This window comes from Panicum virgatum, chromosome 7K (genome assembly GCF_016808335.1).
Source record: "Panicum virgatum strain AP13 chromosome 7K, P.virgatum_v5, whole genome shotgun sequence".
Classification (NCBI taxonomy): Eukaryota; Viridiplantae; Streptophyta; class Magnoliopsida; order Poales; family Poaceae; genus Panicum; species Panicum virgatum.
Window position 1 is genome coordinate 44,769,206 of NC_053142.1, and position 51,251 is coordinate 44,820,456.

At 51.9% G+C, this 51,251-nt stretch overlaps 2 protein-coding genes across 2 annotated transcripts; one reads left to right on the forward strand and one right to left on the reverse strand.

Annotated features, from left to right (window-relative positions):
- The first annotated feature begins 3,199 nt into the window (after window positions 1-3,199).
- Window positions 3,200-6,562, forward strand: LOC120641564 (expansin-A10). The gene is made up of 3 exons (XM_039917739.1): window positions 3,200-3,483; window positions 3,773-4,088; window positions 5,972-6,562. The coding sequence occupies exons 1-3, from the start codon at window positions 3,336-3,338 to the stop codon at window positions 6,279-6,281; spliced, it is 774 nt and encodes a 257-aa protein (XP_039773673.1). The 5' UTR covers window positions 3,200-3,335; the 3' UTR covers window positions 6,282-6,562.
- A 744-nt stretch (window positions 6,563-7,306) lies between these two features.
- Window positions 7,307-7,929, reverse strand: LOC120641565 (histone H4). Its single transcript, XM_039917741.1, has one exon. The coding sequence runs from the start codon at window positions 7,823-7,825 to the stop codon at window positions 7,514-7,516; it is 312 nt and encodes a 103-aa protein (XP_039773675.1). The 5' UTR covers window positions 7,826-7,929; the 3' UTR covers window positions 7,307-7,513.
- Window positions 7,930-51,251: the final 43,322 nt, after the last annotated feature.

Sequence of the window (51,251 nt, forward strand, 5' to 3'; positions counted from 1 at the left end):
AAGCTAGGAGATTCTTAAAAATTACGATCATGATGTTTAATTCATTTTTCTACGGGCATAAACATTGATAAAAAAATTCCAAACAAGCTTCAGGAAAATATTTGCACACCATAGCACCACACTGGAAAAAGTAGAAAAGTTGTAGCCTCACAATGTACTGAATCTTATTATTTGGCCAACAAACGGAGCCTTCACGTTCGATCTCAATGCCTAAAAATTCTCACATTAATCGAAGAAAATAAGAGAAATTGGAATTACCCACCACTGCCATTACGATAAAAATGGCCCAAAATACCACTGTGTTTGACTAAATATAGCCCACCATGCCATTACAAAAAATAATTAATTCAATATGTAACATAGTAACGAGACTTCAAGCAACTAGCGTTGGATAAGCTAGGAGATTTTTAAAAATTACTATCATAATTTTTAATTCATTATTTCTACAGGCATAAACATTGACAAAAAAAATTCCGAACAACCTTCAGAAAAATATTTGCACATCACAGCACCACGCTGGAAAAAGTAGAAAAGTTGTAGCCTCATAGTTTAATGAAAAATACTATCATTTTAGTTTAATAATTGTAATATTATTTTTAGCATACAATTATTTTAGTTGAAAAATATTTTAGTTTCAAGAAGCAGTAGCACCTGCAGGTGAGTACCAGGAAGACGCCAAAAAGTTGCCGCAAATCATTAACTTAGAATCCAAATTAAATAAACAAAAACATTACGCTACAACATTAACTGTAATACATAAATCTAAAAAAATGCTAAAAAAAATTCTTATGTCAAAAATAATACTACCTCCAAATGAATAATAATCTGTTTGCCATTGACGCGATCCTCAAAACACAACTTTGAGTACTATTAAAAAATTTACACTTTAGTGAAACTAAATATTTTTTAATCAACGTATACAACACCAAAATTAGAACTATCTCAAAATGGTATCCAATTCAAACCTAAAAGGAGTATGATAATAAAATCAAATTATTGATCCTCAAAATAGATTTAATAAATCTTGATTTTCGTCAACCAAAAAAATTGCTTTATGAAAGCTGATAAAAAATATAATCTTAAATATATTTACACCTAGCCGCACAAACAATAAATATAAATAATTAAATAATTTAAAATATAATATTAGAGATGGTAATATCTAGCTGCGCAAATGCATGAGTGGCCTTCCTAGTTTTTTATTTTAAAAAACATCAAGACGTGCATGAAAAAATCGACAAATTCATGCAAAATTCGATTCGTTTTTTCTGCAAAAAAGAAAATCGATTCGTTTCGCTGCTGCCAACGCGCGGCGGCAGCACAAGCCAGCCACCAGTACGCATCGCCGGCAAGGCACGGGCGCGCCGCGGGAGGCGCGCGCCTCTGATCCGTGGACTCCACCTCCTGCATTTGCTATTTTGCTGGCTGGCGCTCTCTCTCTCTCTCTCTCCCCAGTTCGGCTTGCGCAACATGCCCCGTGCCTCCTCCAAGCCAAGTGCGCGCGCATCGCAGGCAAGATCACGCCACGGCTTTGCTTTGCTTGGCAGTGCGCGCGCATCGCATGCATGATCACGCCACGGCTTTGCTTTGCTTGGCTTCGACGATCCATCATTCCATCCCTTTTCCACGCACCTTCGCGTTCCGCCGCCACAGATTATATTGGATCCATCACGACACGCCGACGGCCGCCGTGGCCACCGGCGGCCGACGAGAGCCGGCCGAGACCAACACATGGCCATCAACGCCCCCGAGCAGTCGCCGTGGCTATATCATGATCTATCCACATGCATTGCACCGCGAGCACGAGCAGGCGCGTTGACCGATCTCCAGAGAAATGCAGGCGCATCTTATCGCGACACACTGACACACTGCCGCCTCGCCTACAGAACCGGATCTTGCTGCTGCTGCTGCGAGTTGACCGTAGCTAGGCTGGCAAGGTGACTTGGGCCATGTTTAGTTCCCTCGCATTAAATCATGGATTAAGTAGGCTCATTAGATTCGTCTCGCGATTTACAACCCATTTATACAAAAAGTTTTGTAAATAGACTTCATTTAGTACTTTAAATTAGCAAGATTCATTCGCAAAATTTTGTGTTTTTGCGTTTTTATATTTACGGGGTGGAATTAAACTGCCTTCGATCCATCCATCGACACCAGAAATCCAGAATGGCTCGGGTCGGGGCCGGGCGGCCGGCGGCTCCATCCATGGAATTCAGCGCCAGGGAGGCCACCAATGGCAGGGCACCCAGGTGTGCCTGGGCATGGATTGCGCGCGTCGCGGAGAATCCCCAGGGTCGCAAGGGGACAGAAGGGCCGGCCACACCACCTCACATGCGCGTACGGGTGCCGTGGCTCCCTGTGTGGTCTGTGTGGCTCCGTCCGTCCCCGCCGTTACCGGTAGCCCAGAGCCCCAGAAGCAACCTGAACGAAGGCAGGTCCACGGATTCAAAATGTTCTAGTTCATCCTCACATAGAGGAGAGAGCTGCAGAGCTTCCTTCCTTCCCCGGAGAGCACCTGGTTGATACAAACCTCCTCTGGTTCCTAGCAGTACCGGTAGCAGAGGCAAGCAATCAGGGAAAATGTCAAGTGCGGTACTGCTATGACAATGAGAAGATAATTCTGTACGCTTTGCGAGTGGATAAGTCTGCATTTAGAGGGAAACATGGCTCGAAAATTGTCAATCTCTAGCTCTAATTGTTGCCTGGAGGATATTAGCTCCAACTCTTGGTAATTTGTCATAAAATGAGTAGAGAGTTTATACTGTGTTGGCTATAAACTACATCAACCAAATTACGTTTTTCTACATTTCTGCTGGTGTTTTTTTTTAGATTACACTTCTGCTAGTGTTGCGAAATGCTTAGAATTACCGGTGCAGAACTGCAGATCACCACACCATCTGAATTAGCAGTGTCATTTCAGTACGAGCTAGACCATCGAATTCTGAAAACATGGTAGTTACATTTCTACGGAGAATTGAAGTCTCACCCCCACCAAAAGCAAAGTACAGGCTTAAGATTTGTTATAAACACCACCACTAACATTATCCCCATCCAGCCTTTTGATTCCTTTCTACGTCAACTCCTTTCCCTATTCTCCGCAGAAAACAAACATGCAAACTGCAAAGGCTAAGCACACGAAAAATCTCTAAAATAACCTTGCAAAGCATCTATAAAAGCAGGAAGGCCCCAGAACCCGCAAAAGCACAAAGCGGAAGGCATCACACTTTCACAGTTCCTCCACAGTCACACTCTCCCACAGTCCCACCAGTCCACCACTCGTCCACTCCCCTGCTTCACCGAAGCGTGCCGGCACCGGCAGCAAGCAGTCGGGAGCTATGGCTCCGCCGCTACTGCTCGTCCTCCTCCTCCTCCCGGCCCTAGCCGCCGGCCACCAGCACCCGTCCTCCTTCGGCTCCTCCGCCCTCTCCGAGTGGCGCTCCGCCAAGGCCTCCTACTACGCCGCCGACCCCGAGGACGCCATCGGTACGCACCAGAGCTCGTCTCGCCTGCTTCATTCATTGTTCATCCGCATCCACGGTTCAGTTCTGCCGAGCCGTCCTTTCACTTCTTTAATTCGTAGCGTCCATGCTGCGAGCACACATAAAGATTTCTCTTTTGGGGTGCCGCTGGCACGAAATTTCCCCCAAACCGCACGTTCGGTTACTGGAATTGTACGTCCGTACAGTTCATGGATTGCAAGCCGTTTTCTGGTTCTCCCCGTAGGACGTAGTGGTGTATTCTGATTTTTTTGGCTTCGCGATGCGGCGTGCAGGTGGAGCGTGCGGGTTCGGGGATCTGGGCAAGCACGGGTACGGGATGGCGACGGTGGGGCTGAGCACGGCGCTGTTCGAGCGCGGCGCGGCGTGCGGCGGCTGCTACGAGGTCAAGTGCGTCGAGGATCTCAAATATTGTCTCCCCGGCACCTCCATCGTCGTCACGGCCACCAACTTCTGCGCCCCCAACTACGGCCTCCCCGCCGACGCCGGCGGCCACTGCAACCCGCCCAACCACCACTTCCTCCTCCCCATCCAGGCGTTCGAGAAGATTGCCCTCTGGAAGGCCGGCGTCATGCCCATCCAATACCGCCGGTATGTGCCATTCTTGGCTGCTGCTAGATCTGAGGTTAATTTTTTCCCAATCTACTTTGTGTGAAACTGTGAAAGCGCTTGCTGACCTAGAGTTGTGTTGGTTAGCGCAATGTGGAACCCAAGAAAAGCTGAATTGCTAGTGTCCGTTGGTGAGGAAAGCGAAGCGGGTGTGTGTGTAGGGGGTGGACCGTCTTCCACTATTCACTGCGTTCGGCTGGTGGCTCCAGCTCCAGCGCTACAGTATTTTCTTCTCACATCATTCCAGCTCCAGCCTCCAGCCACCAGCCAGGTAATAGTATTTTTCTCTCACACAACTCCAGCTCCAACCTCCAGCTCCAGCCTGCCGAACGCAGATTGTCGACTTGTGTGAGGGTTCGACCACATAGTTTCACCAGTTGTTACCGATCCTTTAGGCTATAAACAAAAGTACATTGTAGTGACACGATATTACAGTTCCATTTTTATTGCTCTGACAAGAAACTACAAGCCCAACTACTGCCCAAGTTGGTAGGCAAGAAGGTGATGAGATCGAATCGCAAACCCAGTAAGTGGAAGAATTATTTTGAAAAATACAGAGGTTTCTAATAAATCCTGAACTGAATGGAAAACAAAAACACTGTTATTCCCGAAATACATATAATTGATTGCCCTGCTTATTAGTGCAAAATGGTTCCGGGTTGTATTGAAACAAATTTTACTAACATCCCATACTAAATAATTAGTTTACTTTTTGATTGATTTCTCTACTTCGTATTAATCCTAAATTCTGCTTCATAGTGAGTTTTATTTTGTCCCTTGTATCTTGACTAGTCTAAGGTTATTAGAAGTAGAGCTATAACAGTGCAGACCAAGTTCAAAAGCATAGAAAATTGCTCATATCTGAGCTAGTCTCGAGTTTTGCCAATTCTGGCCACAACTGCAGACTTCTGGGTACTTTGGACAGCATTTTGTGAGAATATATATATATATATATATATATATATATATTCCATTGCTTGCCCTTGCCTGCATACGTCTATAAGGAGTAGCAGGGCCATTATGAGAGCCAGCAGAAATGTGTCAGCATTATCTGCATCATTACATAGGCATTTAACAACAAACAGTTTCTTTGCTTCCTGGGGCACATGAGATGTCCCTGTGACTGTCAAATTGGCCTCGAAGTATACTGTTATGCAACTAGTGGTTGCACACTTGCACTTAACCTTACTTTCTATGTCTGTGTTAACCCTTTCTGCTGATCGGTAGTCCTTTTTGTCCTTCAAAAGGACATTATTATTTACATGAACCAAAACTGTATTAACAGAACTTTGGATGGTGACTTGATAGATTGTCATTATCTTAGCTTATATACTATCCTTCATCCGTAGTGTTCCAGATCCAAACAGATTAGATTATAATTTCTTGGCATGGAGATTTATAAATAAGTCTATGAAAACTACTCTGGCATCTCCAGTGGCATTCAAAATGTTGTATATGTGTGCAATCATCATCATTATGTGCATCTAAGTTGACATTCTGGTGAGTAAGCTACATGTTCAAGAATTGAGCTGAGATTATGCTATTAATATTCTTTCCTGATCAATCTGTGTTCTGAAGAACAATGCGCTGTTAGTTGAAGCAATTCATACTACTGTGGACGTTTTAACTATTTTGGACTTCCACTTCTTACTCTAGTTCATCAAATATAAGCAGTGTAGCCTATAAGAACAGATATACACCTAGATTGAACTATTATCTCACCCTGTGTTAAATGTTATGTATAAAGCTAACTAAAGCTACACAAGTCAGCTAAATGACTAAATGAAGCTAGAATCAATGTAAAATTGTGTTAAAAAGAAGAGCTGACTGAGTTCAAATTAACATGTGTCCTTGCTTACTTGCAGTGTTAAGTGCCTCCGTGAAGGTGGTGTCAGGTTCTCTGTCAATGGTCGACACTTCTTCTTCACAGTGCTAATCAGCAACGTTGGTGGTGCGGGTGATGTGAGATCGGTGAAGATCAAAGGAACAGAGTCAGGATGGCTCTCGATGGGCCGCAACTGGGGTCAGGTGTGGCACATCAACTGTGACATGAGGGGCCAGCCCCTGTCCTTCGAGCTCAGCTCAAGCGATGGCAAGACGCTGACCAGTTTCAATGTCGTGCCCAAGGATTGGGAATATGGAAAAACATACACCGGGAAACAGTTTCTGCTGTAGATGGAGTACCACACGATCAGCTTACAGTTTCTAATTTTTGTTCTGATCCTACGAGTTGGACTGTGGTGTATATTCCTCTGTGGAACAAGTAATATCATTAGGAGAAAGTTACTAGTGCAGGGCCTCAAATAGTAGTTCTTGCTCATAAATGCATTTTCGTGTCCCCTGATAGAAGGCTTGATGTATCGATCAAAATAGAAGGCCGTATTTTGGGCGTCTCCATTGTATTACAACATTTTACCTGGCAAGCAATGATAATAGTATCTCTGCATTTCTGTAGTTGCAACATGTCACATGATCAGCAACTTGTTTTTTTAACTCTTTATTACCAGGCAGCATATCAGATTATCCGGTTCATCTTTGATGCTAAATTCCTTTAGTATAGTGTTGCAGAGTGTAGAATCCATGAAACATGGTCTCAACTGTCAAGTCCAGGCACTCAATTTTTCAGATTACAACTTTGTGACTTTCTAAAGTGAATCAAAAGAATATGCAATTGTGTGGAGACAAGTATAACACTTTGTATTAATCTCAAGATATACTATTCAATTCTAATGTCTGAAACAACAAAGGCAAGACTAGACAAATGGCCCAAACTGAAGCTCCCAGCCTCAAACAGGCAGATATCTGAAACAAGCCCCCATACCCATTGCTCCATTCTCACTTGTGCGAACACATTTCTTCAGTCTGCAGGTTTATGATACTATTGAGTCTAGAGCACTATGGAGTATCACACAAATGCATCCATTATCAGTTAAGTGCAGAGAACATAATGTTTCCAAACAGTAGTCTGAAGGACTGAAACAAGCAAATGTCTGACAGAAATTCTGAACATGAAACAAGCATGCATCAGTACAGGAAACCACCTTTTCAGTTTGAAGCAGATTGATTTGTTTTTATGCCTTCTTGAAAGAAATGCCAACAGCCAAGGCAATTTGTAGTAGAACATAGAACCTTGAGCTGTGCTATATCAATCTCAGACAAAGAATGGCAAACCAGAACGCAGACCGAAATTTAGGCGCAACTGAGGCTAGAACCAAGGATTTTGCATTGATTACAGCAACTAGATATTACAGCAGACGGAGTAGAAATTCGAACACCTACTCGAAGAGCAGAGTACAACCACCACGACACAGCATCGATAGTTCGATACAGAGAGCACTGACTACACTAGACCAGAACACACAGCCCACCGCATGTAGTTCGCCTTCGCCACCAGAAGGGGAACCGACCTAGCCGCCGAAGCCGTAGAGGGTGCGGCCCTGGCGCTTGAGCGCGTAGACGACGTCCATGGCGGTGACGGTCTTGCGGCGGGCGTGCTCGGTGTAGGTGACGGCGTCGCGGATGACGTTCTCGAGGAAGATCTTGAGCACGCCGCGGGTCTCCTCGTAGATGAGCCCGGAGATGCGCTTGACGCCGCCCCTCCTGGCCAGCCTCCGGATGGCCGGCTTGGTGATGCCCTGGATGTTGTCGCGGAGCACCTTGCGGTGGCGCTTGGCGCCGCCCTTGCCCAGCCCCTTGCCGCCCTTGCCGCGCCCCGACATCGCCGAACCGGAAGCTTCTCTCGCCGCGACCGCTCGGAGGAGATGGAATTTGGAGGAGGAAGCGTTGGAAGAGGATTGGTGTGCGGGGTTGGTGGATTTGGGGGTGGAGGGGGTTATTTATCGGGGTGGATTGGGGAGGGAACGCGAAATTTTGGGGGGAGTTCGGAGCGGGAGGCGGTTTTGGGTGGATCCGTGGGTGGGTGGGGCTGGAGCGTTGGATTGGGGTTGGAGGGGAGGGATGGGGTGGGAGGGTGGTGGCGCGGATCGGTGACGTGGCGGAGAGAGGTGGAGAACGTGGGTGGTGTGGGAGGGGACGTTACGGCTGGACATGGGGACCGGCGCTGCCCGCTTGGTGAACTTCAGCTGTGCTTAGGCTAGTGGAGTTGAAGAATTGTCTCATGGGCCGAGATTGCACTTCGTTCTCATGGTTGTCTGAGATCGAAGCATTTGAGGAGCCCGTGGGCCGAGATTGCACTTGTTCGGCAGCTGGCGGCCCGCTATCAGAAGAACGCCCTTTTTTTTAGCACATATCAGAAGAACGCCCTGATCATGCTGCGTCGTGACAGAAAGTGTCACATTCTATTTCAGAGAACGACAGAAAGTGACGCAGAACAACATGTTGCACGGGCGCGGTTGTTATATCATCCCACCATCGCCTGAATAAGTAGCTCTACACGTGGTGGGCCACATTTCAGCCCACAGAGAGAGAAAATATATGTATACACATGCAAACAAGAAAAAGCGCTGATATCATCCACATGCAAACTTATTTGAAACAAAAAAAATCCATAAATATAAGAGAAAATATGCAAATTAAATTTCAATTGCAGCACCATATTTTTGGTGTCAAGATCTTCAAAATAAGATCACACTTGAATATATTTGGAGAATTTTAATTTTTAATCATTTTTTTTTTGATAAAGCTCGAACATATGGACTACTGCGAACAAATGCATATCTATTTGCGAATAAAATATTAAACCTGATGAACAAATAATAATACAATGCTGAACATCGCGAATAAACAATTTGGTGCATGCATGTTGTCAGCTAAAATAGGAGAGAGGTTATGCGCATGCAAATTCAAAACTAAAAAGTTATAACTATTAAACTCTACATCCAAATTAAATTTGGATGGCACCATTATTTTTCTTGTCATAAATTTGAATTGTACCATTATCTTTCTTTGACAAGATCTTCAGAACTAAATAATTAACTTATGATGCTGTGAACAAATAGTTACTTTTACAAACAAAAATAATTAAATATAATGAACAAATAATGATGTACAATGAATAAAACATTATACATTGCGAACATTTGATTATAGAAGAGATATGAAAAATGAATATCATGAACAAATAGTCAATATCACGAAACAATTTAATCCACAAAGCGAACAAATGTGTCAACATCATGGAACAGTTTAATCTACAAAACGAACAATTTATTCTTATTGGTGGAAGAAGTCTATATAATAATTTAAGGAAGAAAATTAAATACAAAAGGACGAAAAACAAGAAAGAAGAAAGAATATGTTAAAAAGAGAAAAAAAATAACATATGGAAAAATGAAAGAAAAAATATGGAAGGAAAAAATGAAAAAGAAAACATGGAGAATGAAAAAAAAGAACAAGTGAGGCAATTATGAATTTATTTAGATACAGAAAACGAAGAAAGAATGTGTCGAGTACCATAACTATGGGGCACCCTACCCCTGGCTAAAACACGCACAAAACATAATTCGGCACTCGGTCTGGATCCTTCCCGAACTCCGATGCCCGAAGCCTCTTTAAGGTACGGAAAGCCCAAGACGTGCTTGGCCCACGGCCCAGCACCACAATTCGGCCCCTCTAAGGCCTCCCTGACCGAAGAAGAAATCTCCATCTCGCTCGAGGGTCGCCCGTCGGCGCCCCTCGGTGCGAGGATGATCTCCGCCTCGCTCGAGGGTCGCCCGTCGGGACCCCTCGATGCGAGGACAGACTCTGCCTCGCTCGAGGCTCCCTCGGCTGAGCCCTCCACGGGGCCTCGGTGCGGGGGAAATCTCCACCTTGTTCGAGACTACCCTCGGCAGACTGAAGCTACGGCTCAACCACCCCGTCGGGCGGGACGCATTTACTCGCCAACCACTCCGCGGCGGGGGGCGGGTGGCGGATGGTGTCAGGCGGCGTCAGCTGGCGTTGGCCATCATGCCACTCCGGGTCGTAGGGAGTATAGGAGCCCATCGCCGGAGCCTCCGGGCACCTGTGTGTTTAGCCGGGAAATCCGTGCCGCTCCCTTCCCCCCACGCTTTCTGCAACCCACCTGTAACACCCTAATCTAAATTTCAGTATTTAATAATAAATTTAAATGGTTTATTTAATTTTCTAAGGATTTAATTTGTTTAGTCTTGCATTTAATCTAATTTTTGTTCCTCAAGAAATTAAAATTTGTCTAAGTTTAAATTGTGTTGTTGCATTCATGCTGGAGCATTGTCTTACTTGTTTGAGTGCTAGGGTTGAATTCGAATTCAAGTTTGAATTCAAATAGTTTGAGTGTGGTTTGAGTTTGTTTGAAAAAGAAGAGGGAAAACAAGAAATAGAGAAAGGAGAAACCCAAACCCAACCCAGCAAGGCTCAGCCCAAACTGCCCTGGAAACCCAACCCAAACCCCACGCGGGCCCAGTTTTCCCCCTCAGCCCAGCCCGCCTCAGCCCAGCCCGCCTCCACTTCCCTCCCTCCCGCTCTGGCCCAAGCCGCACGGGCCTGCTCCCACTGCAGCCCAGCGTCCCGCACAGACCGCGCGCGCTTTCCCTCCCGCTGACACCGGGCCCCGCTTGCCAGCACGTCAACGCCCGAGCGGACGCGCTCGCGCCAGCGCCCTCCAACCGACCCAGCGGCCCCACACGCCAGTGACATCCCGGCCCACGTGTCGGCGCCGTTCAGTCCCCGCGCGCGCTCTTTCTTTCCCTGACCAGGCGGGCCCATGCGTCACCCGTTCCCCCCCCCCCCCCGTGAACCGTTTCCTCTGCCGCTGACAGCCTGGACCCACCAATCAGGTCCGTCTTCCCCGCCGCGACGCCCGCGCTGAACGGCTCCGCCGTGATCTTCGCGGCCCGATCCGCCTGGCACGCTCACCCAAGTTGACCGCAGCCGCCCTATAATTACCGCCGTGGCTCCCCTGAACCCTAAGCCGCCGCGCTACGCCCCATCAAACCCTCGCGCCGCCTCCACGAATTGCTCCGCCCGGAGCAGAGCCCGCACCGCCGCGGCCACGCCACACCGCCACGCCGGAGCCCCGGACGAGCAGCGCGCCAGCTCCGCCTCGACGCCCAGATCTTCCCCGAGCCGCTTCCCTTTTGCTCCGACCGCTGCAGCACCCGTTCCCGCGCATCCGACGCGCACGCCGCCGCTTGAGTTCGCCGCCGACGTCCCTCCGCAGCAACCCCGGCTAGCCTGAGCCCTTGGTAAGCATCGCTCACCCTTCCTGTCGATGTTGCACTGGATTGGACGGGCCGTAGCACCCTGGGACCTTTAGAACCTCGCACGCCGGCGGTCGCCGCCGCACAGCCCCGCCCCCTTTGCTGCGCACGCCATCCCGAACTCCGGTTCCCCATTTTGAGTGCACAGGTGGATCACGCGCTCCGCGTAGATCCTCCCTAGCCCAAATACCAGCCATTTTGACCATCGGAGCGTCGAGTTCGATGAAGTCCGGCGAGAAAACGAGGAGCGCCACCGCGAGAAGCTTCGCCGGCGACTTGCGCCGCCGCTCCGTCACCACCCAGCCCTGAGCCGTCCGATCAAGAATGGACGCTCAAGATTAGATCCAAATCCCATCGAACCAGAGCCATGAGATCCCGATCTAACGGCCCGTAAGCGTAGATACCGGTTCGCCTGCAAGTTTTGCATAAGAGCCCCCCAGCTTTCTGACAATCAACCCGCGATCCAGCCCTTTTCAAAATTAATTACAGCTTAGGCCTGTTTTTAACACATAGCACCCTGAGTTCCTTTAAATTAGTACCCGCCGTCCAGCCCTGGTTCTTTTGTGAGTTAGACCCTGAAGCTTTAGTTTAATTACGTTTTAGCCCTCGGTTTTTGCAGAAAACCCCCTGGAACTTCAGTTTTCTTACAAATAAACCCCTAGAACTTGTTTTTAGCCTAGATTATGCGTTTTAGCTCCGTTTTTAGCGTTCTTTATATCCACGGAAACGTTGTAACGCGTAGAATAGTTTTAGACTAGTTTAGTGTGCTGTTTTTATGTATTGTTGTACTGTTTCTTAGTTTTTGTTAGAGTTTGCTTGTATGCTTATTTTGTGCATTGTTTTGGCCATGTGTTCGTGAGTAGACGTTGATCCATCTGAGGAGCCCCAGTACCAGTACCCGGAGCAGCCGTCTTCGGAGCACTTTGAGCAGCAGCAGGAGCAGTACGAGGAAGGCAAGTATAACATGAACAACCTATCACCTTTAAATACAATGTCATACTGCATTTTAATACTGTATGCCTATAAGGACATTCCTAGCCACTTTATATCCTTTATATATACCTTTGGGTTGCATTTTGGTTAGTTGTGCTAGGTTGCTGCGCTATAACACACTCTGGTCCTTTTCAATTAAATTGATTAATGTTTTACTTGAACTTAATTCTGAGAGTGGCACTCTGTGTGGCTTGAGTGGCTCACTTCTCGTTAAAAGATGTTTTTTTAGAAACATGGTTTAGGGGGCCAGCACGGTGCTTACTGCCTGGTTGGCCACTCTCCATAAGGACCGGTTCATAGAGCGACAACCTGGGACAACAGCGCTACCACAAGGCTAGAATGGGATAGACTTGGCGTAATAACTAGATCTTTTTGGTTTGGAGTAACTTACCTGCGGGGCAAGAGTAGTAAGCTTCAATGGTCCCTGCTCCTCCGGCTTGGTCTGTGCTACGTGCTTGTACCCCTGGAGGTGGGCCCCATCGTCGCCGACCTAACTCTCGCGGTTACGCCTTACCAACGAGATTCTTTTTAAAGGCCTCGTAGTGAGTCGCTGGCCATCTCACCTAAGGAAGTGTGATGAACAACTGGCGTAGCTCACGACTTGTGGGTAAAGATGTGCAACCTCTGCAGAGTGTAAAACTGGTATACTAGCCGTGCTCACGGTTATGAGCGGCCCAGATCCTCCTTTTGATTAGTGAAGTTATCTCCTTCCGACGAGGGAGGTGCTTCTCGGGGTTTACCTTGGTGGCTTGGTTTCAGTTTGGTTCTCAGTAGTTTCTTAATTAATTCTGATTAATTACTATGCAACTGGGTTAATGGTAATTCATCAACTCGTAGTAAAAAGCTTTAATAAAACTTTGCCAACACTTAAAAGCTAATGCAGTTGAGTCAGCCAGCCTAGAGCCTCATAGTTTGTGTTATACTTGTTGAGTACAAGTTGTGTACTCACTCTTGCCTCTTCTCTACTTTTTCCTCTTGGTTACGCTACTGCTGCTCAGTTCCTGCCGACACGAGGGAGTTCGTCCAGCGCTACCAGGACTACGAGGACTTCTAGGTGCTTCGTCTCCCAGTCGACGTCCCTGTGGCGCCCTGCTTCAGCTTCAGAGAGCTTTATCGTATTTTGTACTTCGCTTCCGCTGTATCAGACATTTTTGTCATTATTGTAATAAATAACATTCGTATTCGCTTTATTATGTCTTTTTACGTGATATGTGCTATGATATACTGTTCATTCTGTTGTATATACGTGTGACTTGATCCTGGCACGTATATGATTGCTCGGTTTATGTTCTTTTATAAACCGGGTGTTACAGAGTGGTATCAGAGCCGTATCGACTGTAGGACGAAGCCTAGATAGAACTGGTCGAGTTTTAGGACTTCTTCTCTCCAATCCTTGGTTGCTGAAACTATTTTACTATTATACCCCTTGACTTCTATGACTTTTTACCCGTCTTGCCTTGATTTCTCTCTCTGAAAAATAGTTTTCGTAGATTTTGGCCTGAATCAATCATCTGACCACCATGAGTATAAACTAGGTGACCCTTTTATGATAATACGATAGCACGTTCTGCGACGCGTTGTGTTAGTCGAGTCTTTTGCTAAACTCGGCTAAGTCATGAAAATTGTCTGCTTGTTATTATGCTACATGTTTGATTTGGGTTTTTGGTTGATTGCATAGTTTAGTAGTTAAATTTGTTTAATGAAAATCAGTATTAAGTAAAGTTAATTAAATAATAAAATGAGTTAGATCGTTGGGGGAAAAACCCTCCACTCTATCCTCTCTACCTTATCCTGCCTTGGGTTTCTTCTGTCTTACCTGTTGAGAAGAAGGATAGTGCGAAGAGGATGTGATATCCAGGGATCACCGACAAGGACGTCACCGACGAGGACGTCGGTTTCTGTAAGGGGGTAGGGGATGTGACACCCCGGCCTACAACTAGTACAAGAGAAGTTGAAACAGAAGAATTATGCTTTAGTTCCTTTTTCCCGGATTTATGTGACATTTATCTGGAGTTAGCCGCAGTGATGTCTGCGCAATGTTGTCTAAATGAGATAGAACCTTAAATAGTGGAGTTTTTCTCTTTTCCTTGACCTTACAAGTCTGTGTTTTCCTCTTTACCCAGCTCAGATGTCGGCAGAACAAAAAGACCTTGGAGACAGTGCAATGGGTGATGGTGAGAAAACTTGCCAGTGTTGCCAATTCTATGGTGTTCCTTGTCGTCAAGTTCGTGCGACTGAAGATGAAGCCACAACTAAAAGGAACCAGAGGTTGTTCTCCGGTACAAAGAGAAAGATGCCTCATCAAGGGCAGCTAGCGGAGGATTCCCTTTTCCTTGACGGTCCATCGGTCGGAGAGCTACAGACCATGCCAAAGAGAAAGGATCCTAAGTGCTCTAGAGATACACAGGTCGAGAATCAAGCACTCCATGATTATGTTGATGGGTTGACTATCACTATGAAAGTGATCCAGCCACGTGGTCGCAAGGAGTCCAAAGAGCAAGCAGCAGAAATAATGCAAGATGTGAAGATAAGTTCACAGGGAGGTCGACGAAGAAGCGCCATTCACCGCCACCGCATGTGCTACAAATGCGGGCAGAAAGGTCATTATGCTAAAAGTTGTCCAGCACCTCAGGCTCCACGGCAGGCAGGACAGCAGGGGCGCCCAGCCCAACCCAGGGCACCACGACAGGGGAAGGTGAACCACGTGACGGCCAAGTCAGCTGCTGAGGCTCCTAATGTGTTTATTGGTACATTCATGGTCAACTCTTATCCAGCTATGGTGCTTTTCGATACCGGTGCTACACATTCTTTTATTTCCAAGTCATTTGCCGAGCAGCATCGTATACCAGTTTCGTGTATGAGGACAGCTATGATAGTTACTTCACCTGGGGGCCAGATACACACATGCTCTATATGCTCCAGAGTTAGAATTGTTATAAGGAGGGCAGAATTCTGCACTGGTTTGATCGTCATTGATTCCTCAGAGATAGATGTGATTTTGGGCATGGAGACCCTTACCAGATGGGGAGTCCGTATTGATTGTGCTCAGCGGACAGTTCACTTGTCAGCATCTGATGGCCAAGAGGTGACAGTCAGTGCTACAGAGCCTTATGGTTTTCTTCATCAGATGGAGGCTAGACCCACGGATGATATTCGCGTAGCTGAATGCCCGGATGTCTTTCCGGAAAACTTGTCAGAAGAAGGAAGAGAAAGTGATGAAGGCATACCCGGATCTCTTTGCTAGCCAGCCCAGAATCTCGGGACGAGATTCCTGTAAGGGGGTAGGATTTGTAACACCCTAATCTAAATTTCAGTATTTAATAATAAATTTAAATGGTTTATTTAATTTTCTAAGGATTTAATTTGTTTAGTCTTGCATTTAATCTAATTTTTGTTCCTCAAGAAATTAAAATTTGTCTAAGTTTAAATTGTGTTGTTGCATTCATGCTGGAGCATTGTCTTACTTGTTTGAGTGCTAGGGTTGAATTCGAATTCAAGTTTGAATTCAAATAGTTTGAGTGTGGTTTGAGTTTGTTTGAAAAAGAAGAGGGAAAACAAGAAATAGAGAAAGGAGAAACCCAAACCCAACCCAGCAAGGCTCAGCCCAAACTGCCCTGGAAACCCAACCCAAACCCCACGCGGGCCCAGTTTTCCCCCTCAGCCCAGCCCGCCTCAGCCCAGCCCGCCTCCACTTCCCTCCCTCCCGCTCTGGCCCAAGCCGCACGGGCCTGCTCCCACTGCAGCCCAGCGTCCCGCACAGACCGCGCGCGCTTTCCCTCCCGCTGACACCGGGCCCCGCTTGCCAGCACGTCAACGCCCGAGCGGACGCGCTCGCGCCAGCGCCCTCCAACCGACCCAGCGGCCCCACACGCCAGTGACATCCCGGCCCACGTGTCGGCGCCGTTCAGTCCCCGCGCGCGCTCTTTCTTTCCCTGACCAGGCGGGCCCATGCGTCACCCGTTCCCCCCCCCCCCCCGTGAACCGTTTCCTCTGCCGCTGACAGCCTGGACCCACCAATCAGGTCCGTCTTCCCCGCCGCGACGCCCGCGCTGAACGGCTCCGCCGTGATCTTCGCGGCCCGATCCGCCTGGCACGCTCACCCAAGTTGACCGCAGCCGCCCTATAATTACCGCCGTGGCTCCCCTGAACCCTAAGCCGCCGCGCTACGCCCCCTCAAACCCTCGCGCCGCCTCCACGAATTGCTCCACCCGGAGCAGAGCCCGCACCGCCGCGGCCACGCCACACCGCCACGCCGGAGCCCCGGACGAGCAGCGCGCCAGCTCCGCCTCGACGCCCAGATCTTCCCTGAGCCGCTTCCCTTTTGCTCCGACCGCTGCAGCACCCGTTCCCGCGCATCCGACGCGCACGCCGCCGCTTGAGTTCGCCGCCGACGTCCCTCCGCAGCAACCCCGGCTAGCCTGAGCCCTTGGTAAGCATCGCTCACCCTTCCTGTCGATGTTGCACTGGATTGGACGGGCCGTAGCACCCTGGGACCTTTAGAACCTCGCACGCCGGCGGGCGCCGCCGCACAGCCCCGCCCCCTTTGCTGCGCACGCCATCCCGAACTCCGGTTCCCCATTTTGAGTGCACAGGTGGATCACGCGCTCCGCGTAGATCCTCCCTAGCCCAAATACCAGCCATTTTGACCATCGGAGCGTCGAGTTCGATGAAGTCCGGCGAGAAAACGAGGAGCGCCACCGCGAGAAGCTTCGCCGGCGACTTGCGCCGCCGCTCCGTCACCACCCAGCCCTGAGCCGTCCGATCAAGAATGGACGCTCAAGATTAGATCCAAATCCCATCGAACCAGAGCCATGAGATCCCGATCTAACGGCCCGTAAGCGTAGATACCGGTTCGCCTGCAAGTTTTGCATAAGAGCCCCCCAGCTTTCTGACAATCAACCCGCGATCCAGCCCTTTTCAAAATTAATTACAGCTTAGGCCTGTTTTTAACACATAGCACCCTGAGTTCCTTTAAATTAGTACCCGCCATCCAGCCCTGGTTCTTTTGTGAGTTAGACCCTGAAGCTTTAGTTTAATTACGTTTTAGCCCTCGGTTTTTGCAGAAAACCCCCTGGAACTTCAGTTTTCTTACAAATAAACCCCTAGAACTTGTTTTTAGCCTAGATTATGCGTTTTAGCTCCGTTTTTAGCGTTCTTTATATCCACGGAAACGTTGTAACGCGTAGAATAGTTTTAGACTAGTTTAGTGTGCTGTTTTTATGTATTGTTGTACTGTTTCTTAGTTTTTGTTAGAGTTTGCTTGTATGCTTATTTTGTGCATTGTTTTGGCCATGTGTTCGTGAGTAGACGTTGATCCATCTGAGGAGCCCCAGTACCAGTACCCGGAGCAGCCGTCTTCGGAGCACTTTGAGCAGCAGCAGGAGCAGTACGAGGAAGGCAAGTATAACATGAACAACCTATCACCTTTAAATACAATGTCATACTGCATTTTAATACTGTATGCCTATAAGGACATTCCTAGCCACTTTATATCCTTTATATATACCTTTGGGTTGCATTTTGGTTAGTTGTGCTAGGTTGCTGCGCTATAACACACTCTGGTCCTTTTCAATTAAATTGATTAATGTTTTACTTGAACTTAATTCTGAGAGTGGCACTCTGTGTGGCTTGAGTGGCTCACTTCTCGTTAAAAGATGTTTTTTTAGAAACATGGTTTAGGGGGCCAGCACGGTGCTTACTGCCTGGTTGGCCACTCTCCATAAGGACCGGTTCATAGAGCGACAACCTGGGACAACAGCGCTACCACAAGGCTAGAATGGGATAGACTTGGCGTAATAACTAGATCTTTTTGGTTTGGAGTAACTTACCTGCGGGGCAAGAGTAGTAAGCTTCAATGGTCCCTGCTCCTCCGGCTTGGTCTGTGCTACGTGCTTGTACCCCTGGAGGTGGGCCCCATCGTCGCCGACCTAACTCTCGCGGTTACGCCTTACCAACGAGATTCTTTTTAAAGGCCTCGTAGTGAGTCGCTGGCCATCTCACCTAAGGAAGTGTGATGAACAACTGGCGTAGCTCACGACTTGTGGGTAAAGATGTGCAACCTCTGCAGAGTGTAAAACTGGTATACTAGCCGTGCTCACGGTTATGAGCGGCCCAGATCCTCCTTTTGATTAGTGAAGTTATCTCCTTCCGACGAGGGAGGTGCTTCTCGGGGTTTACCTTGGTGGCTTGGTTTCAGTTTGGTTCTCAGTAGTTTCTTAATTAATTCTGATTAATTACTATGCAACTGGGTTAATGGTAATTCATCAACTCGTAGTAAAAAGCTTTAATAAAACTTTGCCAACACTTAAAAGCTAATGCAGTTGAGTCAGCCAGCCTAGAGCCTCATAGTTTGTGTTATACTTGTTGAGTACAAGTTGTGTACTCACTCTTGCCTCTTCTCTACTTTTTCCTCTTGGTTACGCTACTGCTGCTCAGTTCCTGCCGACACGAGGGAGTTCGTCCAGCGCTACCAGGACTACGAGGACTTCTAGGTGCTTCGTCTCCCAGTCGACGTCCCTGTGGCGCCCTGCTTCAGCTTCAGAGAGCTTTATCGTATTTTGTACTTCGCTTCCGCTGTATCAGACATTTTTGTCATTATTGTAATAAATAACATTCGTATTCGCTTTATTATGTCTTTTTACGTGATATGTGCTATGATATACTGTTCATTCTGTTGTATATACGTGTGACTTGATCCTGGCACGTATATGATTGCTCGGTTTATGTTCTTTTATAAACCGGGTGTTACAGAGTGGTATCAGAGCCGTATCGACTGTAGGACGAAGCCTAGATAGAACTGGTCGAGTTTTAGGACTTCTTCTCTCCAATCCTTGGTTGCTGAAACTATTTTACTATTATACCCCTTGACTTCTATGACTTTTTACCCGTCTTGCCTTGATTTCTCTCTCTGAAAAATAGTTTTCGTAGATTTTGGCCTGAATCAATCATCTGACCACCATGAGTATAAACTAGGTGACCCTTTTATGATAATACGATAGCACGTTCTGCGACGCGTTGTGTTAGTCGAGTCTTTTGCTAAACTCGGCTAAGTCATGAAAATTGTCTGCTTGTTATTATGCTACATGTTTGATTTGGGTTTTTGGTTGATTGCATAGTTTAGTAGTTAAATTTGTTTAATGAAAATCAGTATTAAGTAAAGTTAATTAAATAATAAAATGAGTTAGATCGTTGGGGGAAAAACCCTCCACTCTATCCTCTCTACCTTATCCTGCCTTGGGTTTCTTCTGTCTTACCTGTTGAGAAGAAGGATAGTGCGAAGAGGATGTGATATCCAGGGATCACCGACAAGGACGTCACCGACGAGGACGTCGGTTTCTGTAAGGGGGTAGGGGATGTGACACCCCGGCCTACAACTAGTACAAGAGAAGTTGAAACAGAAGAATTATGCTTTAGTTCCTTTTTCCCGGATTTATGTGACATTTATCTGGAGTTAGCCGCAGTGATGTCTGCGCAATGTTGTCTAAATGAGATAGAACCTTAAATAGTGGAGTTTTTCTCTTTTCCTTGACCTTACAAGTCTGTGTTTTCCTCTTTACCCAGCTCAGATGTCGGCAGAACAAAAAGACCTTGGAGACAGTGCAATGGGTGATGGTGAGAAAACTTGCCAGTGTTGCCAATTCTATGGTGTTCCTTGTCGTCAAGTTCGTGCGACTGAAGATGAAGCCACAACTAAAAGGAACCAGAGGTTGTTCTCCGGTACAAAGAGAAAGATGCCTCATCAAGGGCAGCTAGCGGAGGATTCCCTTTTCCTTGACGGTCCATCGGTCGGAGAGCTACAGACCATGCCAAAGAGAAAGGATCCTAAGTGCTCTAGAGATACACAGGTCGAGAATCAAGCACTCCATGATTATGTTGATGGGTTGACTATCACTATGAAAGTGATCCAGCCACGTGGTCGCAAGGAGTCCAAAGAGCAAGCAGCAGAAATAATGCAAGATGTGAAGATAAGTTCACAGGGAGGTCGACGAAGAAGCGCCATTCACCGCCACCGCATGTGCTACAAATGCGGGCAGAAAGGTCATTATGCTAAAAGTTGTCCAGCACCTCAGGCTCCACGGCAGGCAGGACAGCAGGGGCGCCCAGCCCAACCCAGGGCACCACGACAGGGGAAGGTGAACCACGTGACGGCCAAGTCAGCTGCTGAGGCTCCTAATGTGTTTATTGGTACATTCATGGTCAACTCTTATCCAGCTATGGTGCTTTTCGATACCGGTGCTACACATTCTTTTATTTCCAAGTCATTTGCCGAGCAGCATCGTATACCAGTTTCGTGTATGAGGACAGCTATGATAGTTACTTCACCTGGGGGCCAGATACACACATGCTCTATATGCTCCAGAGTTAGAATTGTTATAAGGAGGGCAGAATTCTGCACTGGTTTGATCGTCATTGATTCCTCAGAGATAGATGTGATTTTGGGCATGGAGACCCTTACCAGATGGGGAGTCCGTATTGATTGTGCTCAGCGGACAGTTCACTTGTCAGCATCTGATGGCCAAGAGGTGACAGTCAGTGCTACAGAGCCTTATGGTTTTCTTCATCAGATGGAGGCTAGACCCACGGATGATATTCGCGTAGCTGAATGCCCGGATGTCTTTCCGGAAAACTTGTCAGAAGAAGGAAGAGAAAGTGATGAAGGCATACCCGGATCTCTTTGCTAGCCAGCCCAGAATCTCGGGACGAGATTCCTGTAAGGGGGTAGGATTTGTAACACCCTAATCTAAATTTCAGTATTTAATAATAAATTTAAATGGTTTATTTAATTTTCTAAGGATTTAATTTGTTTAGTCTTGCATTTAATCTAATTTTTGTTCCTCAAGAAATTAAAATTTGTCTAAGTTTAAATTGTGTTGTTGCATTCATGCTGGAGCATTGTCTTACTTGTTTGAGTGCTAGGGTTGAATTCAAATTCAAGTTTGAATTCAAATAGTTTGAGTGTGGTTTGAGTTTGTTTGAAAAAGAAGAGGGAAAACAAGAAATAGAGAAAGGAGAAACCCAAACCCAACCCAGCAAGGCTCAGCCCAAACTGCCCTGGAAACCCAACCCAAACCCCACGCGGGCCCAGTTTTCCCCCTCAGCCCAGCCCGCCTCAGCCCAGCCCGCCTCCACTTCCCTCCCTCCCGCTCTGGCCCAAGCCGCACGGGCCTGCTCCCACTGCAGCCCAGCGTCCCGCACAGACCGCGCGCGCTTTCCCTCCCGCTGACACCGGGCCCCGCTTGCCAGCACGTCAACGCCCGAGCGGACGCGCTCGCGCCAGCGCCCTCCAACCGACCCAGCGGCCCCACACGCCAGTGACATCCCGGCCCACGTGTCGGCGCCGTTCAGTCCCCGCGCGCGCTCTTTCTTTCCCTGACCAGGCGGGCCCATGCGTCACCCGTTCCCCCCCCCCCCCCGTGAACCGTTTCCTCTGCCGCTGACAGCCTGGACCCACCAATCAGGTCCGTCTTCCCCGCCGCGACGCCCGCGCTGAACGGCTCCGCCGTGATCTTCGCGGCCCGATCCGCCTGGCACGCTCACCCAAGTTGACCGCAGCCGCCCTATAATTACCGCCGTGGCTCCCCTGAACCCTAAGCCGCCGCGCTACGCCCCCTCAAACCCTCGCGCCGCCTCCACGAATTGCTCCACCCGGAGCAGAGCCCGCACCGCCGCGGCCACGCCACACCGCCACGCCGGAGCCCCGGACGAGCAGCGCGCCAGCTCCGCCTCGACGCCCAGATCTTCCCTGAGCCGCTTCCCTTTTGCTCCGACCGCTGCAGCACCCGTTCCCGCGCATCCGACGCGCACGCCGCCGCTTGAGTTCGCCGCCGACGTCCCTCCGCAGCAACCCCGGCTAGCCTGAGCCCTTGGTAAGCATCGCTCACCCTTCCTGTCGATGTTGCACTGGATTGGACGGGCCGTAGCACCCTGGGACCTTTAGAACCTCGCACGCCGGCGGGCGCCGCCGCACAGCCCCGCCCCCTTTGCTGCGCACGCCATCCCGAACTCCGGTTCCCCATTTTGAGTGCACAGGTGGATCACGCGCTCCGCGTAGATCCTCCCTAGCCCAAATACCAGCCATTTTGACCATCGGAGCGTCGAGTTCGATGAAGTCCGGCGAGAAAACGAGGAGCGCCACCGCGAGAAGCTTCGCCGGCGACTTGCGCCGCCGCTCCGTCACCACCCAGCCCTGAGCCGTCCGATCAAGAATGGACGCTCAAGATTAGATCCAAATCCCATCGAACCAGAGCCATGAGATCCCGATCTAACGGCCCGTAAGCGTAGATACCGGTTCGCCTGCAAGTTTTGCATAAGAGCCCCCCAGCTTTCTGACAATCAACCCGCGATCCAGCCCTTTTCAAAATTAATTACAGCTTAGGCCTGTTTTTAACACATAGCACCCTGAGTTCCTTTAAATTAGTACCCGCCATCCAGCCCTGGTTCTTTTGTGAGTTAGACCCTGAAGCTTTAGTTTAATTACGTTTTAGCCCTCGGTTTTTGCAGAAAACCCCCTGGAACTTCAGTTTTCTTACAAATAAACCCCTAGAACTTGTTTTTAGCCTAGATTATGCGTTTTAGCTCCGTTTTTAGCGTTCTTTATATCCACGGAAACGTTGTAACGCGTAGAATAGTTTTAGACTAGTTTAGTGTGCTGTTTTTATGTATTGTTGTACTGTTTCTTAGTTTTTGTTAGAGTTTGCTTGTATGCTTATTTTGTGCATTGTTTTGGCCATGTGTTCGTGAGTAGACGTTGATCCATCTGAGGAGCCCCAGTACCAGTACCCGGAGCAGCCGTCTTCGGAGCACTTTGAGCAGCAGCAGGAGCAGTACGAGGAAGGCAAGTATAACATGAACAACCTATCACCTTTAAATACAATGTCATACTGCATTTTAATACTGTATGCCTATAAGGACATTCCTAGCCACTTTATATCCTTTATATATACCTTTGGGTTGCATTTTGGTTAGTTGTGCTAGGTTGCTGCGCTATAACACACTCTGGTCCTTTTCAATTAAATTGATTAATGTTTTACTTGAACTTAATTCTGAGAGTGGCACTCTGTGTGGCTTGAGTGGCTCACTTCTCGTTAAAAGATGTTTTTTTAGAAACATGGTTTAGGGGGCCAGCACGGTGCTTACTGCCTGGTTGGCCACTCTCCATAAGGACCGGTTCATAGAGCGACAACCTGGGACAACAGCGCTACCACAAGGCTAGAATGGGATAGACTTGGCGTAATAACTAGATCTTTTTGGTTTGGAGTAACTTACCTGCGGGGCAAGAGTAGTAAGCTTCAATGGTCCCTGCTCCTCCGGCTTGGTCTGTGCTACGTGCTTGTACCCCTGGAGGTGGGCCCCATCGTCGCCGACCTAACTCTCGCGGTTACGCCTTACCAACGAGATTCTTTTTAAAGGCCTCGTAGTGAGTCGCTGGCCATCTCACCTAAGGAAGTGTGATGAACAACTGGCGTAGCTCACGACTTGTGGGTAAAGATGTGCAACCTCTGCAGAGTGTAAAACTGGTATACTAGCCGTGCTCACGGTTATGAGCGGCCCAGATCCTCCTTTTGATTAGTGAAGTTATCTCCTTCCGACGAGGGAGGTGCTTCTCGGGGTTTACCTTGGTGGCTTGGTTTCAGTTTGGTTCTCAGTAGTTTCTTAATTAATTCTGATTAATTACTATGCAACTGGGTTAATGGTAATTCATCAACTCGTAGTAAAAAGCTTTAATAAAACTTTGCCAACACTTAAAAGCTAATGCAGTTGAGTCAGCCAGCCTAGAGCCTCATAGTTTGTGTTATACTTGTTGAGTACAAGTTGTGTACTCACTCTTGCCTCTTCTCTACTTTTTCCTCTTGGTTACGCTACTGCTGCTCAGTTCCTGCCGACACGAGGGAGTTCGTCCAGCGCTACCAGGACTACGAGGACTTCTAGGTGCTTCGTCTCCCAGTCGACGTCCCTGTGGCGCCCTGCTTCAGCTTCAGAGAGCTTTATCGTATTTTGTACTTCGCTTCCGCTGTATCAGACATTTTTGTCATTATTGTAATAAATAACATTCGTATTCGCTTTATTATGTCTTTTTACGTGATATGTGCTATGATATACTGTTCATTCTGTTGTATATACGTGTGACTTGATCCTGGCACGTATATGATTGCTCGGTTTATGTTCTTTTATAAACCGGGTGTTACACCACCAGACTCACCAAGTACTCGGGGGAGACGGATCCCGAGCTCTGGCTCAACGACTACCGCCTGGCGTGCCAGCTGGGCGGCGCGACTGACGACGCGGTCATCATCCGCAACCTTCCTTTGCACCTCGCAGACTCTGCACGAACATGGCTCGAGCATCTTCCGGCCAACCAAATCTACGACTGGTCCGACCTGGTCAAAACTTTCGTGGGAAACTTCTAGGGCACATACGTGCGCCCTGAGAACTCCTGGGATCTTCGAGGGTGTCATCAGCAACCTGACGAGGCCCTGCGAGACTACATCCGACGCTTCTCCAAGCAGTGCACTGAGCTCCCTAGCGTCATGGACTCCGAAGTCATTAGTGCCTTTCATCTGGGCACCACGTGCAGGGATCTCGTGCGCGAGCTGGGACGAAACCCTCCCTCCAGCGCGAACGAGCTGTTCGACATAGCGACCAACTTCGCCTCTGGCGAAGAGGCAGTTGGTGTTATCGTCGACAACGAAAGGGGCAAACGCAAGGTGGACGCACCCACGGAGGGGAACAAAGCCAAGGAAACCCCGAAGAAGCCCAAATGGGGCAAGAAAGGCAAGAAGAAGGGCACGCCTAACCAGCGCGGTCAGGGGTGAGAGGAGGACTCTGATGAGGCTCTCATTGTCACCCCCGACGGCAAAGGTCCTCGAGGCCCCCCTCGAGGCGGCGGCCTGTTCGACGATATGCTCAAGAAGCCATGCCCTTATCACAAGGGCAGGGTCAATCACACCCTCGAAGAGTGTGACATGCTCCGCAAGTACTTCAATTGTCTCGGCCGCAAGGAAGAGGCCAAGAAGGAAAAGGACGAGGACGATAAGGGTGGCGACGGCTACCCCTCGGTGGAGAACGTGTTCTTTATCTTCGGCGGGCCTACGGCGAACATGACCGCTCGGCAGCGCAAGCGGGAGCGCCAAGAGGTCTTCTCCGTCACTAAGGCTACGCCATCCTACCTCGACTGGTCGGAGGACGACATCTCCTTCAGCCGCGACGACCACCCCGACTACATCCCGAACCCGTGTCTATACCCACTCGTTGTCGACCCCATCATCGGCAACACCCGATTCTCCAAGGTGCTCATGGACAGGGGCAGCAGCCTCAACATCCTGTATGCCCACACCCTCAAGCTCATGGGGATCGGTCTGGATAAGCTGTGTCCTAGCATGTCGCCGTTTCATGGCGTCACGCCGGGAAAGCGAGTTCGACCACTCGGGCAGATCGACTTGCCCGTATGCTTCAGCGCGCCTTCAAATTTCTGCAAGGAAGTACTCACCTTCGAGGTGGTTGGGTTCCGTGGGGCGTATCACGCCATACTCGGACGACCATGCTACGCCAAGTTCATGGCGGTCCCCAACTACACCTACCTCAAGATGAAGATGCCAGGTCCGAAGGGTGTCATCACTGTCGGCCCGTCGTTCGAGCACGCCTACGAATGCGACGTCGAGTGCGTCGAACGTGCCGAAGCCCAGGCTGAGGACGAGGTCCTCGCGGCCACCCTCGACAAGATGGCAAGCGAGGCTTTGGAATCCACGCACCGGCACGCAGGCAGCTTCGAGCCAGCCAAGGGTATCAAGAAGGTGCCTCTCGACCCAAGTCATCCCGACGGCAAAGCGTTGAGGGTCAGCGACACCCTCGACAGCAAATAGGAAGTGGTGCTCGTCGACTTTCTCCGCGCCAACGCCGACATCTTCGCGTGGAGCCCCTCGGACATGCCGGGCATACTGTTGACGCTCCTTAGCGCCCCGATTTATATACCGCAAGCGCATGGTTAGTGTAGCTTTTCCCTTAGAGTATTCCCCCAAGGTTTATCAATCCGTGGATCGACAAAGAACTACCTAAGGTTTTCCATCTAATCTAACGGATCTATCCTAACATGAAGCATTGATTGCATATAAAGGGTAAACCTTTGATAGATATGAGTGATGTGTAAAGGTTGATCTCATCCATGAACATAGGCTTAATCATAGCAAAACCAAAGACATAACTAGGCCTATCGTCATCTAGTGGTAGTTCAAGCTAACGAGCAAATAAATCATGCATCTCAATCAAAAGCATCTTTAAACTCAAAATCTCCAATCCGATCCCTCGATACTCCGCCTACTCTGTGGAGACGGCCTGTCACAACGCGCCCCTTTTGAATGAAATACCCTGAAGCAAGTCGAACCCCCTTTGGTAGTTCCGCCATGAACCTCTAGCCACCATGACTACAAGATCATGCTAAGCGATCTATATCGACAATAGATCTAAGATGAAGCAAACCCAAAGAAAAGAACGAAATCGAAAGAGAGAACATGATCGCTAATAGATTCGGAAGACATGATTATCATCACTCACATAATAGATTCGTTTGGATCGTCACCACCGAGTACATACCATTGACGACTCCAACTAGCTCATGAACTCCACCATGGCACAACCACGCAGGGAGGCCATGGCAGCTAGGGGTGGCCTAAGCCATCTCCTAGACAACTTTGAAGACTTGCGGCGGCCGTTGTCTCCCTCCGGTCTTGACCCTAGGTTTTCGTCGAGTTCTGGGTGGATGGACGCTCCGAGTTGAATAAGGTGCGAGCTATTTATAAGCCGAGGAAGCCACCAGTCGAAGGGGAGGCCGAACCGCCTCAGAAACAGGCTAGGCCGGCCGGCCTACCCCCTTTCGGGCTCGCCTCGGTCTCATTTTTCGCGTGCAGACTCCTTGCATCTTCTAGAGTTTATGTCCTTCACGATTGCACCCCTTTTGACGTCGTTATCTTGGAGATATCTTCGAGGAAAGGATAGGATAGGGAATTCTTCCTTAAATCTTCATTTGCTTTGCTTAATCCCGAAGTATCTTGATATCATCTTCGTGGGCTTGGTCATTTGGGCTCTCTTGGAGGATGGATGTGCATGAATGGGCTTCGAATCAACAGGGGCTTTGGTCCTCCCTTTGGGCTTTGGCCTTCGTCTTTCTTTGTGTTAGCGCTCGATCACGGGCCTCGTCATTTCATGCTTCAAAATAGGCCAAAAACTTGCAAAAACAAAGTTCCTCCAAAATATATGTGCAAGTGTGAAAATGACCAATAATTAGGCCGGGGTTAGGACGGTTAGTGATTTTGATATTAAATTCATGCCATTATCAAGGATAAACAAGGGATAAAATGGGTACTTAAGGAGTGCCGACACATACCGAGGGAGGTCGCCGAGCACTCCCTTGACATCCGACCCAACTCCAGGCCGGTGAAGCAGTGTCTGCGACGCTTTGATGAGCTCAAGCGCCGGGCGATCGGCGAGGAGCTGCAAAAACTTCTGGCTGCCGGATTCATCAAGGAGGTATTTCATCCCGAGTGGCTAGCTAATCCTGTATTAGCTGGCGGATGTGTGTAGATTACACTAGTTTAAATAAAGCATGTCCGAAGGTTCCCTTTTCTTTGCCACGTATTGATCAAATCGTCGATTCAACTGCGGAATGTGAACTTTTGTCCTTTCTTGATGCTTACTCTGGTTACCATCAAATCAAGATGAAAGAGTCCGACCAGCTCGCGACTTCTTTTATCACACCTTTCGACATGTACTGCTATGTCACGATGCCCTTTAGCCTCAGAAATGCCGAAGCTACATACCAGCGGTGTATGCTCCACGTATTCGGAGACCATATTGGGCGGAATGTAGAGGCATATGTCGACGACATCATGGTAAAATCCAGGAAAACGGGCGACCTGGTAACCGATCTCAAAATCGCGTTCGATTGCCTAAGGGCCAAAGGGGTAAAACTCAACCTGGAGAAGTGCGTGTTCGGGGTGCCTCGAGGCATGCTCTTGGGTTTCGTTGTCTCCCAGCGAGGCATCAAGCCCAACCCTAAAAAGGTCAAGGCCATCAGATGGATGGGACCAATCTGAGACCTGAAGGGGGGTACAGAGGGTCATTGGTTGCCTTGCAGCCCTCAGTCGGTTCATCTCACGCCTCGGTGAGAAGGGCTTGCCTCTGTACCGACTCCTGAGGAAAACCGAACGCTTCACATGGACCCCCGTGGCTCAAGAAGCCCTTGACAGGCTGAAGGCATCACTTACTCACGCCCCCATTTTAACGCCAACAACGGACGGCGAGCCCCTCTACCTATACGAAGCTGCGATGACCCAAGTGGTCAGCGCAGTGATCGTAGTGGAAAGACAAGAGGAGGGTAATGCTCTGCCTGTCCAACGGCCGGTGTACTACATCAGCGAAGTGCTGTCCGAGACCAAGACGCGGTATCCGCAGATCCAGAAAATGCTATACGCGATAGTCTTGGCTCGACGCAAGCTGCGTCACTACTTCGAGGCCCATCCCGTCACCGTGGTCGCGTCTTTCCCCCTGGGAGAGATAGTCCGCAATAGGGAAGCTGAGGGTAGGATTGCTAAGTGGTCGGTGGAACTCATGGGAGAAACCCTCACATACGCGCCCCGCAAAGCGGTCAAATCCCAAATCCTAGCTGACTTCGTTGCTGAGTGGACCGACACCCAGCTGCCCCCACCACAGATTCAAGCAGAATGTTGGACCACGTACTTCGATGGGTCTGTGATGAAGACCGGCGCCGGCGCCAGCCTCCTCTTCATCTCCCCCCTCGGAAAGCACATGCGATATGTGATTCGCATACACTTCCCAGTGTCCAACAACATGGCGGAGTACGAGGCGCTCCTCGGCGGCCTCCGCATCACCATCGAACTCGGCATCAAACGCCTCGACATGCGTGGTGACTCACAGCTTGTCATCGACCAAGTGATGAAGGAGTCCAGCAATCACGACTCGAAGATGGAGGCATACTGCAACGCAGTGCACCGCCTCGAAGATAGGTTCGATGGCCTAGATTGCGTCGAGGCGGACCACCGTTCCCCCAAACATCTTTGCTCGCGACATCGCCAAACCCTCTGTCAACTTCAAGGATCCAGAGGAACCGGGCCCCTCAACTGCCGAGCCCTCTGACGGGAACCCCTCGGCGGACGAGGCCGAGTCTATGGAGACAGAAACCGAGATCTCCTCGGTGGACGAGGGTGAGGCCATGTAGATCGACGAGGCTCCACTTTCGCAAGACTGGCGCGACCAGTACCTCGACTGGATCAACCGAGGGGTACAACCTTCGGATCGCGCTGAGGCGTGACGCGTCGCCAGGCGAGCCAAGTCTTTCGTCGTGATCGACAGAGAGCTCTACAAGCACAGCCCCTCGGGGGTCCTGCAGCGATGCATCCCTATCCCCGAGGGCAGGGAGCTGCTTCGAGACATCCACGCCGGAGTCTGTGGCCATCATGCGGCGCCACGCACCCTCATGGGCAACACATTCCAACAGGGCTTCTACTGGCCAACCGTGGTCGCCGATGCCACAGAGATCGTGCGAACATGTGAAGGTTGCCAGTTCTACGCCCGTTAGACGCACCTCCCGGCTCACGCTCTACAGACCATTCCCGTCACATGGCCCTTTGCCGTGTGGGGACTGGATCTCATCGGACCGCTGCAGAGAGCGCCCGGGGGCTACACCCACTTGCTAGTGGCGGTGGACAAATTCTCCAAGTAGATCGAGGCACGACCCATCGCTAAGATCAAATCCGAGCAAGCCGTGCAATTTTTCACCGACATAGTCTACAGTTTCGGGGTTCCAAACTCAATCATTACGGACAACGGCACCCAATTCACAGGCAAGAAATTCTTAAGGTTCTGCGATGACTTCCACATACGTGTGGATTGGTCGGCTGTGGCGCGCCCACAGACGAACAGTCAAGTAGAACGTGCCAACGGCATGATCCTACAAGGCCTCAAGCCAAGAATCTTCAACAAGCTGAACAAGTTCGACCGAAGATGGCTCACGGAGCTACCCTCGGTCATCTGGAGATTGAGAACAACCCCGAGTCGAGCCACGGGGTTTAGCCCGTTCTTCCTGGTCTATGACACCGAGGCCATCCTCCCCACTGACCTGGAATACGGGTCCCCGAGACTCAAAGCCTACCAGGAGCACCAAAGCCGACAAGCCCGCGAGGACTCACTGGACCAGGTGGACGAGGCTCGAGACATGGCGCTTCTACACTCAGCGCGCTACCAACAGTCTCTGCGATGATACCAGGCGCAGAGGGTTCGATGTCGTGACCTCAACAAGGGAGATCTCGTGTTGAGGCTGCGGCAAGGTAGCCGAGGGCGCCACAAGCTCATGCCACCATGGGAAGGCCCATACATCATCGCGGAAGTCTTAAAGCCCGTCACCTACAAGCTAGCCAACGAAAAGGGCGAAGTCTACACCAACACTTGGAATATTCAGCAGCTATGTCGCTTCTATCCTTGAAACTCCAAGTTATTTGTACATACTTTGTACTCGTATCTTAAGTTTCCTGGGACAATAAAGAAGTATGCTTTACTTTTGAAATTTCTTGGGGAGTCACCCGAACCCTCGGGGGCTCGGACGCGCGCACGACACTGAGTGAGCCTCGGCTTTGCCCTCGACAAAGCCGAACCTCCCTCGGGGGCTACAATGGGGGGAACCCCCAAAAACGTCCCCAAAATGCTACGTTTTTTTCCGAAAATTTCTTACTTCCAAGTCTCTCGAGCACTTAGAAAAACGAACGCAAGGCGTAAACGACTCGAGCGCGGGGTCGGTCGAGCTGCGGGATCACCTACTCACCACCCAATGCTTAAGTAGTTTATGAACGTGATAGTCCTTGTAGAAGTTTGTCTGAGTTACATGCGAGCACGCGCGAGAGTGAAGAAATAAGTAGGAAAAAACAACAACACATGAATATACACGCAAAGGCCTCAAACGGCCACCCCGTTAAGATATTGTCTTTACACAGCAAGGCAAAGGCAAGGCAAAATCCAAACTTATCTACTTGGGCCTCGAAGCCCAGGCTATCTATAGGTTGCTGCCTCCTCCTTCGTCGCGCCCCTCCTCTTCGTCGTCCGCGGCGTCGGGGTAGAGGTCATCTTCGAAGAGCCCGGCCAAGATGGTGGCAGCACCTTCTGCACCTGCGTCAGCCTGCTCCATAGCCTCGATCTTGGCGTCGTCATCGCCATCGGGAATGATGTAGCACGTGGCCAGGCGCTCGAAGTCGACGACGTAGTGTGTCGAGACGACGCCGAGGCGGAGGGCACCCTTGAGACGCTCAGTCACCCGGTCACCCAAAGATCTCAGGCGATTGACCAGCGAGCTGCCCGATTTGCCGCCCTCTCCCTCGACACCCTGGCACGCGGCTATGGCGGCTTCCTCAAAGTCGTCGTGGTCCCTCTGCAGGGACACGTACATGGCCTGGAGGGCCTCCTTCGCCTCGGTCTCCTCCGACACTTTCTTCTGCAGCTCTGGACAGAAACAAAAGATAAGCCTCGGCAAAATCCAGTACACTAAATTTAACCATGGTACTTACCTGCAATGCATTTCCTCCCCTCTTCTATCTCCGCCTTCGCAGCGGTGAGGGTAATCTCGGTGGTGAGGATGGTGCTTTCCTGCCTCTCGATGAGGGCCTCCTTCTCCGTGAGGGAGACGGCCTGCGCATCTCGAGCCTCCTCTAGCCGCGCGCACTGGGCCGCCCTCGCCTCGAGAGCCTCGTCCTTCTGCCGCAGCGTAGCGTTGAGCAGCTCGACCTCTTGGGCCTTCCGCTCCGCCGCGGCCCTCTGGGCGTCGCGCTCCTCGATGGCTCGGGCCAGCTCCTCCTTCTGCGAACTATCTTGCGCCCCCAGGTCGGACACCAAGGCGTTGGCCTCGCCTAGCCTCTCTATCAGAGTGGCGTTCTGCTGTTCGAGCCACTGCACCTCGGAGTGCTGCTGGGCCAGCTCCGCGCTCTTGTCGCACGAGATTTGCCTCAGCCGCTGCGGGTGGAAAGTGTAAGCGGAAGATGCACAAATAAGACCAGAAATAGACGAGTCCCGGAGAAGGGCACTTACACTGCTAATTTCGAAGTCCGTCGTCTTGTGGAGCCGAAAGGCGCATTCGAGGGCGGCTTGGATCTGTGAGCCGACTTCGTACTGCGCCTTCCAGACCTCCTCCTCCTCCTCCTCCTGTTTGCTGCGATTAAAACCCGGGCACCCCCGTGCTGGACCATCACCCGCTCGGCTCCCATGGGGGGCCCTTGTCCAGCATCAAGGCCACCCTCGAAAGTAGCAGCGACGCCGGTAGCGCCAGGGGCGATGTTTGGGGCGACCCACTCTGGGTCCTCGGACTGCCCCAACACCCTCACCTCCAGCTCGTCTTCCGGCGGCATCTCCACCACCGGCACCACCTCTGAAGCCGGCCGCAGCACCGGCTGCACCACCGACTCAGCCACCGTGGCTCCTTCGTCCCTGGTTTCCGTGGGCTCCGGGATGGGGCCTGTTCTCTCCACCTGACCGACGGGCTGCTCTGGTGCAGCCTCGTCAGTCCTCTCTCCCCCGGTGTCCAGCCGGGCAATGCCTTCCTCGCCGCCACGACCGGTTTCTCCATCGGCACCCCGACCGGACTCCTCCTCGGCGCTCGGCCGGATGACGTCCTTCGCGCCATGCCGATCGGCGACATTCGCGCCCAATTGTTCGCTGGCCGATGCAGCCCCTCGGGCCATCGCTGCCCGGAGCTCCTCGGCGATCTCCTCCGTCGTCCAAGGCCCCCCGCCCGGGGGCTGCGGTGCCGTGCTTGGCGTCGTGGACCTCACCGTCTTGAGGGCCTTGGCGGGTGCTAGCAGAGCGATCCGGGCTGCAGGGACTCTCATGCTGAGCCGAGCAAGAAAAGCGTTAGAACCAGAAAGGAGTAGTGTGCAAGAAAGCAGAAAACAAGCGGAGGGAAACATACCCTGATGTGGCGCCGAGCTTGTGCTTCTTCGAGCCACTCTTCAGAGCCTGCGATGACCCGTTGGCTCCTGCCGAGTGGCCACCGGATGTCGTGCCCGGGCCGGTTTGACCCCTCGGCAGCGACACTCATTCGAGGGTCCCCGCGCCCGGCTGCGCGGGTGACCCCTCGGCCGGAGACTGCGCACGCGTATCTTCACCCTCAACCTGCACCGGGGGCTCGGTGCCGGCCCGACGTTGGCCCGGTGACCGGCCCCCGACCCCCTCTATATCGGACTCGGGCCACATCGAGTAGTCGACTTGGCCCGCCGCCGCAGAGGACGGAGACTCCGGCTCCGGCATAGAGTCGGGTGTTGGGATGGGCGGCTTGCCCTCCTTCTCCAGTTCCCGGTTCGCCTTGTCCCTCGCCTCCTTCTCCTTCCTCTTCCGGTCGCGCCGCTGTTTCTCGGCGTCCTACCACTCCTTCTTCCTTTCTGCAAATTCGCGGTTCACAGTTCGGATCTCGGGGAGCGGAGGAACCGAGGGGTACCCTTTGCGGTTCACCCCCTGCGAAGCGAGACCGGGGTCCGGAAAAGGGAGGCAATGTCAACGACGAAGCCTGGAAACAAAACTTACCACTTGAATGTACCCCGCCTCGGGGCGCATCGAGACCCTCCAATAGTCCGCGAGGTCGCTCGGGGGCTGGGACACCGCCCGCTCCGCTCGCTGCGTGGACACGCTGTCGGACAGGAACTCCTCCACCATCCGGGTGCCTTTGTACGTGTAACACCCTAATTTTAAATTTCAGTATTTATTAATAAATTAATTGGCTTTAGTTAAATTTCTAAGGTTTATTGTGTTTAGTTGGCATTTAATCTAAATTTTGTTCCTTAATTAATTAAAATTTATCATAGGTTTAAATTTTTGTTGCATTCATGCTGGTGCATAATTTTATTTGAGTGTGGTTTGAATTCAAATTTTGATTTGAATTCAAACTTTGTTTGAAGTAGAAATAGAAAAGAGAAAGGAAAATAGAAAGAAAACCCAAAACAAAACCCAAAACCCAAACCCATAGCAAACCCAATATCCAGCCCGACCCAACCGAACCCGCGGCCCACTCCCTCCTTCCCTTCTCTTGCGCCGGCCCGTTTCACCGGCCTGCCCAGCCGCGGCCCAGCGCGGCCACGCAGCAGCCCGCTCGGCCTGGCCCATCCCGCGCAGGCCAGCTCGCCAGCGCCCGGCGCCCACGCAAGCCCAGCGCTCGCCCCCCTCTCACCGACGCCTGGACCCCACCCGTCAGCGGCTCCCTCTCCCCCTTTCCTTCCTCCCCGCCGCGAAACAGAGCCCCCGAGATCACCGGCGAGGACGCCGGGATCCTTATCCCACTGCGCCCCGCCGCGATCTCCGCCTTGCCTCTTTAAACGCCCAAGCCGAACCCTCCCTGGACCCTATCCCCCACGCTGCCGCCGCCTTTGCGCCCTAGCGCCACCCCGCCGTGCTTCGCCGGAGCAGAGCCGCTGCCCCCGCCGCGGCCACACCGCTCCGCCGCACCCCAGCGCACCGGAGCTGCGCAGGAGCCTCACGTCGACTCCAGGAGCGCCTCCGAGCTCGCAGTCGCCGACCCCGACCCCCGCAACATCCTTGTCCACGGGCGCAGCACCGACCTCGCCGCCGGAGCACGCCGTCGAGCCCTTTGCGCCGGCTTTCTCTTCAATCCGGAGCTCGGTGAGGACCCCCCCTACGTCCACTCTTCCTTTTGTCGCGCTAGCTTAGCCCGTGGGCCAATTTCGCGGCTCAGCCGCCGTCGCCGGCGATGCTCTGCCACGCCGAGCTGCCCCCACCGCCGCTTACTATACTACGGCCGTCCCTGACCCGCGCTCAAGGCTCCTGTGAGTTGCGCATCCCGCCCTGAACCTCCCTGACCCAAGCCCGGGTCAGATTGACCCCCGGAGCGCCAGTTTGGGCGTCTCCGGCGAGCCCTCCGCCGCGGGAGCCCCCTCGCCGGCGACAAATCGCCGCCGCACCACGCCCAACCTCCCTGGGCCGCCCGATCCCAGACGCACGGCCAAGATTAGATCGGCTTACCTCTTTGATCCTAGCCACAAGATCCAGATCCGAGGGCTGACATCCTTAGATACCGGTTCGGCCCGGACGTTTTTCTAAAGAGCCCCTCCCTTTATTGCAAATAAACCCGCCGTCCCTGGTAGTTCAAAAACAATTAGATCCAGGTCCGGTTTTTAGCACTTAACACCCTGAGCTTCTCAAATTTCAAACCCGCCGTCCAACACTCTTTCTTTCACGCGCTAGACCCTGGAACTAATGTTTATTTACATCCAGGCCCTCGGTTTTAGCAGAAAGCCCCCTGGAACTCCAGTTTTCTTACAAATAAGCCCCTAGAACTAGTTTTTAGCCTAGAATACGCGTTTTAGCTCCGTTTTTAGCGTTCTTTATATCCACGCGATCGTTGTAACGCGTAGAACAGTATTAGAGTAGTTTAGTGTGTGGTTTTTATGTATTGATGTACTGTTCTTAGTTTTTGTTAATGTTTGTTTGTATGTTTATTTTCGTGCATTGTTTTGGCCATGTGTTCGTGAGTAGACGTTGATCCATCAGAAGAGCCTCAGTACCAGTACCAGGAGCAGCCGTCTTCCGAGCACTTTGAGCAGCAGCAGGAGCAGTACGAGGAAGGCAAGTATAACATGAACAACCTATCACTTTTAATTACAATTTCATACTGCATTTTAATACTGTATGCCTTTAAGGATTTCCTAGCCAGCTTATATCCTTTAAATATACCTTTGGGTTGCATTTTTGGTTAGTTGTGCTAGGTTGCTGCGCTATAACACACTTTGGTCCTTTTTAATTAAATTGATTAATGGTTTACTTGAATTTAATCCTGAGAGTGGCACTCTGTGTGGCTTGAGTGGCTCACTTCTCGTTAAAAGATGTTTTTTTTTAGAAACATGGTTTAGGGGGCCAGCACGGTGCTTAGTGCTTGGTTGGCCACTCTCCATAAGGACCGGTTCATAGAGCGACAACCTGGGACAACAGCGCTACCACAAGGCTAGAATGGGATAGACTTGGCGTAATAATTAGATCTTTTTGGTTTGGAGTAACTTACCTGCGGGGCAAGAGTAGTAAGCTTCAATGGTCCCTGCTCCTCCGGCTTGGTCTGTGCTTGGATTGCGCTCCTGTGCTTGTACCCCCGGAGGTGGGCCCCATCATCGCCGACCTAACTCTCGCGGTTACGCCTTACCAACGAGATTCTTTTTAAAGGCCTCGTAGTGAGTCACTGGCCATCTCACCTAAGGAAGGGTGATGAACAACTGGCGTAGCTCACGACTTGTGGGTAAAGATGTGCAACCTCTGCAGAGTGTAAAACTGGTATACTAGCCGTGCTCACGGTTATGAGCGGCCCAGATCCTCCTTTTGATTAGTGAAGTTATCTCCTTCCGACGAGGGAGGTGCTTCTCGGGGTTTCCTTGGTGGCTTGGTTTTGGTTTGGTTCTCAGTAGTAGTATAATTAATTCTGATTAATTACTATGTAACTGGGTTTATGGTAATTCATCAACTCGTAGTAAATAGCTTTAATAAAATTTTGCCAACACTTAAAAGCTAATGCAGTTGAGTCAGCCAGCCTAGAGCCTCATAGTTTGTGTTATACTTGTTGAGTACAAGTTGTGTACTCACCCTTGCCTCTTCTCTACTTTTTCCTCTTGGCTACGCTACTGCTGCTCAGTTCCTGCCGACACGAGGGAGTTCGTCCAGCGCTACCAGGACTACGAGGACTTCTAGGTGCTTCGTCTCCCAGTCGACGTCCCTGTGGCGCCCTGCTTCAGCTTCGGAGAGCTTTATTCGTATTTTGTACTTCGCTTCCGCTGTATCAGACTTTTATGTCATTATTGTAATAAATAACATTCGTATTCGCTTTATTATGTCTTTTTACGTGATATGTGCTATGATATACTGTTCATTCTGTTGTATATACGTGTGACTTGATCCTGGCACGTATATGATTGCTCGGTTTATGTTCTTTTATAAACCGGGTGTTACAGTACGGGGCGTCCCCCGTCATATAGAAAAGAGGAAGCTTCCTCTCCTTGAGGGGAAGCACCCTCCGCCGGTGGAAGTTGGCGATGACGATGGCCGCGGTCAGCCCCTTGCCCGCCAGGCGCTAAAGCGCGTCGGTGTACACCCCGTACGACCAAGCAACCGGCTTCTCCAGCAGCACCTTGCCGGTGTACGCCGGGAGCCGCTCGTCGTCGTTGCGAAGGTAGAACCACCCTCGGTCCTACTCGCTGTTGTTGGTTGTCATCTTGCAGGGGATGTAGAGGTCCTTCCTCGATCCCCGCAGCTGGAGCGTCAGGCCCCTGGCGCGGACGGGCCTCCTCACCCCCGCCGAAACAGACTCGGTGTAGAGCTCATCCCGGAAGAGATGCCTCCACAGGTCCTAGTGGACCGGGATCCCCAAGTAGCCCTCGCAGACGGCAACAAAGACCGCCACCTGCGAGATGGCGTTGGGGGCGAAATTGTGCCGCTCCACCCCGTAGTGGTGGCAGAGCGTACGGATGAACCTGCCGGCGGGGACGCCGAAGCCCCGCTCGTGCAGCCGCGCCAAACTGACGACGTAGCCGCTCGGAGGGTTTGGTGTCATCTCCGGCCTCGGCGCGATCCACATCGGGCACGCTGGATCAGTGTTTGGCGCAAGCAGCTTGCTGGCAACCAGTGACTCCAGATACTGCTGATCGGCGGTGGACAGGCCCCATGGCACCGGGTCGACGAGCTGCACCCTCGCCATTGCGACGGTGGAGGACAGGTGGAGGAAAAAGGGCTCGAAGAAGGGGAAGGAGCGCCCGCTCTCTCTCTCTCTCTCTGCCTCTCTTTCTCTTTTGTCTGTTTGCTCGAGCGAAGGACGGCGAGAGGAGGAAGAAGGCAACGGCAAGGTAAGCCGAACCACCCCGCCCGTGCCTCCCTATTTAACTACAGCAGCGAGACGGATTCCCCATGACGGTTCCCAATCTACCGTTGTGAGGAACCAGCCCAAGTTGATCCCGCCTAATCGAGTCATCGTCCATTGATCAACTTGATTAGAGGGAACCAACCCCGGTGGTCCTTGGAATGTGTCATGAGCACTGCCCAGGATTTAAACACACTCCACTAGCACAACAGTAACACCATCACATAGACACGTCCAACGCACAAGTTATATTACAACAAAAGTTCAAGATACAATACACCAAGTCTTTTCAGAGTTTGCAGCAGAAAGTCTACGGCATAAGCACTCCATACATAACGCAAAATAGAAGGTAAACACTATATGCCGATAGTGCCCTTCTTAAGCCACCGGCCATCTACTCCTCACCCGCACCTCCGTCTGCGGGGTAGAAGTAGCCGAACACAGCCTCCGGCAACACCTCACCTGCATCAACTTAACGGCAGCACCGTGAGTACAAAAGGTACTCGCAGGGCTTACCCAATATGGGTATATAATATCACGACATTTTGGCGCCGTCCGTGGGGATTCTAGGGGTACCCACAGCCGGGTGGCGGAACGCACCCGCCTATTCCCAGTGAGGGAGTACTCGGGGAAGTACTAGGCGATGGGGCTGGATCTATGCTGAGACAAAGGACCCAAGAACACACGATTTAGAGTGGTTCGGGCCGCCGGAGCGTAATACCCTACGTCCACTGGGAGATGTATTGTTCTTGGTGGTGTGTATGAACCTATCCTCTGCTGGCCTTGGCTCTTGCCCAGCCTGAGGTTTTCTAGCGGCGCCCCCCTTTTATAGATCAAGGGGGAGCGGATACATAGAACGTTGGTGCCCCGACAGGTGGGCCCAACGTGACTGTGGCTACAGTGGTAGCGAATCTTTCCTCCGATATGCACACTGCTACTCTTCTGACTCAGGGGGGTCTTTTCTTGTCCCGTCAGCTAGGCGCCCGTTGGAGTAGCGTAGCTTGCGGCGTGGCCTGCTGAGGCTATTATGTAGCGTCATAATGGGCGAAGCTGAGCCGTCGTATCCATCTGTTACGGCAGACTGGCAGACGCAGTATGGGCGGTGCCAGCGGCTCCACTGCCTTGGTAATACGCGATCAATAGTGTCCCCTGGTCAATGAAACACCTCAGCTTCTGTCATATCAATGCAGACGTCCACCAACTGCAATGAAGGCAATGGTGGGTGAACGTTAGTAAGGAAACCCAAACGGCCATGTCTTGTAGACACGTGGCGGCTCCGGACCACCCCGACGCGGGGCGTCGATCTCTTCCTTAGTGAGGGGTCCGGTTATTATACAGGGGGTCTGGGACCCCATGAGGGGTCCGGGACCCTGCGGGGGTCCGGTCTCCTTGGGAGGTCCGGAGCCCCGGCTGCTTGCGCACGAGTTCCTGCCTCTTCCGGGACACGTGGTGTCTCCGGACCTCTCCCAGCTGTGGAACGGTCCGGGCCGCTGCTGGGAGAACAGGACTCCGGACCGCAGGGGTCCGGCTGTCTGGATGTAGTTAAGGATAACTACAAGATCCTTGCCTGGACACAGCAAGAGGGGGTACCCCAGTCCTGGGGTACCGACAGTGGCCCCCGGGCCCACCTCGAGTGAGGTACGGACCCGCAGGTGGGGCCACCATCGTGATGTGTTCCTACGCAAGTTGATTGCGTTGGTGTGCTCATGGAGAGAGCGGGCATCCCGGACCCCTGAGTCCGGTATGCCTGTTGCCAGGTTCAGGTACTAGAGTGCTCTCCATTGGGCGACGAAGGTGTAGGCTTAGGGTACGGAACCAAGCTAAGCGGCTACACAGACTTCGGATCGCTCAGGGAGTAAGCACCACTTCCCGGACCCGGCTCTTGTCGACCGTGGCGAGCGGTCTCCGCCGGTGCGGGCCACCGGAGTGGACTTGGAGCGACCGTGGCGAGCGGTCTCCGCCGGAGCGGGCCACCGGAGTGGACTTGGAGCGACCGTGGCGAGCGGTCTCCGCCGGAGCGGGCCACCGGAGTGGACTTGGAGCGACCGTGGCGAGCGGCCTCCGCCGGAGCGGGCCACCGGAGTGGACTTGGAGCGACCGTGGCGAGCGGCCTCCGCCGGAGCGGGCCACCGGAGTGGACTTGGAGCGACCGTGGCGAGCGGTCTCCGCCGGAGCGGGCCACCGGAGTGGACTTGGAGCGACCGTGGCGAGCGGTCTCCGCCGGAGCGGGCCACCGGAGTGGACTTGGAGCGACCGTGGCGAGCGGTCTCCGCCGGAGCGGGCCACCGGAGTGGACTTGGAGCGACCGTGGCGAGCGGTCTCCGTCGGAGCGGGCCACCGGAGTGGACTTGGAGCGACCGTTGCTGACAATCCGATGAAGCATGTTACCGGACCTCATAGTAAGGTGCAAAGAAACCAAGCCTTATACTAGAAGAGAGCCCGGGACCTCTAAAGACAGCAGTCTTGGATACTAGAGTACTTGTAACAGGGTAGTGAAGTACGTAAACTTAAGGTACATTACCAGGCTAAGCCACGCGGAGCTTCTCTACCCCAGGATACAAATACCACTTCTCCAGAGCAGGTCCCTAGGGGTCCGGACTGCCTTCCAGCTAGAAGGGGTGTCTTCTCCTGACCACAAGCCAGCAACTTAACTTGGATTGTTAGCAACAAAGGTAAACTCCGTTCAAGAGGAAAGAATAGTTAAACCAAGGCGAATAAATGTAATCAGGGTGGAGCCTAGGTAAAACCGAGAAAGTAAATCTCCTTTATTATTGTGGTTGTCACGGTATACATCAGAGGTCGGGATTACGAGGTCGGACCTCCACCGCTCCGGACCGTTTTTTGCCTGTTTGTGTGATAGGGCCAGAGGTCGGGTTTACAAGGTCGGACCTTGACCGCTCTGGACACACACGTAGGCGCCACGTTATTACAAAGGAGGAACTCTCTTATTCCTTTCTTAGGAGTAACCTACGGCTGCATGCTATACAGCGCGTTCTTCGGAGGTGAAGGCGCCCTGGACGTGCCTGAACCGCACCATCCAGCATCACCTCGGGAGCTCGGGGGACCCCTCCTTGCCTAAGAGCTGTCACATGCTTACATGGCATGAGACAAATTCTTTGGCTTTGAATGGAAGAGGCCCCCTTCCCCTGCCGTCGCCGTTGCCGATGGAAACCAGAGCGCTTGCGCAGCAGATGGATCGGACGTGGAGCGCGATGGGGTGCGGTCGTTCGCCGGCTTGTCCTTGGTGCTGTCTGTAACAGCACCAAGAACCTCAGGCGGCGCCGGACACGACGACACGGCCAACATCCTCCGGGATGGCCGTCGGCTCCAGGCTCCACGTTGAGAGAAAGCCTTGAGCCGACACCATGCCACCGCAGGGGAGGCGTGGCCGTTGCTTGAGAGAAAACCTTGAGTCGACGTAGGGGCAGCAGCGCCCAGCGGCGCCTCCGCTGTGCGCCGCTACGCCGGCTCCGAGGTGTCGTAGTGGCGACGCACAGCAGGCGTCGCTGTCGTGCACCGACGCACCGAGGGCGTTGCTGCGCCGGTGCCAAGACAGGTGGAGTGAGTGTGGCCCTGCCTTCCTTCATCTTCAGGTTTGTCGTTGCAGAGGAAGAACACAGCCCAGAGGCCTGAAGATCCAGTCAGCGCCTGTTCTTCCCCACGGACGGCGCCAAAATGTCGTGGGGATTCTAGGGGTACCCACAGCTGGGTGGCGGAACGCACCCGCCTATTCCCAGTGAGGGAGTACTCGGGGAAGTACTAGGCGATGGGGCTGGATCTATGCTGAGACAAAGGACCCAAGAACACACGATTTAGAGTGGTTCGGGCCGCCGGAGCGTAATACCCTACGTCCACTGGGAGATGTATTGTTCTTGGTGGTGTGTATGAACCTATCCTCTGCTGGCCTTGGCTCTTGCCCAGCCTGAGGTTTTCTAGCAGCGCCCCCCCTTTTATAGATCAAGGGGGAGCGGATACATAGAACGTTGGTGCCCCGACAGGTGGGCCCAACGTGACTGTGGCTACAATGGTAGCGAATCTTTCCTCCGATATGCACACTGCTGCTCTTCTGACTCAGGGGGGTCTTTTCTTGTCCCGTCAGCTAGGCGCCCGTTGGAGTAGCGTAGCTTGCGGCGTGGCCTGCTGAGGCTATTATGTAGCGTCATAATGGGCGAAGCTGAGCCGTCGTATCCATCTGTTACGGCAGACTGGCAGACGCAGTATGGGCGGTGCCAGCGGCTCCACTGCCTTGGTAATACGCGATCAATAGTGTCCCCTGGTCAATGAAACGCCTCAGCTTCTGTCATATCAATGCAGACGTCCACCAACCGCAATGAATGCAATGGTGGGTGAACGTTAGTAAGGAAACCCAAACGGCCATGTCTTGTAGACACGTGGCGGCTCCGGACCACCCCGACGCGGGGCGTCGATCTCTTCCTTAGTGAGGGGTCCGGTTATTATACAGGGGGTCCGGGACCCCATGAGGGGTCCGGGACCCTGCGGGGGTCCGGTCTCCTTGGGAGGTCCGGAGCCCCGGCTGCTTGCGCACGAGTTCCTGCCTCTTCTGGGACACGTGGTGTCTCCGGACCTCTCCCAGCTGTGGAACGGTCCGGGCCGCTGCTGGGAGAACAGGACTCCGGACCGCAGGGGTCCGGCTGTCTGGATGTAGTTAAGGATAACTACAAGATCCTTGCCTGGACACAGCAAGAGGGGGTACCCCAGTCCTGGGGTACCGACATGCATAAAAGCTTCTAACTTTGATCAAGTTGTAATAAGCAAAAGATAGAGCATCTATGATCTCTAAAGCATGCATCAACCATTGCATAAGTAAAGTGTTCATAAATCATAAGCTCAATCTTCCATGAACTTCCTCGGTAACTCTACGTTAAAGTCAAAGTACAAGAGCGTGCTCAATGTCCGAGAGCGTGGCTATTGCAATAGATTGAAAACCCTGCAGGGGTGTACAACTTTTTCCACACGAGAACAAGACCAACGACCATACCCACGGCCAAGGATAAGTGTTGATTCATGCCTCAACCTTTCGCACAAACACAACCGACTATGAGCGAACGGTCGAGAAGGACAAGTGCACCGGAAATGCCGATCGCACTCCATCACAACTCGCACCGAATCCGATCAAGGCAATGTGTGACTTATGTTAGTTGGCTTACTGTACCATTATATAGTATGTGGTTTGTACGGAAAGGTGCTCAAGTATCAAAGCGATTACGCATCGATCCTTAATCAACTCAAGCAAGACTAACCATGTGAGCTCCATCCCAACATGGCCCTATCATACTTGCTCAAGTTCGAATCATCTTTCATATTTGCTCAACTATTATCCATTCTTCACTAATCATGTAAATTAATCAAACATCCTATAGCTCGCGAGTGGTGGTGACCTTGCCACCTCTCGTCTTGTACCGTAGCTAAGCATGGCTAAGCATATAGTTCGTGACACCTATTCAAGCATACTCATCTAAAGATGATATCCTAATCAAGGTTGATAATGCATCAAATAGGTTCTACACAATTAATGATATATATATATAGTAACTCATGCGCAAACAAGACACATATACTTCATTGATCCAAAATAGGGTGTAAGAAATGCTTAGGGGCCTGCCTTGAGTCTCGACGGGAGTAGAGTCTCCAACGATCTCCGGTTCAAGCTCCTCTTGCTCCTGCGTCACGGTCTCTACACGAGTGCAATGGTGCATGATAAATAAACATGCCATGAATGATTGACATGGTATGCAAATGGTATGAGAAGGTATGATTTAACATTACAAAACTATGAAAAAAGGGGCTACACATGTAGTACATATGTGGATTAATCATAGCTAAGTGTAAGGGTAAAGAACAACTAAATGCGGACCGTTCGGCTTGGGAGAAGCAGACCGTCCGGCTCTAAACGGCGGACCATTTGGCGGACCGTCCGCAGGTCAGGTGCGGACCGTGTTGGGTGAAAACATGCTCTCTGACTAACTCATGGACCGTCCACGTGGGATGAGCGGACTGTCCACCTCTCAATTTGTGAAAGGCTAAGAATTGTGCAGAGGCTCTGTTGATTTGGTCAGGAGCTGGCGGACCGTCCAGCCATGTCGGGCGGACTGTCCGCGACACGGCCGAGGCTCACCGGTGAGTTCGCCGCCGGCGATTCCGGCCACGGTTTGGGGTGGGGTTTGATCCTAGAGGTTCCTGGGAGCCTAGGGAGTTTACTTTGGTAGCTAAACCACACATGCATTAGGATCTCAAAGCTCTAGGTCAAAAATGGTGATTGGGCTCTAGGTGAGTCCTTGGCTTCAATCCTAGGACAATGGGGGATGGATCGGGGAGGGGAAACACTCACCGGTGTCGAGTAGGATACCGGCAAGGGCTTCAAGTCGTCGGGGGAGGCTTGGAGTAGCTCGGGGTCGTCTTCCTTGCTTGGGGCTTGAAGGAGGAGATGGAGTAGAAGAAGAACTCGTTGGGGAAAGCTCCTCCCCAAGGAAGAAGAGGAGATTGGGGTGGTGCAGCTCGTCGGCGTTGTTCTCCGGCGTCCTCCGGTGGTGCTCCGGCGAGGTGGAGCTTCAATGGTGAAAGTGGAGGAAGGGGAGCTCCTCCATGGCTTTGCTAGAGAGAGAGGGTGTTTGGGGAGAGTGGGAGGGAGAGAGAGCATAGGGGTGCTGGGGAGGTGGGGAGCTCGGGCTGACGAGTGGGCCCGAGGGTGGGACGTGGCGCCCAGACTCTGCGCGCATGACACGCAGCGGAGATGCACTAGCGGACCGTCCGCGAGTGAGTCGCGGACTGTCCGCGGGTGGGGTGACGTGGCAGTGAAGTCGATGAGTCCAAGGTGAACCGTGGTCGGCCATGTGGCAAGGTCGCGGACCATCCGCCGTATAGGGGCGGACTGTCCGCCACTACTGTCGGTGTCCCGACCCGGGGGCCCGGATCCCAACGAGTAAATGCTGCGTGTTTCCTCATCCCAGATGATGATGCAAGAGGCAACACAGTAACGCACGGTTTATCCTGGTTCCGACCGCGAGGCCGTACGTCCAGCAAAGGGGGTGTGCGAGGGTACTGTATTATCTTGCACCCGGAGTGCTTGTAGTAGGGGATACAAGTAAGGCGAGAGAGGGAGGGAAGCTCCCAAGTCTCTGCTAGAAGAGGGGTTGAACATGGCGAATAGGGGTGCCGGAGCGTAAGTGATGACGGATCACGTCGGGAGGTGTCTGAGCATCCTCAGAGTGAGAGAAAAACCAGATAGCGCTAAAGGAAGCCTGCCTCCTCCTTTTATAGTTACAAGGAGGGGCGGTGCACATGAGTGGGGGCGTGGAAGTCGTCGTTTTCCCCTGAATCGCGGGGTACAGTGGTCAGACACTGTAGGAAGTACACTGTGGGAAGGCAGCGCGCATCGCAGTCGTCCTGGATATCATCCTTGGTCCTGCGAAGATCGCGCCGGTCGTCCTGCAGTGTCCCTGCAGGCGGCGCGCATCGCTAATGTATGGTCTTCTATATACGGCGCGGTGGCGTTCGGTGGGCCCTGCGGACTAGGGTCCTGCATGCACCAGCAGCAGTGGAGCGCGCGGCGGCCCCGGACCCCCTGGTCGGAGTGCGGGTGTGCACACTAGGAGGTCCGGGGGACGCGTGGAGGTCCCGGACTCCTCAAAGGGGGGGTCCGGGGCTCCGCCTGTGCGTGCTGAGCGCTCCTCTCAGAAGGACACGTGACGTCGCCGGACCCCCTCCCCCAGTGGGAGGCGAGTCCGGATGGTCGGTGTCGGCAGAATAGTAACGGGAGCAGTGCCGAGCCTGTCTTGTCTCGCGTCGCATGTCCCACAGTGCCGCTACAGCCTCCGGGATGGCGGAGCGGTGACCGAAGTCAGCGGATGGGACCCCGGTCACATCCACTATGGGAGTGGCAGCCTGACGCCGTCTGTCCTGGGCGCCGTGGCGGAGTGGCTGGCCTTTAATGCCTTCGTACGGCGAGTGGTTGGGCGGCGGGGCTATTTGTCCCTTGTGCCGAAGGGTGGCCTCGAGCGAGGCGGAGATGGCTTACCCGCTCGAGGGTAGATTCGCTACCCTCGAGCGAGGCGGAGATGAGTCACCCGCCCGAGGATAGATCCGCTACCCTCGAGCGAGGCGGAGATTGTCCAGCGGACCCGAGAGGGACCCTCGAGCGAGGCAGAGATCGTTCCGCGGGTTCGAGGGGGATGTGAACGGACCGCACGCTGGGCTTCTTTGAGTCCTTTCCTTTCTTTCAGATTGGAAGGAGGCCGTGGGCCTTTGTGGGTCCAGTTGCCTTAACATGCGTTTGTGTTTTAAAGCGGTCTTAGTACCCCGATTAGGGTGTCCCTAATCGTGGTACCCGACAACTACCATAGTCAGTGGATTATCCTAAGTGTTGATTCACTCCTTAAGTGTGAGCTAATTATGCTTAATGCTTAATGATGCACATGGTGACATGTTTAACTAGCTAATCAACATAGGGCTATTACAACCGCATTCAATGCGGTAGATACCGCTGACACCGATAGCTGGGCCCCACGATCACGAAAGCACGTGTGCGCGTGTAGTAACTGCAGCGGGACGGCTCCCGATGTGGCGCAGGCGCAATGTTGATGGTGTCCCATCACTTTGCGGCCGCCCGCGCCATTCCGTCTGCCCGAGAGCACCGCCTCAAAAGGCACACCCGCTCTGTGCGCATCGAACCATGACGCGCATTACTCCCCGATTCCGCGCGCTACTCCGAAAAATGTGACGGAATATTCCCTTCCAAGGAGGGTTCCTTACCAACGAAGGAACAGCTATTCCGAGCCCTACTGAATTAGGGGTTCGAAGGCTGGCCCGTCGAGGGTTTGATAGCCGCCCCAGATCAACAGAGTCAGGGGAAACCCGGGCATGCTCATACAAAGCCTAAGCCTCGAACGTGGAGTTTGAGATGCCCGACGTTGTGTTCGAGGTCGGACAGAGGCGACTAGTTCGAGGGATCCCATCGAGGGAGAGCATCGAGCCCTCGGACCCAATCGAACGGGTTCGAGCCCTGCCTAGCGAACCTCTACAAGCGCTTTATGGAACGTGTGTAAGAATCACCGGGGTGTCCGACCCTAAAGGGGCATGGGGTGAATAGGGTCTGAAAGTGATCGGGTGCTCTAGCCTAAGAGGGGGAGGGGGTGAATTAGGCACTAATAAAAACTTAGACCTATGGCTCCAACTAGTTTGCACAAAACTTAAACTAAAACATGCTATCAAAATGTGCAACTAGGTTGTTCTAGTGTAAAACCCCTATCCCAAAAGAGTTTAGCAACCTATAGCCTTTCCTATCAAGAAACTATTCTATGAAAGTAAAGACATACAAATTACTAGAATGAAATGCGGAAGCTTAAAGAGCGGGATAGGAGATAGCAAACTCTTGACGCGGGTGTTTATCCCGTGGTTCGGTTAGCCACAAAGGCACACCTACATCCACGTTGTTGTAGCACTCACTAAGAGTATTGCTACTCGGCCACCAAGTCTCTTCCGTGAACACAATCACGGTCACCTTGGCCCCGGGTTCCACTAAGGAGCTTCTCCACAAAGGATGGGGGTCTCCACGTCCCCCGCACAAAGGTGTCGTCGCCGCTCCACACCAAGTCGGAGGGTCGATGACGTTGCCGGCGAGCTTCACGCTCCAAGGTGCCGGCGCACCAAGCTCATGTTTTGGTTCGCTAAAGAACCACAGCACAAAGGCTTAAGGCCTTGCAATCTCACTCACTAAGAGCTAATCCTTTACACAACACTCTCAAAGTGTGCTAAGGGCTAAGGATATGATCTTGATGCTTTTGTATGGCTTGGAGATGTTCTTGGGTGTGTGTGGGATGTCCAGCAACTCCAGCAAACTTCAAATGGCCGGGGTGAGGCATATATATAGGCCACCAAGTCTTGTAGCCGTTGCTCCAACGGTTAGCTGAAAAACTGTGTATCACCGGAAGAACCGATGCCTCTTGGCAGGGTAGCGTCGGTTCATCCGGTCACTCATAACACGAAGTAGCCGTTGGACTCCTGATGGCTGACGCAGAGACCACCGGTTGAACCGATGCTTTGCACCGATGCCTCACCGGTTCAACCGGTGCTGAAGGAATCTTCTCCTGGACGCTGACGTCATTACACCGGTGGTATGCACCGATGCACCGTCGGTTGAACCGGTGCTGAAGAAACTTCTTCTGGGCACTTGACATCGTCTCTGGTACAAAGGACGGCCATTGCACCGATGCCCTATTTTGGACCGTCGGTTCAACCGGTGCCTATAGGCTGACTTGGCTTCGATTCCCTTCTGCACCAAAGTATCAAGGCGTCGGTTCTTCCGACTACCATCGGATGCTTCCGATGCCCTGGCGGAACCCCCGTAGGGGCTGCCCTTCGGGCCTTGCTACGCCTATTTTCTCTTTCTCTTTGTCATCACTTGAACCTAAAAACCTGAGAATGATCATCTTAACAATCATATTAGTCCAAGTGTTGTGTTGTCATTCGATCACCAAAATCACTCGAAATGGCATAAATGGTGCCATGTTCGTTACAGGGTCGCTAATCGCTTTCTATCCTAGGGCTCAATCTATTTGCATAAGATAAACCTAACACGTCCTACACATGCTAGTTATGACTAAGGTTTATCTATGCTACTCTCTACTTACCCCTAAAAGACTTGCAATCTATAGCCAATCCTAATCAAACTAACTAGGAAAGTAAAGGCAAGCAAGATAGAGTAAATGCGGAAACGTAATATGTAAGTAAAGAGGTAAGTGCGAGAGGGATGCAAACTCCCGAGTAGATACGGTCATGTAACGTGGTTTGGCACAAACGCCTACGTCCACGGGACACCGAGGCTCTTCCGATCACCGTCTTGCACTACGCCACCAAGGCGATGCCGGCAAGCAAAGGCAAGTGCCCACAAGACACCGAGTCTCGTGCACCGCCACCGTCTCTCTCGGTCACCCGACCGAAATCCACTACGGAGCTTCTCCACCAAGGAGGGGGTCTCCTCTTCCCCCGCACAAAGTGTCGTTGCCACTCCACACCAAGCCGGAGGGTCACACGACGGATCACAAGGATTGCTTGCCGCAGCAAGACTTCTCTCAAGGGAGCTCTCGCAAGAACTAATCCCTATTACAAGCACTAAGCACTCTCACAAGTGTGCTTAAGCCTATATGATGTACAATGAAGTTCTATAGGTGTTGGAGATGATCTTTGGCTCTTGTATACTTTCTTGGTCTCCAGCTCACTCAAATGAGCCGTGGGGTGGCATATATATAGCCCACACACCACAAACTAGCCGTTGGAAAAAGGCTGACAAAAAGCGCTATCACCGGTTAAACCGATGCCCCCGTTTTTGTCATCACGGGTTTAACCGGTGAGTGCATTTTCCAACTATCCGTTATACTTCAATGGCTACCTCAATCGACCGACGTAATCAACCGATGCAGCGTTGGTTTAACCAGTGAGTGTAGTTGCTGAAAAACTAACTCTCTGGACAACTGCACCGACGTTCACCAAGACCCAATCGTCGGTTTAACCGGTGTATATAATTTCCTCTGTCTTCATCTGTCAATGCACCGACGTATGCAATTTCTTTAGCGTCGGTTCAACCGGTGTAAAACCCTAGCCTGGTGTACTCCAAGTCAATGCACCGACGAGTGTAAAACACCCAACGCCGGTTAATCTGGTGCCAAACCCTAGCCCGCAGGCCTTCTCTGTGATTGCACCGGTGAGTTCATTTTGCCCTACGTCGGTTTAACCAGTGATAGCAAAATGCCTCTGTTTTGATTTCTTTGACTTGGATTTCTTCACGATCTCTTCATTTCTTGTCCTTTGGACCGAAGAGGTTTCAGGGTGCGGCCCTGAGACCCGCGAGGGGCGGAACCCCCGTAGGGGCGGCCCTTCGGGCCTAGCTTCGTCTATCTTCTCTTTGTCAGCACTTGAACCTAAAAGCCTGAGAATGGTCATCTTAACAATCATATTAGTCCAAGTGTTGTGTCGTCTATATCAATCACCAAAACATTATATTGAAATATGGCATGAGAGGCCATTTTCGCTACAACGTGTCTCCGGACCACGAGCCGACCCTCATCGAATGGGGCACGGACATTCACTCGAACTACCCGCTAACAGCTCGCTGAAGCATCCATGTCTCGCGGCCCGGGCAAGGGTAGCATGGCTTGTTTCACCCCTCCTCCTCGCGGAGAGGATGACCGAGGGTCGTACCAACACGACGAGGGTCCCCTTTGATCGCCCTCATATGGGCTAGGGCTCGGGGGCTCCTCGTACATCCCGGCAAGAGCAATGCCCTCGAACAAGCCGGTCATCGCCCGGTGGTGAAGTCCTGCATGTTGGGCTGGCCCCCTTGCACGCTCAAAGAGCCGTTTAAATCAGTCTAGAGGGAATACGGGTCGCATTTCCAGCTGAATGCCGATGCCGGCTGAAATAATGCCAGGGCCGGCTGAAACGAACGTTGAATGACCCTGCTTCCCAGCCAACCATCAAACATTATGCTCATAGCCCTTGGACAAGTGTTACCACTCCTCCAAGGCCTCGGGGGCTACACCCGCGGGTGCGCTAACGCGCCCCCGCAGAAAGAGCTTCATAAACTCGAGGGACAAAACCCTGAATAAAGAAGTAAAAGGCACGCCGCGCCAAAGAAATGAAGACTTCATTGCTTTTTTGCAAACCAAGATTACAAAGGGTCATCGGCTCGAAGCCGTCGAAAAGTACAAATGCATTGCCACCTGCGTGGTAATTTTCCCTGTCTTGGGGAGGAGCGAGCGCCGATGAAGAGCACCGAGTCCTTGGCCGACATTACGACTAGGCTGCTCGAGATTGCGAGGAGCAGCCCCTAGACCGCACGGGTCCGAAGGGATGCCCTTCTCGCAAGCTTTCTTCTAGCTTCTCCTCCACCGAAGACCTCGCGGGGGGTCAAGCTGGCGGACAGCTCCCTCTACGCCACCTCCCCGAGAGCGACATTGTCGCCGAGACGGACGGTGCGAAGAACAGCCGCCAAACCTGACGCCGATGTTGTGGTCAGGCGTCTCAACGCCCCTTCAGGCTGAGGGACATCGCAGAAGCAGGACCCCACGGGCC

Coding starts and splice junctions, on each gene's coding strand:
- LOC120641564 (XM_039917739.1), top strand. CDS start 3,336: ATGGCTCCGCCGCTACTGCTCGTCCTCCTCCTCCTCCCGGCCCTAGCC. Junction 3,484..3,772: donor CGACCCCGAGGACGCCATCG/GTACGCACCAGA, acceptor TGCGGCGTGCAG/GTGGAGCGTGCGGGTTCGGG. Junction 4,089..5,971: donor ATGCCCATCCAATACCGCCG/GTATGTGCCATT, acceptor GCTTACTTGCAG/TGTTAAGTGCCTCCGTGAAG.
- LOC120641565 (XM_039917741.1), bottom strand. CDS start 7,825: ATGTCGGGGCGCGGCAAGGGCGGCAAGGGGCTGGGCAAGGGCGGCGCC.